Source organism: Bos javanicus, chromosome X, assembly GCF_032452875.1.
Source record: "Bos javanicus breed banteng chromosome X, ARS-OSU_banteng_1.0, whole genome shotgun sequence".
Taxonomy (NCBI): domain Eukaryota; kingdom Metazoa; phylum Chordata; class Mammalia; order Artiodactyla; family Bovidae; genus Bos; species Bos javanicus.
Window position 1 is genome coordinate 17,069,638 of NC_083897.1, and position 72,089 is coordinate 17,141,726.

The 72,089-nt window shown below is 42.2% G+C and overlaps 1 pseudogene; it reads right to left on the reverse strand.

The window, feature by feature from the left end:
* Positions 1-11,077: 11,077 nt before the first annotated feature.
* Positions 11,078-12,785, reverse strand: LOC133242351 (chromobox protein homolog 3-like; annotated as a pseudogene).
* Between the last annotated feature and the right edge of the window lie 59,304 nt (positions 12,786-72,089).

Below are 72,089 nucleotides of genomic sequence, written 5' to 3' on the forward strand. Positions count from 1 at the left end.
GTAAGGGAGAAAGGCGATTTATTGAATAAGTTTCCTTCTACCACAGGCTGGCAATTTGGTGTGAGTAGAGGACTGAAAGTTAATGCTTATTTTTATTTTCACACTAAAAAAAAAAAAAAGAACAAGCTTGAATTGACACTGTCATTCACCGATTGGCTATTTATTAGCATACAATGACACGTGATCTTGTGACCTAGAAAACACTCAACATCAGAACATCTTGATGAATAAGTGATTACGAAGTTTCTGAGGGAAATAGTAGCTCACTGTAGCACTGAAATGCAGGTTCTGACCTTTTCTAACAATTAAGCCTGTCAATGCGGGAGACCTGGGTTCGATTCCTGGGTCAGGAAGATCCCCTGGAGAAGGAAATGGCAACCCACTCCAGTATTCTTGCCTGGAGAATCACATGGGCGGAGGAGCCAGGTGGGCTACAGTCCACGGGGTAGCAAAGAGTCAGACACGACTAAGCGACTTCACTTTCACTTTCTTTCACTTTACATACTAATATGTGATATCTAGAGAGCAAAACATATGTCTTTTTAATTGACTAGAAACAGGTTTATAAAAAAGAAATGGAAACACTAACTGGCAATATTCCTCTCTGATATCATAATTCTTTTATGTATCTCAACTCTTGACGCTGAGGGGAAATCTTGATTTGGTGCCTCTCAAAGTTTGCATCTTTTGGAATATTCTCATCCACGGTACCCTAGTTTCCTCAGGGACTTGGACAGTTCCCAAGCAACTTCAACATGAGTTCTAGCCGGATATCTAACAGCCCTGTGACCCTTACCTCAGTTTCCACCTGTGCACATTGAAAGAGTTAAACTAGATGATCTCTAAGGTGCCTTAGAGTTCAAAAAATCTGTGATTCTAGTGTTTTAGATGCAAAGGATTATTTCCTTTACTTATTTCCCTTCCATTAGAGAGTCTTTTTTAGTGCATCAGTTAGAGTGACCAAGATTCTAGACATATACTCTTTTGTCCATTTCCAGGTGGCAACATTCAAACAGCTGCAACTAACTGCACTGTTTTAGGACCTCTTCCTGGTTTCTGATTCCCCTTCATCTGGAATGCATGGGCTCAGGCTTTGAGTCTCTTTTCTATCCATCTTGACCCCTGGAGTGATCTCATTTGCTCTCATATCTTAAATGCCATCTTGAACGATGACTCAATAATATGACTCCCAAGACCAGATCTCACCCCTCTACTCATATATAATCAATTGCCTACTAGACACCTCTTCTTGAAGGTCTAATAGGTGCCTTTGTTATGATGTGATTTGTGTTATGATTCCTATTCATCTGTGTGAAACTCATATTATTTAAATGACCCTAAGTAGTTCAGAATAGTTACAGTGGCCATTGTGAACTTCCACAGTAGTTTTGAACCATTCACTGTAGAACCCTGAGTGTCTTAAAGTGATAAACAAGGAGTACTACTTTAGATAAGAACTTTGTTGGACAATGCCCTGGAATAGAAGGAGAAATTGGTAAAAGCCAAGACCCTCTCCCCTGAGAAATATTTGCAAATGCTGAGATTGACAAGAGGTTAATATCCAAAATATACAAACAGCTCATACAATTTAATACCAAAAAAACAAACACCTCAGTCAAAACATGGGAAGATCTAGGTAGACATTTCTCCAAAGAATATTAATGACCAACAGGCACATGAAAAGATACTCAGCATCACTAATTATTAGAGAAATGTAAATGAGTTATCATCTGGTGGAATGGCAATCATCAGAAAGTCTATAAATACCATTAATAAATGCTAGAGAGGGTGTGGAGAAAAGGGAACCCTTCTACACTGTTGGTGGGAGTGTAAATTAGTGCAGTCACCATGAAGAATAGTGTGGAGGTTCCTTAAAAAGCTAAAAATAAAACTACCATTTAACACAGCAATCCCACTCCTGGGTATATATCCAGAGAAAACCACAATTTGAAAAGATACATGCATCCCAATGTTCATTGCAGCATTATTTACAATAGCCATCACATGGAAGCTACCTACATGTCCATGAACAGAGGAATGGAAAAAGAAGATGTGGTACATATATACAAGGCAGTACTACTCAGTCATAAAAAAAGAAGGAAATTCTAACATTCACAACAACATGGATGGACTTGCTTAGTGAGCTAAGTCAGACAAAGACAAATGCTCTATGATATCACTTGTATGTGGAATGTAAAAAAGAAAACTAGTGAATATAACAATACAGAAAGAGACTCACAGATACAGAGAAAAAACTTATGCTTACAGAATGAGAAAGGGAAGAGAGATAAATTAGGAGTATGGGATTAAGAGACACAAAATACTATACATAAAATAGATAAGCAACAAGCAATTATATAACACAAGGAATTGTATTCAATATCTTATAATAACTTATAATGGAAAATAATCTGAAAAATATATATAACTAACAGAATCACTTTGCTGTATGCCTGAAACCACACAATATTATAACTCAACTATACTTCAGTTTCAGGTCTTCCCTGATAGCTCAGTTGGTTAAGAATCTGCCTGCGGTGAAGGAGACCATGGTTCAATTCCTGGGTTGGGAAGATCCACTGGAGAAGGGATAGGCTACCCACTCCAGTATTCTTGGGCTTCCCTTGTGGCTCAGCTGGTAAAGAATCTGCCTTCAATGCAGGAGACCTGGCTTCAATCCCTGGGTTGGGAAGATGCCCTGGAGGAGGGAAAGGCTACCCATTCCAGTATTCTGGCCTGGAGAATTCCATGGACTGTATAGTCCATGGGGTCGCAAAGAGTCAGACACAACTGAGTGACTTTCAGTATTTAAATTTAAAAAAAGACAGAAAATAAAAATAAAGAAAAAATGAAAAAAATAGACCACCACCCCACGCCATCCTGAAGTAAGTCTTACTCTTAACATGGGACCACTGTGATGAGGGACTTGGAGGCTCCTTCCTGGAGGACCACTGTTCAGAGCCTTGCTTCCAGAGGCCTTCTCAAGCTGTTGTATAGCCCAAGACTCCTGCTCCCGCAGAGCCATCTCCTCCCTGGACTTCTCCCCAGAGTGGTTCCTTACTCCCTCCCCTCTTCTATTTTCCCTACTCTGACTAACCTCTATTGTGTGCTGCCGCTGCTGCTGCTAAGTCGCTTCAGTCGTGTCCGACTCTGTGCGACCCCATAGACGGCTGCCCACTAGGCTCCTCTGTCCCTGGGATTCTCCAGGCAAGAACACTGGAGTGGGTTGCCATTTCCTTCTCCAATGCATGAACGTGAAAAGTGAAAGTGAAGTCGCTCAGTCATGCCCGACTCTTAGCAATCACATGGACTGGAGCCTACCAGGCTCCTCCATCCATGGGATTTTCCAGGCAAGAGTACTGGAGTGGGGTGCCATTGCCTTCTCCATATTGTGTGCTAATTAGGTGCAATAAACTGAGAGATACGTGAATTGAATATTGGCTATGTTTGGTAGATCTCCAATCCTGTGGTTCTTACCTGGCCTTGCTACTGGGCCTTGCAACAAACAACCTCACTCTTAACAGATCCAAAATGAACTTCCTTATTTTTACAGTACAACTAGCACCTCCATCAGTCTTTCTGTCTTAGTAAACAGCAACTCAGTACTTAACAGCAGCTCAGGCTAAAATCTTGGAGTCCTTGCCTTCTCTTTCTCTCACACCCCCCATACAATCTGATAGCAAATCCTGCAGTTCCTACCTACAAAGTATCTACAGAATGCCATCACTTCTCACTGCTATCCACTGCTACCACCTTGGTCCAAGCTATCATCATATCTCACCTAGATTACTCCAGTAGCTTCCTAATTCCTCTTCTTCTGCTACTGCTCTGTAGTCAGTTCTCAAGACAGCAAACAGTGATTCTGTTAAAATGTAAGATTATAACCAGCTTTAGAATTTATTCCTCATCTAAAGGGCAAAGCACTCCTGAACAATATCCTTCTCCTTCTCCATTATCTTATTTCCTACCCTTCTTTATCACTTCATTCCATACAAAGGATTTCTTTATTTATCCTCGAGCACATCTAAGCTTCTTCCTGCCTCAGGGCCTTTGCATTTGTTATTCTCTTTGCCTGGAAAGCTTTTTGTCAAGTATCCACATAGTTTATCGCCTCCCTCACATCCTTCTTGTCTTTGTTATAGCATTTTTTAACTCTCCTAGACACCATGTATTTTACTTATTTATTTACTTCTTGTTTCTTCTCCTCTCTAGCTTGGAAGTCCCAAGAGGATGAGGATTCTTGCCTGTTGTTCCAGTACCTGGCACATAATAGGTACCCAATAAATATTTCTCAAATAAATAAATTCAGGTGCTTTAGAGATTCCCCTCCTTGTTAGAGAATGATAAAATGGTTTTACAGAGTGAATTTAACTGTGAACAATAAGTGTAACATACTGTATAGATGCACAAATGATTATTTCATCATCTGGCCAATGTACAAGGGACAGATACAAGTTGTTCTAATCACAGAAAGATGAAAGAATACTGAACAATGAGTTCTTGAATGAGTGTAGGAAAAAATAATGAATTATAGTTTAAATGAAATTGGGATGCAGTGGCCTGCATCACAGGCTTGCTTTATCTATGAATATTCTTTGAACACTCTCATTTGGGGTAAATATCTTTTTGACAAAAAAAAAAAAAAAAGTAGGTTAGAGGGGCCAAGTGAAGAAATAGCTGGGCCCAGTGCTTGCAGTGAGTAGAGTCAGTTTTCAAATGGCTTTTCACTGAGGACCCTTTACTTTCTAGTCCAATTTTCTAATTATTTATTTGCAACAATGGATCAACTAAACATTTGCTCCTTTGCCTTGAAAACCAATTTTTTCTTATTCAGAATTTGTTAACAGCAATTGAAAATTCTGGCTACCTCTGATCAGATACTTTCCCTATCTAAATACAATGAACTGAACAATAATTGGTGATTAAGATTGTTTTCCAAGAGAAGGTTGTCATTTAGGGTCGGTCTACAAAATAGTTACCATTTCCCTTCATGCATCTTAGTGACTAGATACAGAATAAGAGCATTTGCCAAGTAAATGCTGCTGCTAAGGAGAGGGCCATTCATCTAGGTCATTACAGGGTTCAGTGCCAAATGATGATTTCTAATTGAGCATATTGCAGAAGGCCTTACTTAACTGTACAAGATGCTGGATTACATTTGTACAATCATAGATTGAAACCAATGAAACCAGGAGCTGAGACCTCCCATAATGGTGAAACAAGAAAGTAATCTCTAGTCTTACTATGGTAGATTAAAGTTTTAGCATTTTCACACCAATAAAGCACTTGAGCTTTGAGGGAGGAAGAACCTGTTTGGCATGTGAAAGCAGTGCCTAGCACCAGTTGGAGGCAATGACTTTTGAATGAATAAATGAAGAATTATGTTTCACACATGCCACTTATATTAGGATTTTTGTATGTATGCTTCTTTGATAGGCCTCAGATTCCCGTCTGTACCCAAAACAGAACAAGAAATAACATTTTGATGCAAAGATAAGGAAAATCAATCACAGCATCCAAAGTCATGGCACAAAAAGACATACATTGTCCTCCAGAAGGTCTCTGTCCCTTTGTGTGAATGTCTCATATGAAACTCAATAATTCCCACCTCTGTTAGCAGGAAGATTTTTTTTTATCAATGATGAACAATCCAAAAGGGCTTCCCAAGTGGCTCAGTGGTAAAGAATCCGCCTGCCAATACAATAGATGTGGGTTTGATCCCTGTGTAGGGAAGATCCCCTGGAGAACGAAGTGGCAACCCACTCCAGTATTCTTGCCTGGAGAATCCCCGTGGACAGAGGAGCCTGGCCAGCTACAGTCCATGAGGTAGCAAAGAGTTGAACATGATTTGGTGACTAAACAACAACAACAGCAATCCAAAACACAATTAGAAACCAGATATATGTTCTTCACACTGACCTGTGTAGGGAAGATCCCCTGGAGAAAGAAATGGCAACCCACTCCAGTATTCTTGCCTGGAGAATCCCTGTGGACAGAAGAGCCTGGCGGGCTACAGTCCATGGGGTCGTAAAGAGCTGACTGAGAAACTAAGCACAGCCCAGCAAACAAAGTACAAGGACACAATATGATTACTAAATGTTTCAGTGTCAGATGCTTTATTGCTGTATAACAAACAACTCTAAAACATCAGAGCTTAAAACAACATCCATGTGTTATTTCTTGTGTGGACTGATCGATGGTTCTACTTCACGTGGTATTGGCTGGGCCTCTGAAACGGCTGGAGATTCCAAAATTACCTTCTTTACAAGGCTGGCAATTCGTGTTCGCTCCTGGCTGGGAGCTCAGGTGAGGTTGTTGGTTGAGGGCCTTGGTTTTCCTTCATGTCAGCCTCTCTATGAGCCTTTGTGGGCTTTCTCACAGATGATGGCTGGGTTCCAAGAAGTATTCGATACAAGAAGACAAACTGAAGATCACTCAAGATGCAACCATCACGTCCACCATATTCTATTGGTCAAGACAGGTCACCAGGCTAGTCAAAATTCACCTGTCAATAGGAGGAATGGAAAGACCACACTGCAAAAGGGCATGTGGGATGGGAGAAAACGTAACAGCAAGCTTTGGAAACATATCTACCACAGTCAAGAAAATGTGTTTTTTACTTTCCCCTTTGCTGCATATTGAAAAGCAAGACATTACTTTGACAACAAAGGTCCATCTAGTCAAGGCTATGGTTTTTCCAGTGGTCATGTATGGGTGTGAGTTGGACTGTGAAGAAAGCTGAGCACCGAACAATTGATGCTTTTGAACTGTGGTGTTGGAGAAGACTCTTGAGAGTCCCTTGGACTGCAAGGAGATCCAACCAGTCCATTCTGAAGGAGATCAGCCCTGGGATTTCTTTGGAAGGAATGATGCTAAGGCTGAAACTCCAGTACTTTGGCCACCTCATGTGAAGAGTTGACTCATTGGAAAAGACCCTGATGCTGGGAGGGATTGGGGGCAGGAGGAGAAGGGGACGACAGAGGATGAGATGGCTGGATGCATCACTGACTCGATGGACATGAGTCTGAGTGAACTCTGGGAGTTGGTGATGGACAGGGAGGCCTGGCGTGCTGCGATTCATGGGGTCGCAAAGAGTCAGACATGACTGAGCGACTGAACTGAACTGAACTTGCTGCTTTCCTTCTCCTTTCCCCCATATATTGGATTTTGAATCAGATCACATAGATGTACCAGATTAGAAACATGGTAAGTGCGTAAGATATTCTGATCCTAATTTACAAACTATATCAATGTAGATCAGTCAAGAGGAATGGGACCAGGCAATATCCATCCAAGGATTTTAAGGAACTCCAGGGAGAAATTATAATGATGTTCATTAAAATGTGTAGTTTGTGATTCTCGAAACTTAGAACAAATAGGAGTTCAAATTTCCCTAAGGGTCTAGGTGCCAGGTACCATTCTGAATATTTTATATTCATCACCTCATTTAATTTTTGCAACACTTTGAGGTCAGTTTTATTGTCTCCATTCTCTATATGAGGAAACTGAGGTTCAGAAAGATTAGATGAAATTGCCCAAATATCCACAGCTATTAAATAAGTCAACTTGGTCTTAAAATTCAGGTATGTCCAACTCCAAAATCCCTGCTATGTCCACTATGTTCTTGCTACCCAAAGAGTGGCCGCACAGCACTATTATGCCATTAGGAGAGGTGGAAGCCCTAGAAAGTTTCCATAAAGGTCAGGGCCCAGAGTGGGGATCCCAATTGGTAACATCTAAGGGAACTAAGGTCTTGTAGGTCTTCATAGAACCGTTCAACTTCAGCTTCTTCAGCATTACTGGTTGGAGCACAGGCTTGGATTACCATGATATTGAATGGTTTGCCTTGGAAACGAACAGAGATCATTCTGTTGTTTTTGAGACTGCATTCAAGTACTGCATTTCGGACTCTTTTGTTGACCATGATGGCTACTCCATTTCTTCTGAGGGATTCCTGCCCACAGTAGTAGATATAATGGTCATCTGAGTTAAATCCACCCATTCCAGTCCATTTTAGTTCTCTGATTCCTAGAATGTCAACATTCACTCTTGCCATCTCCTGTTTGACCACTTCCAATTTGCCTTGATTCATGGACCTGACATTCCAGGTTCCTATGCAATATTGCTCTTTACAGCATTGGACCTTGCTTCTATCACCAGTCACATCCACAGCTGGGTATTGTTTTTGCTTTGGTTCCAGCCCTTCATTCTTTCTGGAGTTATTGCTCCACTGATCTCCAGTAGCATATTGGGCACCTACCGACCCGTGGAGTTCCCCTTTCAGTATCCTATCATTTTGCCTTTTCATACTGTTCATGGGGTTCTCAAGGCAAGAATACTGAAGTGGTTTGCCATTCCCTTCTCCAGTGGACCACATTCTGTCAGACCTCTCCACCATGACCCTCCTGTCTTGGGTGGCCCCACATGGCATGGCTTAGTCTCATTGAATTAGACAAGGCTGTGGTCCATGTGATCAGATTGGCTAGTTTTCTCTGATTATGGTTTCAGTGTGTCTGACCTCTGATGCCCTCTCCCAACACCTACCATCTTACATGGGTTTCTCTTACCTTGGGCATGGGGTATCTCTTCACGACTGCTCGCCGCTGCTCCTTACCTTGGATGAGGGGTATCTCCTCACAGCCACAGCTCCTGACCTTGAAAGTGGAGTAGCTCCTCTCAGCCCACCTCACCCGTGCAACCGCCACTCCTTGGATGTGGGGTTGCTCCTCTCAGCCGCCCTCCCTAACCTCGGGTATGTGGTAGCTCCTCTCAGCTGCCGCCCCTGACCTTGGACGTGGGGTAGCTCCTCTTGGCCGCTCCTGTGCCAAGACTCTACACACAAACATCACCAGATGGTCAACACCGAAATCAGATTGATTATATTCTTTGCCGCCAAAGATGGAAAACCTCTATACTGTCAGCAAAAACAAGACCGGGAGCTTACTGTGGCTCAGACCATGAACTTCTTATTGCCAAATTCAGACCTAAATTGAAGAAAGTGGGGAAAACCACTAGACCATTCAGGTATGACCTAAATCAAATCCCTTATGATTATACAGTGGAAGTGAGAAATAGATTTAAGGGCCTAGCTCTGATAGATACAGTGCCTGATGAACTATGGACGGAGGTTCGTGACATTGTACAGGAGACAGGGATCAAGACCATCCCCATGGAAAAGAAAAACAAAAAACCAAAATGGCTGTCTGGGGAGGCCTAACAAATAGCTGTGAAAAGAAGAGAAGGGAAAAGCAAAGGAGAAAAGGAAAGATACAAACATCTGAATGCAGAGTTCCAAAGAAGAGTAAGGAGAGATAAGAAAGCCTTCCTCAGTCATCAATGCAAAGAAATAGAAGAAAACAACAGAATGGGAAAGACTAGAGATCTCTTCAAGAAAATTAGAGATACCAAGGGAATATTTCATGCAAAGATGGGCCTGATAAAGGACAGAAATGGTATGGACCTAACAGAAGCAGAAGATATGAAGAAGAGGTGCCAAGAATCCACAGAAGAACTGTACAAAAAAGATCTTCACGACCCAGATAATCATGATGGTGTGATCACTCACCTAGAGCCAGACATCCTGGAATGTGAAGTCAAGTGGGCCTTAGAAAGCATCACTATGAACAAAGCTAGTGGAGGTGATGGAATTCCAGTTGAGCTATTTCAAATTCTGAAAGATGATGCTGTGAAAGTGCTGCACTCAATATGCTAGCAAATTTGGAAAACTCAGCAGTGGCCACAGGACTGGAAAAGGTCAGTTTTCATTCCAATTCCAAAGAAAGGCAATGCCAAAGAATGCTCAAACTACTGCACAATTACACTCATCTCACACGTTAGTAAATTAATGCTCAAAGTTCTCCAAGCCAGGCTTCAGCAATACCTGAATGGCGAAATTTTAGATGTTCAAGGTGGTTTTAGAAAAGGCAGAGGAACCAGAGATCAAATTGCCAACATACACTGGATCATGGAAAAAGCAAGAGAGTTCCAGAAAACATCTATTTCTGCTTTATTGACTATGCCAAAGCCTTTGACTGTGTGGATCACAATAAACTGTGGAAAGTTCTGAAAGAGATGGGAATACCAGACCACCTGACCTGCCTCTTGAGAAACCTGTATGCAGGTCAAGAAGCAACAGTTAGAACTGGACATGGAACAACAGACTGGTTCCAAATAGGAAAAGGAGTACATCAAGGCTGTATATTGTCACCCTGCTTATTTCACTTATACGCAGAGTACATCATGAGAAACGCTGGACTGGATGAAGCACAAGCTGGAATCAAGATTGCCAGGAGAAATATCAATAACCTCAGATATGCAGATGACACCACCCTTATGGCAGAAAGTGAAGAGGAACTAAAAAGCCTCTTGATGAAAGTGATGAGGAGAGTAAAAAAGTTGGCTTAAAGCTCAACATTCAGAAAACTAAGATCATGGCATCTGGTCCCATCATTCATGGCAAATACATGGGGGAAACAGTGGAAACAGTGTCAGACTTTATTTTTTGGGGATCCAAAATCACTGCACATGGTGACTGCAGCCATGAAATTAAAAGACACTTACTCCTTGGAAGGAAAGTTATGACCAACCTAGACTGCATTTATGCTGATATGGATGCAGATTCTGATAGGGATGCTTTAAAAAATTACCCAATTTAAATTGCTTAATTTGTCTAATTAATTACAAAATTATTTAATTTGAAAGTTTAAGACTTAAGTATTCAATTTAAGTTGAAGGGATTTCTTGTATTGCTCAAAATGATGGAATTCCAGAAACATGAGCTTATCCATGGTTATGAAAGGCTGTTGTTTATATTTAGCAAAACAAAAACCATCACAACAAAAAAAAAAAACTCCCAAACCATTTACATTTGTATTTTATACAAATACAAGAAACTTAGAACGATCATTAGTCATATATGAGTTAAATGCAAATTCTAAATTCTAATTGAATAATGACTATGGAGATTTCCCCCAACATTTAGAAAAGTTGTTCTCTAATTCTGAGAAAATAATATATTCTGGTATCAAATTCTTTTCTGCCGAAAGAAGCAACTACAGAAAGCTTTTATTTGTTCTAATTAACCAGTGCTACAGATGGAAAAAAAAAAAGTAACTTCCCCAATACTACTTCAAAACGAACATATCAAACTTGATTTTCATTAGAATGTAGTTATTTCTTCACACTAATAAATCAAAAAACCAAGGCCTACATTTTATATACATATATAAATATATATAAGAAACGATGCAAACAATTATTGAGCCTCATCTTCTGGACAAGAATGCCAAGTTGGTCTCTCTTCATAAAAAGCAATTATAATTTGAGGACAGCTCATGTTTGCCTCTTTGGCAGCGCCAAGTCCACCTCATCGGAACCTTTCTGTTTCATGAGGAACAGTAATTCTGCACTGCGGTCTGTGGCACCAATTATCTGTTCTGCATCAAGACCTCTGGCAAAACCTCTTGGTTTAGCAGCAGCATCTCTTTTCTTCTTTGATTAGCTATCATCAGATTCACTGTCAGACAAAGATTTTCTATTTGTTTCATCTTTTTCTTTACCAGCTTTTTGACAATTAAGAAATACTTCCATTAACTCTGGACAATCTAAATTTTCTTCAGGTTCCCAAGTATCGTCTGCATCTGTAAATGCCTTCCACTTCAGGAAATACTCCACCTTCCCATTCACTACACGGTTGCCCACTACTTTTTCTACTACAAATTCTTCAGGTTCTGCCTCTTCAACTATTTTACTCTTTCCTTTTTGTTTCTTTTGCACTTTTTGCAATGTAGTTTTATTGGAGCCATTTTTTGTTGCAGACTTGAAGAGCTATTGGTCACAGCCTCTGAGTTGCCCTGGGTCCCAGGTCTGCAGAGTCTCCTCTGGCCCTGCACACCTCAAGCTCCATTCACATCCGAGGGGGAGGGCATATATTTGATTTTTTAAATGATCTGAAACATACTCCTGTAACCTGTCTGAGTTTCAGTTTCCATAACAATAATTGGAATAACAATATTTACATTTCAGTGTAGTTGTGTGATGCAAAAAACCAAATCCACCTCATAAGACCTAGCAGTGAGGGAACAAATACTGGTTTACTCATCAATACTTAAATATTGATCACTATCTGCCAGGCACAATTCTAAACACAACAAATTTTCACTCACTTAATCTTTATAAAAACCCTGTGAATACAGATACCATTATTATCTTCATAGTACAGATGAGAAAACAGAAGAACAAAGAGGTTGAGTGACTTGCCAACAGTTGCACAGCTAGCAAACAGGAGCTTCCAGGCTTAAACCCAGACAGTCTAGCTTGAGAGTCCACATCCTTATAATGTTACTTAACTATTAGACTAGGTTGGACTTTCTGAATTCTCTATCATTAAAACTTTCTAACGACTCATCCAAACAGAAGGAATTTCTACTGTATTTTATTTTCCCCCATTAAATTGAGAAAATGAGTTTGAGCAAACTCGGGGAGATAGTGAAGGACAGGGAAGCCTGGTGTGTTGCAGTCCATGGGCTCACAAAGAGTCAGCCACGACTTAGCAACTGAATGACAACATTAAATTGAAATCTCTGCAAGCTATTCTGATGTGAGAAGAAAAAGCAGGCAGCATGACTGGAAGCACTGCAGCAAGTTACCTTGCATCTCTGGAATTATTTGCCCAGGCACAATTGCTAACTCAAAGGAGGTGGGGCCCCAGAGTCCCAGAGCCCACTCCATACCCAGGGGGTCTTGTAAAGGAGCTTTTCGTCACACATCCCCTTTTGTGTCTGCATGCTGGGTCAAGGAGGTTGACAGAGCTTTCATTTTCTCCAAGGTGATCATTAAAGACATAAATTTTTATTTCTCTCCATTAAATTGTTGATTCTGTTCCATAAAAGCTAAAATGTAGTCTCCAAGGGTAGAACAAAGTAGGCAACTTGCCATGCTTCTGACTTTCTGTTTAATTTAGATAGAAAGGGGTTGAGAGATCACAATGCATGATTTAGCCCTAGATATTCCCTGGCACCAGAAACCACCACTTCACAGGAAAGTAATAAAAAGGCAGAATACACCTTGCTCTTTGATACAGGATTATACTTGGTAGAGAAATAGAATGATTTATAGAGCAAAGTGTCAGGACTAAGCCAGTCCAGTTCAGGCCTAAGAAGGATTTACTTCAACTCAGTCTGTTCTGTCAGGGAGTTGATAATTTAATGAATAAGAACTGTCACTCTTGGGTATGTTCTGCTTCACCGCCTTTCTTACCCAGCTCCCTCCCACCATCCACACCAGCCTGACCCCTACCTACTTGTCTTTCTACTTGGAAATTCCAAACATGGATGGGGCATTGTCCAGCCCAAGCAGATAAAGAATGGCAATAGGGATCCGGTGCCCGCCAGTCACTGACTGGGGCAAGAGATGGGGGAGGGATTCCGCATTGAGTTTTCTAATTCCCTGTTGGAGCTTTTCAGTCTTCTCCCTCCCACTGCTTCTGGCTGGCTGAGCTGAGCGTTGGCTCTACCAATACGCCTTTCATGCTCTGGGGAGATGCCAGGTAGAAGAAAGAGCTGCCACAATTGTCTAGTCTTCCTTTCCCTAGACTTGTGGTGTTGAAACCTCAGATTTGAAACTCAAAAGAAAAGGGAATCTTAAATACAAGCAGCCAAGCCCTGAAAATGAGTTTCCTCTCCTTTACTCTCCAATCTGTCTCTGTCTTTTAGAAAGATGGTACTGCTTAGGGGTCACTGCATAGATTCTAGGGCCAGACTGATGTTACTTAACTCTCTGATGTTAGCTGCCTCATCTGTTTAATGGGGAACCTAAAAGGACCTACCCCAAAGTGGTGTTCTGAGAGTGTGGAACACAAATCATTTAGAACAATACCTAGCACAAGTCAATTCTATATTAGCTATTATTATGTCATGCAGAAATTAGAGATAAATAAAGAGAGAAGAAAACAGATGTTCTAGACTTTTGGAATTTTAAAGATAAAAAAGACCTCAGAGATCAGCTGGGTTTTGCCACACATTTTTGTTGTTGCTGTTCAATTGCTAAAGAAAGTGAAAATCAAGTCGCTCAGTCGTTTCCGACTCTTTGCGACCCCATGGACTGTAGCCTACCAGGCTCCTCCCTCCATGGGATTTTCCAGGCAAGAGTACTGGAGTGGGTTGCTATTTCCTTCTCCAGGGGATCTTCCCGACCCAGGGATCGAACCCAGGTCTCCTGAATTCCAGGCAGATGCTTTAACCTCTGAGCCACTAGGAAGCTGTGTTCAATTCTTTCTGACCTCGTGGACTGCAGCACACCAGGCTCCTCTGTCCTCCACTATCTCCTGTGTCCTCCACTATATCCCAGAGTTTGCTCAATCTCATGTCAATTGAGTTGGTGATGCCATCCAACCATCTCAACCTCTGCTGTCCCCTTCTTCTCTTGCCCTCTCAGGGTCTTTTCTAATGAGTCAGCTCTTTGCATCAGGTGGCCAAAGTATTGGAGCTTCAGCTTTGCATCAGTCCTTCAAATGAATATTCAGGGTTGATTTCCTTCAGGATTGACTGGTTTGATCTCCTTACAGTCCAAGGGACTCTCAAGAATCTTCTCCAGCACCACAATTCAAAAGCATCAATTCTCCAATGCTCAGCCTTCTTTATAGTCCAGCTCTCACATCTGTACAAGACTACTGGAAAAATCAGTAGTGAAAGAGGAGAGTGAAAAAGCCACCCATTTAACAGATGAAGAAACTGAGACCCAGATTCATGACACTCTGGATTCCCATGTTGAAACTCTTTCTATAATGTTACATTCAATTAATTTTGTTCCAGAAATTGTCTAATTTTTCCTTATTTGTGCTTTCAAGCAGCAAATAGTTACTGAGCACTTAATAAAGGATTGTCAAAAGAAGCGTGGCCAAGAGGGACTACCCGTCGCCCAAGGTTGGGGCGGCCACCGAGAGCGCCAGGCTGCATCAGCACAGGAGCTGCCGAGATGAGCTACCCCACGCCCGAGGTCAGGGCCGGCTGCCAAGAGGAACAACCCCACGTCCAAGGAGTGGCGGCAGCGCAGGAACAGAACTGCCGAGAGGAACTACTCTACCTTCAAGGTCAGGAGGGGCGGCCTTGAGGAGATACCCCTCCTCCAAGGTAAGGAGCAGCGGCTGTGCTTTGCTGGAGCAGTCGTGAAGAGATACCGTACGTCCAAGGTAAGAGAAACCCAAGCAAGACGGTAGATGTTGCGAGGGCATCAGAGGGCAGACACACTGAAACCATAATCACAGAAAACTAGCCAATCTGATCACATGGACCACAGCCTTGTCTAACTCAATGAAACTAAGCTATGCCGTGTGGGACCACCCAAGATGGGAGGGTCATGGTGGAGAGGTCTGACAGAATGTGGTCCACTGGAGAAGGGAATGGCAAACCACTTCAGTATTCTTGCCTTGAGAACCCCATGAACAGTATGAAAAGGCAAAAAGATAGGATACTGAAAGGGGAACTCCCCTGGTCGATAGGTACCCAATATGCTACTGGAGATCAGTGGAGTAATAACTCCAGAAAGAATGAAGGGATGGAGCCAAAGCAAAAACAATACCCAGTTGTGGATGTGACTGGTGATAGAAGCAAGGTCTGATGCCATAAAGAGCAATATTACATAGGAACCTGGGATGTCAGGTCCATGAATCAAGGCAAATTGGAAGTAGTCAAACAGGAAATGGCAAAGAGTGAATGTCAACATTCTAGGAATCAGAGAACTAAAATGGACTGGAATGGGTGGATTTAACTCAGATGACCATTATATCTACTACTGTGGGCAGGAATCCCTTAGAAGAAATGGAGTAGCCATCATGGTCAACAAAAGAGTCCAAAATGCGGTACTTGGATGCAGTCTCAAAAACAACAGAATGATCTCTGTTCATTTCCAAGGTAAACCATTCAATATCATGGTAATCCAAGCCTATGCCCCAACCAGTAACGCTGAAGAAGCTGAAGTTGAACAATTCTATGAAGACCTACAAGACCTTTTAGAACTAACACCCCAAAATGATGTCCTTTTCATTATAAGGGACTGGAATACAAAAGTAGGAAGTCAAGAAACATCTGGAGTTAACAGGCAAATTTGGCCTTGGAGTACAGAATGAAGCAGGGCAAAGGGTAATAGAGTTTTGCGAAGAGAATGCACTGGTCATAGCAAACACCCTCTTCCACAACACAAGAGAAGACTCTACATATGGACATCACCAGATGGTCAACACCAAAATTGTATTGATTATATTCTTTGCAGCCAAAGATGGAGAACCTCTATACAGTCAGCAAAAACAAGACCGGGAGCTGAGTGTGGCTCAGATCGTGAACTCCTTATTGCCAAATTCAGACTTAAATTGAAGAAAGTGGGGAAAACCACTAGACCATTCAGGTATGACCTAAATCAAATCCCTTATGATTATACAGTGGCAGTGAGAAAAAGATTTAAGGGACTACATCTAATAGACTGCCTGATGAACTATGGACAGAGGTTCGTGACATTGTACAGGAGACAGGGATCAAGACCATCCCCATGGAAAAGAAATGCAAAAAAGCAAAATGGCTGTCTGGGGAGGCCTTACAAATAGCTGTGAAAAGAAGAGAAGCAAAAAGCAAAGGATAAAAGGAAAGATATAAGCATCTGAATGCAGAGTTCCAAAGAATAGCAAAAAGAGATCAGAAAGCCTTCCTCAGTCATCAATGCAAAGAAATAGAGGAAAACAACAGAATGGGAAAGACTAGAGATCTCTTCAAGAAAATTAGAGATACCAAGGGAACACTTCATGCAAGGATGGGCTCGATAAAGGACAGAAATGGTATGGACCTAACAGAAGCAGAAGATATGAAGAAGAGGTGGCAAGAATCCACAGAAGAACTGTACAAAAAATATTTTCATGACCCAGATAATCATGATGGTGTGATCACTCACCTGGAGCCAGACATCCTGGAATGTGAAGTCAAGTGGGCCTTAGAAAGCATCACTATGAACAAAGCTAGTGGAAGTGATGGAATTCCAGTTGAGCTATTTCAAATTCTGAAAGATGATGCTGTGAAAGTGCTGCACTCAATATGCTAGCAAATTTGGAAAACTCAGCAGTGGCCACAAGACTGGAAAAGGTCAGTTTTCATTCCAATTCCAAAGAATGCTCAAACTACTGCACAATTACACTCATCTCACATGCTAGTAAAGTAATGCTCAAAATTCTCCAAGCCAGGCTTCAGCAGTACATGAATGGCGAACTTCCAGATGTTCAAGCTGGTTTTAGAAAAGGCAGAGGAACCAGAGATCAAATTAGCAACATCCGCTGGATCATCGAAAAAGCAAGAGAATTCCAGGAAATCATCTATTTCTGCTTTATTGACTATGCCAAAGCCTTTGACTGTGTGGATCACAATAAACTGTGGAAAATTCTGAAAGAGATGGGAATACCAGACCACCTGACCTGCCTCTTGAGAAACCTATATTCAGGTCAGGAAGCAACAGTTAGAACTGGACATGGAACAACAGACTGCTTCCAAATAGGAAAAGGAGTACATCACCCTGCTTATTTAACTTATATGCAGAGTACATCATGATAAACACTGAGCTGGATGAAGCACAAGCTGGAATCAAGATTGCTGGAAGAAATATCAATAACCTCAGATATGCAGATGACACCACCCTTATGGCAGAAAGTGAAGAGGAACTAAAAAGCCTCTTGATGAAAGTGAAAGAGGAGAGTGAAAAAGTTGGCTTAAAGCTCAACATTCAGAAAACTAAGATCATGGCATCTGGTCCCATCACTTCATGGCCAAATAGATGGGGGAAACAGTCGAAATAGTGTCAGACTTTATTTTTTGGGGGGCTCCAAAATCACTGCAGATAGTGATTGCAGCCATGAAATTAAAAGACGCTTACTCCTTTGATGGAGAAGGCAATGGCACCCCACTCCAGTACTCTTGCCTGGAAAATCCCATGGACGGAGGGGCCTGGAAGCCTGCAGTCCATGGGGTACTTAGGTTCGGACATGACTGAGCGACTTCACTTTCACTTCTCACTTTCGTGCATTGGAGAAGGAAATCACAACCCACTCCAGTGTTCTTGCCTGGAGAATCCCAGGGATGAGGGAACATGGTGGGCTGCCGTCTATGGGGTCTCACAGAGTCGGACACGACTGAAGTGACTTAGCAGTACTCCTTGGAAGGAAAGTTATGACCAACCTAGATAGCATATTGAAAAGCAGAGACATTACTTTGCAAGCAAAGGTCCATCTAGACAAGGCTATGGTTTTTCCTGTGGTCATGTATGGATGTGAGAGTTGGACTGTGAAGAAAGCTGAGTGCCGAAGAATTGATGCTTTTGAACTGTGGTGTTGTTGAAGACTCTTGAGAGTCCCTTGGACTGCAAGGAGATACAACCAGTCCATCCTAAAGGAGATCAGTCCTGGGTGTTCATTGGAAGGACTGATGCTGAAGCTGAAATTCCAGTACTTTGGCCACCTCATGGGAAGAGTTGACTCATTGGAAAAGACCCTGATGCTGGGAGGGATTGGGGGCAGGAGGAGAAGGGAATGACAGAGGATGAGATGGCTGGATGGCATCACTGACTCGATGCACAAGAGTTTGGTTGAACTCTAGGAGTTGATGATGGACAGGGAGGCTTGGCATGCTGCAATTCATGGGGTTGCAAAGAGTCGGACACGACTGAGCAACTGAACTGAACTGTCATAATGCACAACACCAGGAAATTGTGTGATGTGTCAGCTCTAAATCTAGATGGTGAGATACTGTGGCTATCATGAACCCCAGCTCCTGGTGTTCACACCATTGTTTGACTCCCTCCTCTCAATGTTGGCAGGACCTGTGCCTGCTTCTAGCCAATAGGATACAGCAAAGGTGACAGAATGTGTGATTTATGGATACATGATTACTGATTATCAGTAATCAAGATCCTAATGCCTGCCTTGCCAAAACTGATGTTCCCCTCTGCTGACTCCGAAAAAGAAAGCTGCCATCTTCTGAGCTGCCTTACGGAGAAGGAGCTGAGGATCATCTCCTTGCTGACAATCTACAATAAACTGAAAAGAAAAGCTACAAGCCAAAGGAGCAGGGAAGGAGAGCTGAAGGAGTATATATTATTGAATGTTCCACTCCCATTTACAGACCCCTTATGAGGTTTGAGGCTGGTTTTTTAGGTTATTAATCCAGCCAGTGCTGTGGTGAGCCATACTAGAGCATGACTTAAAAGCAAAAATCTGTATTACATAATGTATATAAATATACATGTGGTTTTATGTATTTTAAAACTGTCTAATGGCTTTAATGAAAATATTATCAATGAGTTTGCTTCCGTTCAGGCCAGGAAAGTAAAACAACAAATTCTGGTATTGGCATAAATAAAATATTTAAAGTTAAAATAATGCTTTTCATTTTGTAAATATTTCTTAACTACTCTGATGTTATGGAAAAATCATATGTGTAGGAGGTATTCTTCCATACCCTTGATTGTAATTAAACACTAAACAGACATGAAAACATGAATATTGGGGTGCACATTTTTCCTTTTGCCTTAGCCTCCAATATGGCTTAGCATAGTACTCTGAGATCTTGTTTTTACTGAAAATTTTCTTATTTTGTTCACCATGAATTTTTGGCATTAATTGAAATTCTTTAATCATATTGAAATATTGGTGACCTTGAAAACAGAACAAAACAAAACCAAAAAAAACAACAAACTGAGATGCTTAGTCTGGCAGCCTACAAAGGTCTGAATTCTCTCAACCACCATATGAGCTTGGAAGCGAATCCTTTCCCAGTCACACCTAAGGTAAAACAGAAAGCCCAGCTGACACCTTGATTCCAGTCCTATGAGACTTCAAGCAGAAGATCCAGCCCAGCTGTACCTAGAATCCTGGTCCACAGAAACTTTGCGATAATACATGTGTGTGTTCCTTTAAGCTGCTATGTTTGTGATAATGTTGTTATGTGACCACAAATGACTAATATAAATCTAAAGGTGTGTAAGACAATGGTTTCTGATTGAAAGAATTTTACAATCAAGTGGGAAGACAAAAAGCTACCTATATGACAGTGTGGGCAGGGACATAAGGCATTAGGGTATAAGAAAAAACAAGGCAGTTTGGTGTTATGAAAGTGTTAGTCACTCAGGTGTGTCCAACTCTCTGCGACCCCATGGACTTTAGCCCACCAGGCTTCTCTGTCCATAGAAATATCCAGGCAAGAATATAGGAGTGGGTTAGTATTTCCTTCTCCAAGAGTGAAGAGGGGGCAGATACAGCAGGAAGTGAAGCACCAGGAAATATAGATGTGTGGGTTGTGGCCATGAGCTTTGGCATCTGGAAGATCTGGGTTCAATTTCCAACTCTACCAAGGTCTTGTGACATTGGACAAGAAAGTTAAGGATTCTATGGCTCAGTCTTCCCATCTGTAAAATTACAGTATAATCATACTTCTTAGGGCTTGAAATTGAAACCAAGTGAAGCCTAAAATTAAATGATGCTCATAAAGCATATAGTACACTACTGTCACATATGTGCTCAATAAATATGTGAGCTATTGGGAGGGGTCAAAACGTGGTGATCCTGGTAAGACATGGCAAGAAACTTCATCCTATAGGCAATCAGGATTTAAGGATGTGTGTTGGCAAGTTTGTGATATAGAAACATTTATCTGGGGCAGTTTCAAGGAAAGATTCAAAGGGGATGAGACTGATGACAGGTAGATCAGTTAGGAAACTGTTGTAGTGGTCTGGGAGAATGCTGAAAAATAGCTGGAGCTGGTAGGACGGACATCATAAATGGTTAAGTGGGTGCATATGCTCTTCTTGATTGGCCCAACAATGACGACAGTAAACCGTGACATAAACATAACCTTTCTGCTCCCTGCATGTGCTGTGCTTAGTCGTTCAGTCCTGTCCGACTCTGTGACCCCATGGACTGTAGCCCACCAGGCTCCTCTGTCCACAGGGATTCTCCAGGCAAGAATACTGGAGTGGGTTGCCATGCCCTCCTTCAGGGGATCTTCCCAACCCAGGGACTGAACCCAGGTCTCCCACATCGCAGGCAGATTCTTTACCATCTGAGTCACCAGGAAAGCCCAAGAATACTGGAGTGGGTAGCCCATCCCTTCTCCAGGGGATCTTCCTGACCCAAGAATTGAACTGGGGTCTCCTGCATTGCAGGCAGATCCTTTACCAGCTGAGCTACCAGGGAAGCCCCTGTATATAGACAGTAAGGCCACTTGGTCACTTCATGCCAGTCTCCCAGTCCTTTCTGTAATCTAGTGAGAGACATATCACTTGGCTGTTTCCTGATGTGCAATTTCAAAAAAGTATTTCAAGGTACTCACTTGTCCATAAGAGGACTCAAACTTGCTTTCTTCAGAGTTCTAGAGCAATTATTCATTTATGAAAATGAAAAAAAAAATGCAACCCGAGGTAAATGACTCCTTATGGCTCTAGAGTCAGGGATAAGTTACTGTACTCACAACTTGCTCAGATCTTCAGGCCAAGAATCCTAGTAGTGAAGGTACAAGTCCCCTTGTCCTAGATTGTTCAGTAAACAAAGCTTCATCTCCCACAGGGCCCCTGACAGAGCTGCAGATTGGTGTTTCTTCACCCATCAAGGCTGGAGCTTTGTGACAGCCTCACTCGTTAGCACACAGCTGCAGATGGAGTCTAACACTGCAACAGGACAAAAAATTGCCAAGCTTGTCAAGTTTTTCTTCTGTAGACTTTCTGTCCACTGTCGTCTCTATTGCCTCCTCTTTCCTTATCGCCATCCTTGCTCTGAGCATCCCTTCTATCAATCTTCAATTCAACATTTTCATGCTATTCTCAATCTTGGTACTAGGGGAAAAGATGCTATAGTTAAATCAACTCACATTAAGCTTCTCCCCATGTGAAAAGCAGCTAAATATCAGGCCCCAAATATAATTATAAGGGTAGCAGGGACTTCCCTGACTGTCCAGGGGCTATAGACTCCACACTTCCACTGCAGGGGACTCTGGTTCCATCCCTGATCGGGGAACTAAGAGCCCAAGTGTCTCCAGGCCAAAAAGAAAAAAGAGCAGCAGACCTCCAGAGAAGGTTGAATCTCATTCCCAACAGGTTTGAGGTGCTGAGGTTGGGGCTGTGAATGAGAAGTGGGACCCTAAAACTTGGACTGATGAATCTGGGATCATGCATACAAAAATCTTGGCTCCTCAGATTCTTCTGAACCCTCTAGGCTTGCAAAATAGCCCACTCCTCCCTGTGAAAAGCTAGTGCTTGCCTCTTGCTTGCAGACAATTAAGAGACTTCTGTCTTATAAGGCAGCATGCATTACTGAAACTGCCTTCTAGTACTCAAATTAAAATTAAATCAAAATTCTCGGGATGAATGGCAGAGATCAGTGATACCTAAATGATATAGGAGTGGCTGTTCCATCAAATCCCTATTTAATTCAGCAGACTGGACACTGCAAAAACTAGACAGAGCCTTAAGAATGACAGTAGACTCCTGCACACCCAATCAACTAATACTTGCTGTGCTGTGCCAGACATAGTATCCTTTCTTCTTCTTCTTCTTCTTCTTCTTCTTCTTCTTCTTCTTCTTCTTCTTCTTCTTCTTCTTCTTCTTCTTCTTCTTCTTCTTCTTCTTCTTTTTTTTTTTTGCCATTCTGTGCAGGATCTTAGTTCTCCTACCAGGGATGGAACCTGTGCCCCCTTCATTGGGAGCACAGAGTCATAACCACTGGACCTCCAGGGAAGTCCCCATAGTATCTTTTCTAGAATAACTTAACACAGCTGCATGTTCATGGGCTTCCTTGCTGGCTCAGACTGTAAAGAATCTACCTGCAGTGCAGGAGACCCAAGTTTGATCCCTTGGTAGGGAAGATCCCCTGGAGAAGGGGATGGAAACCCACTTCAGTATTTTTGTTTGGAGAATCTCATGGACAGAGGAGCTTGGTGGGCTATAGTCCATGGGGTTGCAAAGAGTCAGACACGACTGAGCAACTAATACTTTCATGTTCATGGTATGTGGTTACTGAAATCTGGACAATATGTATTTTTCCATCCTGTAAGGAAAGATTACCAGACACAGATCATGTTTAAATGAAACTGACAAGACAATAGAATGCATTTATGATTTCGCCCCAAGGCGAAACTTATAAAGTTTCCAGTCCTCTGTCTTAATAGGGTCCAAAGGGATGTGGACATTTCTTAGAACATCACATTGGTTTGCAGTAATTATGACATCATATTAATTGAAACTGATAAGGAAGAAGTAGCAAGTGCATTGGGAGCCTTGGTAAGATACCTGTACACAGAGCATAAGAGAAAAACCCAATGAAGACTCAGAGAACATGCCACTTCAGCAAAGTTTTTAGATGTTTAGTGGATTGTGGCAGACCAAGGTATATCCTCTAAAATAAAGGATGAATTATGCCTGCCTCTAAAAAGGAAGCACAACACTTGGGCAGTCTATCTCCCTTCAGAGGATACAATGGTGTTAGTTCAGTGGTAATTTCCTTCCTTTCCAAGGTTCCTTTAAGCTTCCTAAGTTTAAGGGAGAGAAAAGGAAAGAGGATAAGACTGGTAAAGGAAAAGGGAGAAAGAAAGTGGGGAAGGGAGAGGATGCAAGCTCAGTGGAGATGGTAGAGGGAAAGAGAAAGGAGAGAAAAGGAGAGATGAGGGGGAAAAGAAAGAGAAAGAATGAAAGGAGATAAACCAAAATAAACAATAAAAATGGAGGAAGAAAAATTACATGGGGAGAGAAAAAGAAAAGAGAAAAATTTTTAAAGGAGAAGGGGAAAACATTGAAGGAAAGTTGAGGAAGCACAGAGAAGCTATTTGTGGTGTCCTAAATTGAGGGGCAAGATACGTTGGAGTAAAGGAATATAATTATTTCCAATCATTTTAAGGAACTAATATCGTGGTGAGAAAAAACACGAGGACTTTATCTGCATTTAACAATTTTTGTTTGTTTTGGTCGTGCTACATGGCTTGTAGGATCTTAGTTTCCAGACCAGGAATTAAACCCATGGCCTCTAAAGAGGAAGCTTGGAGTCCTAACCACTGGACCACCAGGGAAGACCCTAACAATTATTTTTTTAACCACATTTTCCCTGAGATGTGGGTCCAAACCACTTTCAGGCAAATAATTGAAAAGCAGGAACATGACAAACCTCTAGAACAAAACAAAGAATCAAAAGGTGTGGAGAGTGATATGCAGAGCTGCTTCAGTGCACACTAGCAGAGAAGAGTGAAACGAAACCCCAGTTTTGTAATCCCTGATGCTGTTCATGGTGTCTGGCTTCCCTGGTGACTCAGTGCTAAAGAATCCGCCTGTCAATGGAGGAGAAGCAGATTCAATCCCGGGGTTGGGCAGATCCCCAGGAGAAGGAAATGGCTACCCACTCCAGTGTTCTTGCCTGGGAAATTCCATGGACAGAGGAGCCTGGGGGGCTACAGTCCACAGAGTCATGAAGAGTTGGACACAACTTACTGACTGAACAACAACATTCATGGTGTCATGTGTCACCATTGGAAATCAGAACAATTTGGTCAGATTTGGAATATTTCTATGCACATCTTTTGCTTGAATTTTCTGAAAGCCAGGTCTTCAGAAGGCACAAGGAGGAGTTATCAGTCCAGCCACACCTGACCCAGGGACAGGGGGACAGAGTGCAAACTCCTCAAGGGGCTACCCCCACCATCCACAGGATCAGACACATTGGGAAGAGCCATAATCTGCGGTTTCTGCTAACACACTGTGGGAGCTTTTGAAATAAAATGGGCACTACAACTCACATAAAAACAAACTTCATAATGCAGCTCTATTTTTATTCTTCATAGTTTTAAAAATTGTAATTGTAGCAATAACCATGTAACAGAAAATTTACCATCTTAACCATTTGAAAAGTACAATTGGGTGGTGGTAAATATATTCACGATGCTGTACAACACATCTCTGGAACTTTTCATCTTGGAAAACTGAAAATCAATACCCATTACCCAGCTCCCCATTTCCCTTTTCCTTCAGCCCCTGGAAACCACTATTCTGCCATCTGTCTCTAAGAGCTTAGTACAATATTTGCGTCTTTTTTTTTTTTTTTTTGGTGACTGGCTTATTTCACTTAGCACATTGTCCTTAAGTTTATATTGTAATGTGTGACAGGATGTCCTCCTTTTTAAGGCTAATATTTCATTTTATGCAAATACCACATTTTCTTTATCCATTCATCCACTGGTGGACGTTTGAATCGCTTTACCTCTTGGCTATCGTGAATAATACCGCAATGAACATGGGTGTGCAAATATCTCTTTGAAATCCTACTTCCTTTGGGACATATACCCAAAAGTGGCATTGCTGGATCAGATGTTGTTGTTCTTATTCAGTCATGTCTGACGCTTTGCGACCCCATGGACTGCAGCACACCAGGCTCACCAGTCCTTCAGTATCTCCCAGAGTTTGCTCAAATTCAAGTCCATTGAGTTGGTGATGCATCTAATCCTCTGCTGCCCCTTTCTCCTTTTGCCTCCGATCTTTCACAGCATAAGGGTCTTTTCCAGTGAGTTGGCTGTCACAACAGGTGGCCAAAGTACTGGAGCTTCAACTTCAGCATCAGTCCTTCCAATGAATATTCAGGGTTGATTTCCTTTAGGATTGACTGGTTTGATCTCCTTGATGTCCAAGAGACTCTCAAGAGTCTTCTCTAGCACTAGAATTCAAACATCAGCTCTTTGGTGCTCAGTCTTCTTTATAGTCCAACTCTGACATCCATATATGACTATTTGAAAAACCATAGCTTTGACTACCCAGACCTTTGTTGACAAAGTGATGCCTGTTTTTTTTTTTTTTTTTAATATTGTCTTGGATTGTCGTAGCCTTCCTTCCAAAGAGCAAGCATCTTTCAATTTCATGGCTGTCATTATCGTCCGCAGTGTTTTTGAAGCCCAAGAAAATAAAATCTGTCGTTGCTTCCACTTTTTTCCCTTGTGTTTTTCCAAGAAATGATGGGACCGGATGCTAACATTGTAGTTTTTTGAATGTTGGGTTTTAAGCCCACTTTTTCAGTCTCCTCTTTCACCCTCATTGAGAGTCTCTTTAGTTCCTCTTCACTTTCTGATCCACTTTAGAGTGGGATCATATGAAAATTCTAATTCTAATTTTTTGAGGAAACTTCCTACTCTTTTCCATAGTAGCTACAACATTTTACATTCCCACCAACAGTCATAGCGTGACTCTAGTAAACCCAAACAACCACTGGGGAAAGCTGCGGAGATAGCCAGAGATAATTATGGCCTCAATTCATATAGAGAGTTTCTCTGAAAGGTTACTCTGTTAAAAGTCACTGGGAGGGGAACAGTCACTCACCAAATCAACAACATACAAAATAACAAGCAAGAGGTCACCTGGAAGTTATACAACCATTAGTACTTTTGATTGCTTCCGTTTCTGTGGGCACGGACACTGAGAATGGAAAGAGCCACAAAAAAACAAGACATTTTAATAAAAGCCCATTACAGGGGCCTTCTGCTGAATGGAAATTCTCATTTAGGCGATGCTCTGTATGCTTTGGAGAACAAGAAATCCAAATCTGCTTTAGAAACCATTGGCATATTTTACATGCATTTCTCGACTGCCTGCCAGCCAGGTATGTTGTTCACAGTATTTCTACCCCATTGCTGTCAGAGACAGATTCCAGACAGAACTGGTACTCTGGCTATATTGCTACTGCTGCTTCAGATCCTTAAATATTAAGAGTCATGGATTTGGCCTCACATCTTGGTATTTTCTCTGCAGGCTTCCAAAACCCACAGAGAATGGCAAACGACTCTCGGAAGCCAACCCTCTGCTATTTTGCAGGGTGTCACACACTGAAAACTCAACATTTCCAGCAGTCAACTGAAGCCACATGGACAGCTGCGATAAACTATAAGTAAAATCTCTCTCAGCCAACTCCCTGCCCCAAGTGACTTCCCTCTCCTAAAGGGAGGAGGAATAAATCAGCTTGGATAACATCGTAAGACTGCCTACAAGGTGGGGACTCGCTGGAAATTCAGGCTCAGGCAGCAGTATAGCCCTGAAGGAAGACAGGGAGACAGAGGAGACAGAGACAGATGGTCAGGAACAGAGAGAAAAAGAACACCTCTGATTTGGAAAGTCTTTGAGAAGAAAGCCATCCAATCCTTCAAAGACTCTTGGAAGTCAGGTAAGGATATGCTGGTCCTGCTTGGGGACCAGTGCACACTGCCCATTGTCCCTCTTTTCTTCAGCGTTTGTCATTATTGTGACTCTTTACCTGGTTTCTATGAATAAATTACTGGAGTAATTTGTATCAAGAACATACAAAATGCCAAGGAGGAACTCACCTGATATTAGCATTTTGCTTCCATTCCATTTCTTTCTATTCCTTCCCCAGCACAGGTATTGCCTGAATACAATGAATCTCATTAAGGCCTGCTGGGACCAAGTGACACCACGGTCCACTGGTCCCACATTGTCACATCACCCTCTATTAAAATGAAATAGTGACTGTCATAACAAGTTTGAAGGGCAGGCATGCGCTATATTAGCAGTTTATGGGTTCCATACCTATAGATGTCAGTGATTATTTCCACCAGGTTTGCTGGGTTCCAATAACCCCAGAAAGTAGTGCCAAAGGCAACTTTGGTTTCCCTTTCTTTTCCAACTGGTATTTCTCTACTATGGCTGCACTATTTTCCTGTTGGGAACTTTTTTTTAGCATGTATTTATTTAACTTTTTATTTTATATTGGAATATAGTTGATTAACAATGTGTTAATTTCAGGTGTACAACAAAGTGATTCAGTTAGACATATAGATGTATCTGTACTTTTTCTGTTAAGAAATCTTGGCTTGGGAATCCCCACCCAGCGAAATGCAAAACTCCTTTAAGAAGGTGTTTTCCCATGTAATATTTTGTTTTGTTTAAAGGAAGAATATTTAGAAAGGGCAGATATTTATTATTTCAAATACTTGGCTTCTACTTGTCATCTTCTTTAATGAAGAAATATCATATACATGCATAACTTGTTTGCCTTATAGAAGAAGAGGTCTTCCTAGAGATTGTTTCTTTCTATTTATTTATTTGGCTATGCTGGGTCTTAGTTGTGGCATAAGGCACACAGCACACAGGATATTTAGTTGTGGTATGTAAACTCTTAGTTTGGGCATTTGGGATCCAGTTCCCCCACCAGGGATGAAACGTGGGCCCCTGCACTGGAAGCGCAGAGACTTAGCCACTGGACCACTAGAGAAGTCCCTAGGTATTGTTTCCAGATCCTCATTTTACAGACAAGGAAACCAAAGCCCAAAAGGTATTGGACACTTATTTTACACTAAGCTGGAATAGCAACTCAGGGCTTCTCATTTCCAGGTCAGCAGCTATACTGACCCAGAACAGAAAGGGAGGGGAGACTGACTGAGAGAGAGAGAGAGAGGTTGACTGTCAGTGTCTCAGGCCTTACTATTGGAGGTAAAGGGAGAAGGGTGAAATGTCAAGTTCAAGAGTGAAAATCACTTCTCTAAATCTTTTCATGGAGAAAAGCCTGTGGCTCTGGCAGCCCCAGTCCTCTTGTACTGGGAGTGTCTAGGACACAGAGGAGTGTACACTGGTGGAGGGAAGGGACGTGGGTAAGGACACGAGGAAAGGGAAAGTGAGAGAGAGAAATTTGAAAGAGCAATGTTTTGGTTCTTTTTATTAAAATAGGCTGTGTAGGAGTGGAAAATGGTTGTTCCAGCAGTGGGAGCTTGGAAGCAGAACAGCCATGGCTTGGGGAGGGAGGCTGGCAGTCTCAATGTGCCAGGGAGCTTCTGGCGGGGAGGGAGTTGAAAGGATGCTTTTCCGTGGCTGATTCATGTCAATGTATGGCAAAACCCTCCACAATATTGTAAAGTAATTAGCCTCCAATTAAAATAAATTAATTAATTTTTTTAAAAAAAGAAAAGTTGGTTTTGTAGACTACTGACTCTCATCCAATCCTCAGGGTCCTCTGAATAGTCCCCTGGCAGGCAAAGAGACATAGCCTGGCTCCAAACAGCCCCACAATTATGTTCACCACGGTTCTATTTTATTGTGCCAGTGTCATATTCATGGCACTGTACGTGCACTAACTCATTTTATCCTCACAACCACCCCATTAAGTAAGTTTTATTATTACTGCATTTAAAAAATGCAAAAACAGAAGCTCAGAGACTTGAAGAAAGCTTTCCGAGGGCACACAGCTAGTCATGGCCAAAGCCAGGAGACAACCCAAATCTATTTCATCCTGAGGCCAGTGGATTTTGACTACCTCAATTTACTATTTCTCAAACATTAAAACGTAACTTCAGTGATTGTTTCCCAAGTTTTTTCCCCTCTTTTTGGCCATGCCGCCTGGCATGTAGGAATCTTAGTTCCCCTACCAGGGACTGAACTCTTACTCCCTGCAGTGGAAGCAAGGAGTCCTAATCACTGGACCACCAAGGAAATCCTCTCATGCTTTTTTTTTTTAAAATTAAGAAGTGTATTAATAGGTTTTAGAAAGATGTTCAATGAAACAGAGGCAGGTCAGTATAGAGGTTGACCTGGAAATGAGAAGAGCTGGGTTTTTGTTCCAGCTTAGTGTAAGGAAATAAGTGCCCTTGGGTTTCCTTGTCTGTAAAATGAGGGGCTGAAGGCCACATCTTTAGAAAGCCCTCTGAGGCAAATGGTTTACAATTATTTTAGTGGTGGGAGAACAGAAACAATTAAAAAGAAAAAACCCAAACACCAAGTATTAGTATTAGCTGAGTGTGAACACCAATCTTAATCCATTGACAAGGTTCATTATGGCGATACATCTTTCACCATCTTTCAAATTATCATACATTGTAATTTTCCTGTCTCCAATTGTCTTCTTGCATTGCTGACACTGAATTTTTGTTGCTGGATACACATAAACATTTTTCTGAATCTGAGGGAAATCTGCTCATTTTGTTTTTTCCACTCTGCGATCTGTGTTACACTTTGGACCCAAACTGTCAATGGCTAATTTACTGTAGTAATGTTGTAGTCTATGTTAAATGTCTTCCAACTTTCTGTTGGGAATGCAATGATGTCAGTTCTGGATTCTGAATTGTAGCTTTTTTCCTAATTTTTTAAAAACAGTATTGTCTATCACTGCTTTATAACAGCCATTATTGAGATCAAGTGAATATCCCACAAAATTCATCCATCTAAACAGACAATCTCTTTAACAAGTGGTGCTGGGAAAACTGGTCAACCACTTGTAAAAGAATGAAACTAGAACACTTTCTAACACCATACACAAAAACAAACTCAAAATGGATTAAAGATCTCAACATAAGACCAGAAACTATAAAACTTCTAGAGGAGAACATAGGCAAAACACTCTCTGACATACATCACAGCAGGATCCTCTATGACCCACCTCCCAGAATATTGGAAATAAAAGCAAAAATAAACAAATGGGACCTAATTAAACTTAAAAAGCTTCTGCACAACAAAGGAAACTATTAGCAAGGTGAAAAGACAGCCTTCAGAATGGGAGAAAATAATAGCAAATGAAGCAACGGACAACTAATCTCAAAAATACACAAGCAACTCCTACAGCTCAACTCCAGAAAAATAAATGACCCAATCAAAAAAATGGGCCAAAGAACTAAATAGACATTTCTCCAAAGAAGACATACAGATGGCTAACAAACACATGAAAAGATGCTCAACATCACTCATTATCAGAGAAATGCAAATCAAAACCACTATGAGGTACCATTTCACGCCAGTCAGAATGGCTGCGATCCATAAGTCTACAAGCAATAAATGCTGGAGAGGGTGTGGAGAAAAGGGAACTCTCTTACACTGTTGGTGGGAATGCAAACTAGTACAGCCACTATGGAGAACAGTGTGGAGATTCCTTAAAAAACTGGAAATAGAACTGCCTTATGATCCAGCAATCCCACTGCTGGGCATACACACTGAGGAAACCAGAAGGGAAAGAGACACGTGTACCCCAATGTTCATCACAGCACTGTTTATAATAGCCAGGACATGGAAGCAACCTAGATGCCCATCAGCAGATGAATGGATAAGAAAGCTGTGGTACATATACACAATGGAGTATTATTCAGCCATTAAAAAGAATACATTTGAGTCAGTTCTAATGAGATGGATGAAACTGGAACCTATTATACAGAGTGAAGTAAGCCAGAAAGAAAAACACCAATACAGTATACTAACGCATATATATGGAATTTAGAAAGATGGTAACAATAACCCTGTGTATGAGACAGCAAAAGAGACACTGATGTATAGATCAGTCTTGTGGACTCTGTGGGAGAGGGAGAGGGTGGGGAGATTTGGGAGAATAGCAGTGAAACAGGTATAATATCATGTATGAAACGAGTCGCCAGTCCAGGTTCAATGCACGGTACTGGATGCTTGGGACTGGTGCACTGGGATGACCCAGAGAGAGGGTATGGGGAGGGGGGAGGGAGGGGGGGTTCAGGATGGGGAGCGCGGGTTTGCCTGTGGTGGATTCATCTCGATGTTTGGCAAAGCTAGTACAATATTGTGGAGTTTAAAAATAAAATAAAATTTAAAAAATAAATAAATAAATAAAGTGAGTATTTCAGTGTTTTCTTTAGCATATTACCAAATTGTGAAACAATCCTCACTAATGTTAGGACCAGAGAGGGCAATGGCACCCTACTCCAGTACTCTTGCCTGGAAAATCCCATGGATGGAGGAGCCTGGTAGGCTGCAGTCCACGGGGTCGCTAAGAGTTGAACACGACTGAGCCACTTCACTTTCACTTTTCACTCCATGCATTGGAGAAGGAAATGGCAACCCACTCCAGTGTTCTTGCCTGGAGAATCCCAGGGACGGGGGAGCCTGGTGGGCTGCCATCTTTGGGGTCGCACAGAGTTGCACATGACTGAAGTGACTTAGCAGCAGCAGCAGCAATGTTAGGACCTATCCATCACCCTCAAAACAAAACTTTTGCCTATTAACAATCACTCCCCATTTCTCTCTCCACCCAGGCCCTGGCACCACTAGTCTGCTTTTACAATTCTAATATTTGTCTACACTGGAAATTTCACATAATGTAACCATACAAAATATGTTCTTTTCTGACTGGCTTCCTTCACTAGGCAACATATGTCAGTATTTAATTCTTTTTTATGGCCAAATAATAATCCACTGTGGCATATACCACATTTTGATTATCCATCCATCAGCTGATGGACATTTAGGTTACTTCCATTTGTCTGGCTATTAGGAATAGTGCTGTTGTAAAATCTTTGTATACAAGTTGTGTGCTTTATTTTCAGATCGCTTCTTCTCCAACACCACAGTTCAAAAGCCACAATTCTTTGGCAATCAGCTTTCTTCACAGTCCAACTCTCACATCCATACATGACCATTGGAAAAACCATAGCCTTGACTAGATGGACCTTAGTTGGCAAAGTAATGTCTCTGCTTTTTAATATGCTATCTAGTTTGGTCATAACTTTCCTTCCAAGGAGTAAGTGTCTTTTAATTTCATGGCTGCAATCACCATCTGCAAGTCAAGGGCAATGACCGAGAGTGCCAGGCTGCATTGGCACAGGAGCGGCTGAGAGGAGCTACCCCACAACCAAGGTCAGTGGCTGTGGTCGAGATCAGCTACTGCACGCCGGAGGTCAGGGCGGTGGCTGAGAGGAGCTACTCCACGTTCAAGGTCAGGAGGGGTGGCCGTGAGGAGATACCCCTCATCCAAGGCAAAGAGCAGCGGCTGCACTTTCCTGGAGCAGCCGTGAAGAGATACCCCACGTCCAAGATAAGAGAAACCCAAGTAAGACAGTAGGTGTTGTGAGAGGGCATCAGAGGGCAGACACACTGAAACCATAATCACAGAAAACTAGTCAATCTAATCACACTAGGACCACAGCCTTGTCTAACTCAATGAAACTAAGCCATGCCGTGTGGGGCCAACCAAGACGGGAGGGTCATGGTGGAGAGGTCTGACAGAATGTGGTCCACTGGAGAAGGGAATGGCAAACCACTTCAGTATTCTTGCCTTGAGAACCCCATGAACAGTATGAAAAGGCAAAATGATAGGATACTAAAAGGGGAACTCCATGGGTCGGTAGGTGTCCAATATGTTACTGGAGATCAATGGAGAAATAACTCCAGAAAGAATGAAGGGCTAGAGCCAAAGCAAAAACAATACCCAGTTGTGGATGTGACTGGTGATAGAAGCAAGGTCTGATGCATAGGAACCTGGAATGTCAGGTCCATGAATCAAGGCAAATTGGAAGTGGTCAAACAGGAGATGGCAAGAGTGAACATCGACATTCTAGGAATCAGAGAACTAAAATGGACTGGAATGGGTTAATTTTAACTCAGATGACCATTATATCTACTACTGTGGGCAGGAATCCCTCAGAAGAAATGGAGTAGCCATCATGGTCAACAAGAGTCCAAAATGCAGTACTTGGATGCAGTCTCAAAAACGACAGAATGATCTCTGTTCATTGCCAAGGCAAACCATTCAATATCACAGTAATCCAAGCCTATGCTCCAACCAGTAACACTGAAGAAGCTGAAGTTGAACGGTTCTATGAAGACCTACAAGACCTTTTAGAACTAACACCCAAAAATGATGTCCTTTTCATTCTAATGGACTGGAATTCAAAAGTAGGAAGTCAAGAAACATCTGAAGTAACAGGCAAATTTGGCTTTGGAGTACAGAATGAAGCAGGGCAAAAGCTAATAGAGTTTTGCCAAAAGAATGCAATGGTCATAGCAAACACCCTCTTCCAACAACACAAGAGAATACTCTACACATGGACATCACCAGATGGTCAACACTGAAATTGTGTTGATTATATTCTTTTCAGCCACAGATGGAGAAGCTCTATACAGTCAGCAAAAACAAGACCGGGAGCTTACTGTGGCTCAGATTGTGAACTCCTTATTGCCAAATTCAGACTTAAATTGAAGAAAGTGGGGAAAACCACTAGACCATTCAGGTATGACCTAAATCAAATCCCTTATGATTATACAGTGGAAGTGAGAAATAGATTTAAGGGACTAGATCTGATAGACAGAGTGCTTGAAGAACTATGGACGGAGGTTCGTGACATTGTACAGGAGACAGGGATCAAGACCATCCCCATGGAAAAGAAATGCAAAAAAGCAAAATGACTGTCTGAGGAGGCCTTACAAATAGCTGTGAAAAGAAGAGAAGCGAAAGGCAAAGGAGAAAAGGAAAGATATAAGCATCTGAATGCAGAGTTCCAAAGAATAGCAAGGAGAGATAAGAAAGCCTTCCTCAGTCATCAATGCAAAGAAATAGAGGAAAACAACAGAATGGGAAAGACTAGAGATCTCTTCAAGAAAATCAGAGATACCAAGGGAACATTTCATGCAAAGATGGGCTCGATAAAGGACAGAAATGGTATGGACCTAACAGAAGCAGAAGATATGAAGAAGAGGTGGCAAGAATACACAGAAGAACTGTACAAAAAAAGAGCTTCACGACCAAGATAATCACGATGGTGTGATCACTCACCTAGAGCCACACATCCTGGAATGTGAAGTCAAGTGGGCCTTAGAAAGCATCACTACGAACAAAGCTAGTGGAAGTGATGGAATTCCAGTTGAGCTATTTCAAATCCTGAAAGATGATGCTGTGAAAGTGCTGCACTCAATATGCCAGCAAATTTGGAAAACTCAGCAGTGGCCACAGGACTGGAAAAGGTCAGTTTTCATTCCAATCCCAAAGAAAGGCAATGCCAAAGAATGCTCAAACTACTGCACAATTGCACTCATCTCACACGCTAGGAAAGTAATGCTGAACATTCTCCAAGCCAGGCTTCAGCAATACATGAACCATGAACTTCCAGATGTTCAAGCTGGTTTTAGAAAAGGCAGAGGAACCAGAGATCAAATTGCCAACATCTGCTGGATCATCAAAAAAGCAAGAGAGTTCCAGAAAAACATCTATTTCTGCTTTATTGACTATGCCAAAGCCTTTGACTGTGTGGATCACAATAAACTGTGGAAAATTCTGAAGGAGAGGGGAATACCAGACCACCTGGCCTGCCTCTTGAGAAACCTATATGCACGTCAGGAAGCAACAGTTAGAATTGGATATGGAACGACAGACTGGCTCCAAATAGGGAAAAGAGTACATCAAGGCCGTATGTTGTCACCCTACTTATTTAACTTATATGCAGAGTACATCATGTGAAATGCTGGACTGGATGAAGCACAAGCTGGAATCAAGATTGCGAGGAGAAATATCAATAACCTCAGATATGCAGATGACACCACCCTTATGGCAGAAAGTGAAGAGGATCTAAATAGCCTCTTGATGAAAGTGAAAGAAGAGAGGGAAAAAGTTGGCTTAAAACTCAACATTCAGAAAGCTAAGATCATGGCATCTGGTCCCATCACTTCATGGCAAATAGATGGGGAAAGTATCTGACTTCATTTTTGGGGGCTCCAAAATCACTGCAGATGGTGACTGCAGCCGTGAAATTAAAAGATGCTTACTCCTTGGAGAAAAGTTATGAGCAACTTACACAGCATATTAAAAAGCAAAGGTCCATATAGTCAAGGCTATGGTTTTTCCAGTATTCATGTATGAATGTGAGAGTTGAACCTTAAAGAAAGCTGAGCATCAAAGAATTGATGCTTTTGAACTGTGGTATTGGAGAAGACTCTTGAGAGTCCCTTGGACTGCAAGGAGATCCAACCAGTCAGTCCATCCTAAGGAAATCAGTCCTGAATATTCATTGGAAGGACTGATGCTGAAGCTGAAACTCCAATATTTGGCCACCTAATGTGAAGAGCTGACTCATTTGAAAAGACCCTGATGCTGGGAAAGACTGAAGGCAGCAGGAGAAGGGGATGACAGAGGATGAGATGATTCGATGGCATCACTGACTCAATGGACATGAGTTTGGGTGAACTCTGGGAGTTGGTGACGGACAGGGAGGCCTGGTGTGCTGCAGTCCATGGGGTCGCAAAGAGTTGTACATGACTGAGCGACTGAACTGAACTAGTTTATTTCCACGGGTTGGCTATTTGCAAACAATGGTGCAATAGAGGGGCCGGCACTTCTTGTAGCTGATGTCCTACAAGACATCACCTTGTCCCCAGTGTGTAGTATAGGATTATAGCTGTACTTCTGGTCTCTACCTTGCTATATGTTAATAGCATTCCCCCAACTGTAAAAAACAAAACTGTATGTGTTGTTGTTGTTTAGTCACTTGGCTGTGTCTGACTCTTTTGCTTCCCCATGGACTGTAACCTGCCAGGCTCCTCTGTCCATGGGATTTCCCAGGCAAGTATATTGGTTTGGATTGCAATTTCCTTCTCCAGTGGATCTCCCCAACTCTGGGATCAAACCACATTCTTCTGCCTTGGCAAGTGAGTGTTTTTTGTTTTTTTTTTTTATCACTGAGCCACCAGGGAAGCCCAAAAATGTGTGTTTGTTCAGTTGCTAAGTCTTTGTGACCCCATGAACTGCAGCACACCAGGCTTCCCTGTGCTTCACCATCTCCTGGAGTTTGTTCAAATTCATATCCATTGACTTGGTGATGCCATCCAACCATCTCATCTCCCTTCTTCTCCCACTTTCAATGTTTCCCAGCATAACGGTCTTTTCCAATGAGTCGGCTCTCTGTGTCAGGTGGCCAAAGTATTAAAGCTTCAGCTTCAGCATCAGTCCTTCCAGTGAATATTCAGGATTCATTTCCTTTTGGATTAGATATTGTCAAAATCCTTGGGGAGAAAAATCGGCCTAGGTAAGAAGCATTCCCCTAGAGTCCAGCAAGGCAGGGCTGAGAACAGGACTGGTACTCAGGAAAATTGTAGATTTACAGTGGCTTGAATGTCGAAAGCCTCCAGACTTAAAGGATTGATACTGTTAACTACAAATTGGTGCTTGCCAAGGGCATTTGCCATCTGCCTCTGTGGAGATGTGCTGCTGCTGCTGTTGACCTTCAACATGCCCTGAAGGGAGTCCAGGCTGGAGAGTGAGGCACTCTGTGCTCCAGGGAAACTGGTGGGACAGGTCTTTAGACAGATATTTTCAGGATCTGATTTCATGATCCCAATCCTTGCATCTCCTCATATCTAGAAAAGCACTAAAGCCCTTCATGTTGACATCTGCTTCTCGTGACTAGCAGAAAACCTTTTGTAAAGTAAGTGCTTGATTGCATTGAAATCCCCCTTTACCAAAATCTTATATATTGACGTTCCCCCACTACCTCTGTGGAGCAGTCTCTCAGAGTTATCTGAGGTGCTGTCTCCTGGGCTGCATTCCTCATTTCGCCCCTGATAAAACTTAACTCACATCTCTCACATTGTGCATCTTTTTAGTCAACAATACTCTGATGCTGAAAGACCATGCTCCTGGTGGCCTTGAAGTATGACAAATATATATGTCCTGTTTCCCAAGAGTCCTCATTTCTTATTATTTTATTCCTCTGGTGATAGTGATTTGTTAAATAAAAAAATTCTATTTCCATTGTATGTCTAGTGCTCTTATTTTTAACACAATCATGAATCAGAAAAATGATCTTTTGGCAAACCACATGCTCTGATTCTTGGTTGGAAATAAGTCTTCTTAGGCTTCGAGGTCCTTTCAAGTCTCTGAATGCTTTCCCCTCAGGTATGAAGGACCTTCCAGGGAGAGAGCACTTCATTAGGACTCTGTAAGGACATAATGCAGGTTGTCAGAGCTCAATGGGCCTTTTTACTGATCTCCTTTGATTTTTTTCTATGTTCTGCTTATCACAATGGCCAGGCCAACCCTTCTACCCACCTCTGAAATGCTCAATCTTTTCCTCAGTTGGATAAATTATATCACTTTCCTCTTTTATTCAGTTCATTCACTGGACATGTATTTATTGAAGGCTTACTATGGGTTTCCCAGGTGGCACTAGTGGTAAAGAACCCATCTGCTAGTGCAGGAGACGTAAGAGAGGGGGGTGTGATCCCTGGGTTGGGAAGATCCCCTGGAGGAGGGCATGGCAATCCACTTCAGCATTCTTACCTGGAGAACTCTATGGACAGAGGAGCCTAGTAGGCTAGAGTCCATAGGGTCTCAAAGAGATGGACAGGACTGAAGTGACTTAGCATGCACTATGGGCCAGTCACTAGGCTAAATACTTTTGACACAATGGTAAAAAAAGCTAACTTACTCCCTGACTTTACGGAATTCTTGTCCTAGCAGTGTAATTGAGAAAAATCAATAAACACATAAATAATACTATTACAAAGTGATATAAGCACTTGAAAGGAAAAAAAAAAATTTTTAGATAATAGCAGGACAGGCTAGAAGAAAGACAGCCCAGAAAAGGTAATAATTAATCCATGATCTGAAAGACGAGAAAGATCAGCCATGGATAGATTGAAGAAAAGAGAGTTACAGGAAAAGAGACCAGCATGTTCAAGGGCCCTGAGGTAGCTCTTTAGGAGTTAGCTACAAAAATGGCCACAATCCTTTCTTCCCTCTCTCAACACTGTTTGTAATATGACTTTAGCTCCTCCCATCAAGAGGTGGAGTTAATTTTTACACCCCTAGAATCTGGGCTGGGCTTGTACCTTACTTTGACCAATAGTATATTGCAGAAGGCAGAGTGTATCTGTTCAGAGCCTAGGCCTTAAGAGATCCTGCACACTTCTCTTAGAGGCTGCCAGTTGCCTTGTGATCAAGCCCAGTTTAGTTTACTAGAGGACGAGAGACCACAAACAGACATGCCATTCCAACTGAAGCAAATCATCTCAGACCAGCCAGCCAGAAGCCCACCCACCAGCTGACCAAAATTCTAAGAGAAAACCCAACCAAGACCAGGTGAACCACTAGCTGAGGTCTGCCCAAACTGCCAAGGCAGGGAATTTTGAGCTTATCTTTTTACTTCCTGCTCTTCCAACTTGATCATTCCCAGTTGCAAGTCGGAGAAGCTGAAAAACCCATGGTGCAATTCAGTCTGAACCTGAAGGACTAAGAACTGGGGAGCCAATGGTCAAAGGCCCAGCCTGAGTCCAAAAGTCTGAGAACCAGGAGTACCAGTGTCTGAAGGCAAGAGAAGATGGATCCTAGGACATCCCTGGTGGTCCAGTGGCTAAGAATCTTCCTTGCAGTGCAGGTGACCTGGGTTTGATCCCTGGTTGGGGAACTAGGATCCCACATGCCACGGAGCAACTAGGCCCCTGGGCTGCAATTACCAAGCCAAATCACCACGACTAGAGAGAGTCCATGCACTGCAACCAAAGATTCCACATACAGCAACTAAGACCACACGCAACCAAATAAATAAATAAACACAAAGAAAGAGAAGGTGGATGCCTCAATACAAGTAGAGAGGGAATGTACACTTCCTTTGCCTTTTTGTTCTATTCAGGCCCTCAATGAATTGGATAATGCCCAGCCACACTGGTGAGGGCAGTCTTTTTTCCAGTCTACTGAGTCAGGTGCTAATCTTTTCCAGAGACACTCACACAGACACATCCATAAATCATATTTTACCAGCTACCTGGGCATCTCTTAGCCCAGTCAAGTTGACATGTAAAATTACCTGTCACACTATCTATTAGGCATTGTATTAAGTGCTGGCAATACAGAAGTGATCTAATATGGAATAACCCTGCCCTCACAGAACTCTCAGTCCTTTTAATTTGTCTTAATTTCCCTTTATAACATGCGCAATGAAGACTTCTTTTTCTTTAATTTCAGTAGTTATGAACTTCAGAATAAAGAACAGTAAACCCACTAATATTGCTTCCTGATGTCATCTTTCAATATGGGGATTTGGATTTCAGATAATTTGGAAAGGCCATTAGAAACCTAAATACCAGACCAAATATCCCAAGGCATTTATTTACTTTTATTTATTTTTTAATTGGGGTATAATTGCTTTACAATGTTGTGTTAGTTTCTGCTGTACAATCCCATGGAATTTAGATTTACTCTTTCTCTCTCTCCAAAGAAATAAAGATGGGGTGATTGGAAATATCTCACATGCTAGTAAAGTAATGCTCAAAATTCTCCAAGCCAGGCTTCAGCAATACGTGAACCGCAAACTTCCAGATGTTCAAGCTGGTTTTAGAAAAGGCAGAGGAACCAGAGATCAAATTGCCAACATACGCTGGATCATTGAAAAAGCAAGAGAATTCCAGAAAAACATCTATTTCTGCTTTATTGACTATGCCAAAGCCTTTGACTGTGTGGATCACAATAAACTGTGGAAAATTCTGAAAGAGATGGGAATACCAGATCACCTGACCTACCTCTTGAGAAATCTGTATGCAGGTCAGGAAGCAACAGTTAGAACTGGACAACAGGCTGATTCCAAATAGGAAAAGGAGTACATCAAGGCTGTATATTGTCACCCTGCTTATTTCACTATACGCAGAGTACATCATGAGAAACTCTGGGCTGGACGAAGCACAAGCTGGAATCAAGATTGCCAGGAGAAATATCAATAACCTCAGATATGCAGATGACACCACCCTTATGGCAGAAAGTGAATAGGATCTAAAAAGCCTCTTGATGAAAGTGAAAGAAGAGACTGAAAAAGTTGGCTTAAAGCTCAACATTCAGAAAACTAAGATCATGGCATCTGGTCCCATCACTTCATGGGAAATAGATGGGGGAAACAGTGGAAACAGTGTCAGACTTTATTTTGGGGGGCTCCAAAATCACTGCAGATAGTGATTGCAGCCATGAAATTAAAAGACACTTACTCCTTGGAAGGAAAGTTATGACCAACCTAGATAGCATATTCAAAAGCGGAGACATTACTTTGCTGACAAAGGTCCATCTAGTCATGTATGGATGTGAGAGTTGGACTGTGAAGAAAGCTGAGCGCCGAAGAATTGATGCTTTTGAACTCTGGTGTTGGAGAAGACTCTTGAGAGTCCCTTGGACTGCAAGGAGATCCAACCAGTCCATTCTAAAGGAGATCAGTCCTGGGTGTTCATTTGAAGGACTGATGTTGAAGCTGAAACTCCAATACTTTCGCCACCTGATGCAAAGAGATGACTCATTTGGAAAGACCCTGATGCTGGGAAAGTTTGAGGGCAGGAGGAGAAGGGGACAACAGTGGATGAGATGGTTGGATGGAATCACCGACTCAATGGATATAGGTTTGGGTAAACTCCCGGAGTTGGTGATGGACAGGGAGGCTTGGCGTGCTGTTCATGGGGTCGCAAAGAGTCGGACACAACTGAGCGACTGAACTGAACTGTACTGAAAGAAATCTGATAATGTCCAGACTTTAGTTCATAATACTCTTTCCCTGTGGGTTCACTAATTTGAACAAATGTTCAATACTAATGTACAATGGTAAACAAGAGAATTGGTTGTGGAGTATATGAAAACACTCTTCACAATTATCGTGCAAATCTAAAACCTCTAAAGTAAACTGTTAAAAAAAAAAAAAACACACACCAAATACTAGGTAATGAGATCCGGAAGATGACAGAATTAAACACTGAATGGGGGTGGCCATGAGAAATGGTTTGGAAGGAACACTGGCTCCCTAACTTCTACACCACAAGAACTGAACTGGACAAGATGAGGAAATGTTTTCCGGAAAGTCAAATTGGGAAGGCTCTTTAATGGTTGTTGCGAAAGCACTTCTTTTCTCAAACCAGAGCACTTGGACTCCTTTGCACCCTCCCCGCCCCCATGGATGTTCCCAAGTGGCGCTTTGTGATGTCAGCAGTGTCAGGGCTACCATTGGCTGGAGAAATTTCTTGCTGACCAATCAAACGGACAGTTGTGGCTCATCATTGTCCTGCGACGGTATATATAGAGACGCCGGGCGCCTTGGTGGAGGCCACCGTTGCTACAACATGGCAGACCTAATTAAGGAAGTGAAGGAGGAGGAAACAGAAATCGAGATAGACGCTTTCAATTTGCAGCAACAAGCTTCAAGTGCTAACGAAAGGAAGAGAAAGAACACTGATCAGTCCGATGGCTTGGACAGTCAGAAGGTCAGATTACCCTACTCATGTTCTTCCTCTTCATCCCCCACCCAAGACTCGCCCTGCCGCAGCTTGCCTGGCACAAACCCCTCCTCAATGCACACCCGTTCTCTCAAAGTTCTTCCCATCCTCCTCCACTAATGTCTTTCTGGATGACTCTGTTTTCTTACCAGATACGAAAGCCCACGAGGAAGGTAAAATCAACCGTTCAGCGGAATCCGGGCCGGAGAAAGAAAGGGAAGAAGTCGACGAATCCAGTCCTCTACCACCACCCGCAGAATAAAAAGAAGACTGAAAGTGGGCCAATGGCGGATGAAGAAACCCCAGAGGATTCTTCCAACACTTCTGACGATTCTGCAAGTAAGCCCCTGTGCCCACCTGGAGCCCAAGATGCTGAGCCATCTGCTGTAACTCCAGGAAAAGCAAAGGCAGAATAGTCGTTTGTGCAGACATCAAACATACAACGATGGTCCCCTCTGGACAGATCAAAGTATTCAGATGTTGACGATTAAAGTATCAACAAGCAGTAAAAAGATGTGTGTGCGTGTTTTTTTGATGATGGAGAGGGGAGAAAGGGAAGGGTCCGGTGTGTGAGGAGGGAGGGAGGAGGCGTCCTTTCAGTTTAGGGCCCAGACCAGCCAGTCCATACTTACCCAGACACTGGGACTGAGGACTGGGTGAAGACTGAGAACTGCAGACTGAAGATTGCTTCCTGAACTCTTCATCCCACTGGTGAGAAGGAAAAGGACTTGGTGTTTCTGTGTGTTTCAGAGGTCCCATCTAGGGAGAGGGGTGATGTAGGGGTGGTGGCTCTGTGCAATAATCAGATCCCACTTTTCAGGTGTGACAATTGAGTTTTTGCCCCTCATCGATTTCTGTTCCTCTTCTGGCCCACATTTGGGCAAGCTACTACAAACAACCAGGGAGTAAAGGAACGTGACATAGAAACAGATATGCCTAACCTTAACCACTGGAATTACTGCCTTGCCTACATTTCCCAGTGCCAAAACCTCCATTACCCCAAGTAGCCTCTAGTGCACGTGGAGAATCTAACTCAATGAGTAATAAAATTCAGCCCTTGCCCCTATACTCACCTTTAAAATATGAGACCCTATGGCCCTTTTCCCTTAGATGCAATCACACTTTTCACCTCAGTTGTTTTTTAAAAGATTCAATCTCAATGAAAGCAGGGTCTTCACAAATTGAAACCTGTTATAGGAAACCTACTGAGCAAGGTGTGATTATCCCAACTTCTGCTGCACTTAACAAATTTTACTTGATCTTAAAGCTGTAAAGCAAGAACAGGGCCTCAGTGTGAACTTGTACCCTTGGTGTCATGGCCCCACTCACTAGGGCTCCATGTATTTTGTTGATAATACTGCTTCCAACAAATAACTGGCAAATACTTTTCAGTCATAGCAAAACATTTGGCTAGCATGCTGTTTTCACTGCCTATTTCAACAACTTCTCAGCTACACTGAACCTTCACCTTCAAAGGGAAACGATACACCGTCACCTGTCTACTCAGTGGGGCCAGTGTCCACACCTGCCATCTCACACAGTCTTTGAAGGCAACATTTTCACCAGCTCTAACTTTTTCTAGGACACAATTAGGACCTCACACTGATGACATCATCCTTTGAGGAGATTCCTATGACACACAAACTACACTATCCCACCACTTCAGTTAAGCTCCTGAAAACTTTTTGGTAAATGCTGGACGGCAACACATCAAAAAGCTCATACACCACGATCAAGTTGGGTTTAATCCAGGGATGCAAGGATTCAATATATGGAAATCAATCAATGTGATACACCATAGTAACATATTGAAAGATAAAAACCATATGATAATCTCAATTGATGCAGAAAAAGCCTTTGACAAAATTCAGCACCTATTTATGATTAAAACTCTTCAAAAAATGGACATAGAAGGAACCTACCTCAACATAGTAAAGGCCATATATGATTGGCCTACAGCAAACATTAGTCTCAATGGTGAAAAACTGAAAGCATTCCCACTAAGATCAGGGACAAGACAAGGGTGTCCACTTTCACCACTACTATTTAACATAGTTCTGGAAGTCCTAGTGACAGCAATCAGCGAAGAAACAGAAATAAAAGGAATCCAGATCAGAAAAGAAGAAGTAAAGTTCTCACTGTTTGCAGATGACATGATACTGTACATAGAACACCCTAAAGATACTATCAGAAAATTACTGGAGCTAATCAGTGAATTTAGCAAAGTTGCAGGATACAAAATCAATACACAGAAATCACTTGCATTTCCATATACTAACAATGAAAAATCAGAGAGAGCAATTAAGGAATCAATCCCATTCACCACTGCAATGAAAAGAATTAAATATATAGGAATAAACTTACCTAAGGAGATGAAAGAACTGTACACAGAAAATTATAAGACACTAATGAAAGAAACCAAACATAAACAGATGGAGAGATATTCCATGTTCCTGGGATGGAAGAATCAATATTGTGAAAACGATTATACTACCAAATGTAATCCACACACTCAGTGCAATACCTATCAAATGACCAATGGCATTTTTCACAGAACTACAACAAAAATTTTCACAGTTCATATGGAAACACAAAAGACTCCAGATAGCCAAAGCAGTCTTAAAAAAGAACAAGGGAGCTGGAGGAACCAACCTTCCTGACTTCAGATAATACTACAAAGGTACAGTCATCAAGACAGAATGGTACTGGCACACACACACACACAAAAAAAAAAAAAAACACAGAAATATAGACCAAGGGAACAAGATAGAAAGCCCAGAAATAAATCCATGCACCTACAGGTACCTTATTTTTGACAAAGGAGGCAAGAATATACAATGGGGAAAAGATAGCCTCTTCAATAAGTGGTGCTGGGAAAACTGGACAGCTACATGCAAAAGAATGAAATTAGAACACTTCCTAACACCATACACAAAGATAAACTCAAAATGGATTAAAGACCCAACTGTAAGACCAGAAACTATAAAACTCTTAGAAGAGAACATAGGCAGAACACTTGTTGACATAAATCAAAGCAAGATCCTCTATGTCCCATTTCCTAGAGTAATGGAAACAAAAATCAAAGCAAACCAGTGGGACCTGATTAAACTTAGCATCTTTTGCACAGCAAAGGAAACGATAAGCAAGATGAAAAGACAGTCCTCAGAATGGGAGAAAATGACAGCAAATGAAACAACTGACAAAGGATTAATTTCCAAAATATACAAGCAGCTCATATAACTCAATATCAGGAAAACAAACAACCCAATCAAAAAGTGAGAAAAAGACCTAAACAGACATTTCTCGACAGAAGACATACAGATGACCAACACACACCTGAAAAGATGCTCAACATCGCTCATTATTAGAGAAATGCAAGTCAAAGCCACAATGAGATATCACCTCATACCAGTCACAATGGCCATCCTCAAAGTCTGCAAACAATAAATGCTGGAGAGGGTGTGGAGAAAAGGGAAAGCTCCTGCACTGTTGGTCGGAATGAAAATTGATACAGCCACTATGGAAGACGGTATGGAGATTCCTTAAGAAACTAGGAATAAAAGCACCACATGACCCAGCAATCCTACTCCTAGGCATATACCCTGAAGAAATCAAAATCGAAAGGGACACATGTATCCCATTGTTCACTGCAGCACTATTTACAACAGCTAGAACATGGAAGCAACCTAGATGTCCACTGACAGAAGAATGCATGAAGAAGTTGTGGACATATACATGGTGAAATATTACACAGCCATAAGAAGGAACGCATTTGAGTCAGTTCTAACGTGGTGGATGAACCTAGAACCTATTATATAGAGGGAAGTAAGTCAGAAAGAGAAAGAGAAATATCATATTTTAACGCATATATACAGAAACTAGAAAAATGGTACTGAAGAATTCATTTACAGGGCAGCAATGGAGAAACAGACTGGTTCCAAATAGGAAAAGGAGTACGTCAAGGCTGTGTATTGTCACCCTGCTTATGCTTATTTAACTTATATGCAGAGTACATCACGAGAAATGCTGGGCTGGAAGACGCACAAGCTGGAATCAAGATTGCTGGGAGAAATATCAATATCCTCAGATATGCAGATGACACCACCCTTATGGCAGAAAGTGAAGAGGAACTCAAAAGCCTCTTGATGAAAGTGAAAGAGGAGAGTGAAAAAGTAGGCTTAAAGCTCAATATTCAGAAAACGAAGATCATGCCATCTGGTCCCATCACTTCATGGGAAATAGATGGGGAAACAGTGGAAACAGTGGCAGACTTTATTTTGGGGGGCTCCAAAATCACTGCAGATGGTGATTGCAGCCATGAAATTCAAAGACGCTTACTCCTTGGAAGGAAATTTATGACCAACCTAGATAGCATACTCAGAAGCAGGGACATTACTTTGCCAACAAAGGTCCGTCTAGTCAAGGCCATGGTTTTTCCAGTGGTCGTGTATAGGTGTGAGAGTTGGACTGTGAAGAAAACTGAGCGCCAAAGAATTGATGCTCTTGAACTGTGGTGTTGGAGAAGACTATTGAGAGTCCCATGGACTGCAAGGAGATCCAACCGGTCCATTCTGAAAGAGATCAGTCCTGGGTGTTCTTTGGAAGGAATGATGCTAAAGCTGAAACTCCAGTACTTTGGCCACCTCACGCGAAGAGTTGACTCATTGGAAAAGACTCTGATGCTGCCAGGGATTGGGGGCAGGAGGAAAAGGGGACGACAGAGGATGAGATGGCTGGATGGCATCACCGACTCGATGGACGTGAGTTTGGGTGAACTCCGGGAGTTGGTGATGGACAGGGAGGCCTGGCGTGCTGCACTTCACAGGGTCGCAAAGAGTCGGACACGACTGAGCGACTGAACTGAACTGAACTGAACTGATTGGAGAAATAGACATAGAGAATAGACTTATGGACATGGGGAGAGGGGAGGAAAAGGTGAGATGTATTGAAAGAGCAACATGGAATCTTAAATTATCATATGCTCAAAGATAGCCAAAGGGAGTTTGCTGTATGGCTCAGAAAACTCAAACAGGGGCTCTGTATCAACCTAGAGGGATAATAGGGCGAGAGAGATAGGAGGGAGGTTCAACAGGGAGGAGATATAAGTATACCTATGGATGATTCATGTTGAGGTTAGACAGAAAACAACAAAATTTAGTAGAGCAATTATCCTTCAATTAAAAAATGAACAAATTTTTTAATAATAGAAAAAAAAAAAGAAATCTAAAAAATTGTCACAGCAAAGAGGAACCTAACAAGGCAGAATATGGAATGACTGAATTTAGTATGGTATCCTGGATGGATACTGGGACAGCAAAAGGACATTAGGTAAAAACCAAGGAAATCTGAAAATGTTCCAGAAAAACATCTATTTCTGCTTTATTGACTATGCCATAGCCTTTGACTGTGTGGATCACAACAAACCGGAAAATTTTGAAAGAGATGGGAATACCAGACCACCTCAACTGCCTCTTGAGAAATCTGTATGCAGGTCACGAAGCAACAGTTAGAACTGAACATGCAATGACGAGCTGGGTCCAAATCGGGAAGTGAGTAAGTCAAGGCTGTATGTTGTCACCCTGCTTATTTAACTTATATGCAAAGTACTTCATGAGAAACTATCCACTGGATGAAGCACAAGCTGGAAACAAGAGTGCCGGGAGAAATATCAATAACCTCAGATACGCTGATGACACCACACTTATGGCAGAAAATGAAGAAGAACTAGAGCTTCCTGATGAAAGTGAAAGAGGAGAGTGAAAAAGTTGGCTTAAAGCTCAACATTCAGAAAACGAAGATGATAGCATCCGGTCCCATCACTTCCTGGCAAATAGATGGGGAAACAATGGAAACAGTGGCAGACTTTACTTTTGTGGCCTCCAAAATCACTGCAGATGGTGACAGAAGCCATGAAACTAAAAGACGCTTACTCCTTGGAAGGAAAGTTCTGACCAACCTAGACAGCATATTAAAAAGCAGACATTGCTGACAAAGGTCCGTCTAGTAAGGTTATGGTTTTTCCAGTGGTCATGTATGGATGTGGGAGTTGGACTGTGAAGAAAGCTGAGCGCCGAAGAATTGATGCTTTTGAACTCTGGTGTTGGAGAAGACTCTTGAGAGTCCCTTGGACTGCAAGGAGATCCAACCAGTCCATTCTAAAGGAGATCAGTCCTGGGTGTTCATTTGAAGGACTGATGTTGAAGCTGAAACTCCAATACTTTCGCCACCTGATGCAAAGAGATGACTCATTTGGAAAGACCCTGATGCTGGGAAAGTTTGAGGGCAGGAGGAGAAGGGGACAACAGTGGATGAGATGGTTGGATGGAATCACCGACTCAATGGATATAGGTTTGGGTAAACTCCCGGAGTTGGTGATGGACAGGGAGGCTTGGCGTGCTGTTCATGGGGTCGCAAAGAGTCGGACACAACTGAGCGACTGAACTGAACTGTACTGAAAGAAATCTGATAATGTCCAGACTTTAGTTCATAATACTCTTTCACTGTGGGTTCACTAGTTTGAACAAATGTTCAATACTAATGTACAATGGTAAACAAGAGAATTGGTTGTGGAGTATATGAAAACACTCTTCACAATTATCGTGCAAATCTAAAACCTCTAAAGTAAACTGTTAAAAAAAAAAAAAAACACACACCAAATACTAGGTAATGAGATCCGGAAGATGACAGAATTAAACACTGAATGGGGGTGGCCATGAGAAATGGTTTGGAAGGAACACTGGCTCCCTAACTTCTACACCACAAGAACTGAACTGGACAAGATGAGGAAATGTTTTCCGGAAAGTCAAATTGGGAAGGCTCTTTAATGGTTGTTGCGAAAGCACTTCTTTTCTCAAACCAGAGCACTTGGACTCCTTTGCACCCTCCCCGCCCCCATGGATGTTCCCAAGTGGCGCTTTGTGATGTCAGCAGTGTCAGGGCTACCATTGGCTGGAGAAATTTCTTGCTGACCAATCAAACGGACAGTTGTGGCTCATCATTGTCCTGCGACGGTATATATAGAGACGCCGGGCGCCTTGGTGGAGGCCACCGTTGCTACAACATGGCAGACCTAATTAAGGAAGTGAAGGAGGAGGAAACAGAAATCGAGATAGACGCTTTCAATTTGCAGCAACAAGCTTCAAGTGCTAACGAAAGGAAGAGAAAGAACACTGATCAGTCCGATGGCTTGGACAGTCAGAAGGTCAGATTACCCTACTCATGTTCTTCCTCTTCATCCCCCACCCAAGACTCGCCCTGCCGCAGCTTGCCTGGCACAAACCCCTCCTCAATGCACACCCGTTCTCTCAAAGTTCTTCCCATCCTCCTCCACTAATGTCTTTCTGGATGACTCTGTTTTCTTACCAGATACGAAAGCCCACGAGGAAGGTAAAATCAACCGTTCAGCGGAATCCGGGCCGGAGAAAGAAAGGGAAGAAGTCGACGAATCCAGTCCTCTACCACCACCCGCAGAATAAAAAGAAGACTGAAAGTGGGCCAATGGCGGATGAAGAAACCCCAGAGGATTCTTCCAACACTTCTGACGATTCTGCAAGTAAGCCCCTGTGCCCACCTGGAGCCCAAGATGCTGAGCCATCTGCTGTAACTCCAGGAAAAGCAAAGGCAGAATAGTCGTTTGTGCAGACATCAAACATACAACGATGGTCCCCTCTGGACAGATCAAAGTATTCAGATGTTGACGATTAAAGTATCAACAAGCAGTAAAAAGATGTGTGTGCGTGTTTTTTTGATGATGGAGAGGGGAGAAAGGGAAGGGTCCGGTGTGTGAGGAGGGAGGGAGGAGGCGTCCTTTCAGTTTAGGGCCCAGACCAGCCAGTCCATACTTACCCAGACACTGGGACTGAGGACTGGGTGAAGACTGAGAACTGCAGACTGAAGATTGCTTCCTGAACTCTTCATCCCACTGGTGAGAAGGAAAAGGACTTGGTGTTTCTGTGTGTTTCAGAGGTCCCATCTAGGGAGAGGGGTGATGTAGGGGTGGTGGCTCTGTGCAATAATCAGATCCCACTTTTCAGGTGTGACAATTGAGTTTTTGCCCCTCATCGATTTCTGTTCCTCTTCTGGCCCACATTTGGGCAAGCTACTACAAACAACCAGGGAGTAAAGGAACGTGACATAGAAACAGATATGCCTAACCTTAACCACTGGAATTACTGCCTTGCCTACATTTCCCAGTGCCAAAACCTCCATTACCCCAAGTAGCCTCTAGTGCACGTGGAGAATCTAACTCAATGAGTAATAAAATTCAGCCCTTGCCCCTATACTCACCTTTAAAATATGAGACCCTATGGCCCTTTTCCCTTAGATGCAATCACACTTTTCACCTCAGTTGTTTTTTAAAAGATTCAATCTCAATGAAAGCAGGGTCTTCACAAATTGAAACCTGTTATAGGAAACCTACTGAGCAAGGTGTGATTATCCCAACTTCTGCTGCACTTAACAAATTTTACTTGATCTTAAAGCTGTAAAGCAAGAACAGGGCCTCAGTGTGAACTTGTACCCTTGGTGTCATGGCCCCACTCACTAGGGCTCCATGTGTTTTGTTGATAATACTGCTTCCAACAAATAACTGGCAAATACTTTTCAGTCATAGCAAAACATTTGGCTAGCATGCTGTTTTCACTGCCTATTTCAACAACTTCTCAGCTACACTGAACCTTCACCTTCAAAGGGAAACGATACACCGTCACCTGTCTACTCAGTGGGGCCAGTGTCCACACCTGCCATCTCACACAGTCTTTGAAGGCAACATTTTCACCAGCTCTAACTTTTTCTAGGACACAATTAGGACCTCACACTGATGACATCATCCTTTGAGGAGATTCCTATGACACACAAACTACACTATCCCACCACTTCAGTTAAGCTCCTGAAAACTTTTTGGTAAATGCTGGACGGCAACACATCAAAAAGCTCATACACCACGATCAAGTTGGGTTTAATCCAGGGATGCAAGGATTCAATATATGGAAATCAATCAATGTGATACACCATAGTAACATATTGAAAGATAAAAACCATATGATAATCTCAATTGATGCAGAAAAAGCCTTTGACAAAATTCAGCACCTATTTATGATTAAAACTCTTCAAAAAATGGACATAGAAGGAACCTACCTCAACATAGTAAAGGCCATATATGATTGGCCTACAGCAAACATTAGTCTCAATGGTGAAAAACTGAAAGCATTCCCACTAAGATCAGGGACAAGACAAGGGTGTCCACTTTCACCACTACTATTTAACATAGTTCTGGAAGTCCTAGTGACAGCAATCAGCGAAGAAACAGAAATAAAAGGAATCCAGATCAGAAAAGAAGAAGTAAAGTTCTCACTGTTTGCAGATGACATGATACTGTACATAGAACACCCTAAAGATACTATCAGAAAATTACTGGAGCTAATCAGTGAATTTAGCAAAGTTGCAGGATACAAAATCAATACACAGAAATCACTTGCATTTCCATATACTAACAATGAAAAATCAGAGAGAGCAATTAAGGAATCAATCCCATTCACCACTGCAATGAAAAGAATTAAATATATAGGAATAAACTTACCTAAGGAGATGAAAGAACTGTACACAGAAAATTATAAGACACTAATGAAAGAAACCAAACATAAACAGATGGAGAGATATTCCATGTTCCTGGGATGGAAGAATCAATATTGTGAAAACGATTATACTACCAAATGTAATCCACACACTCAGTGCAATACCTATCAAATGACCAATGGCATTTTTCACAGAACTACAACAAAAATTTTCACAGTTCATATGGAAACACAAAAGACTCCAGATAGCCAAAGCAGTCTTAAAAAAGAACAAGGGAGCTGGAGGAACCAACCTTCCTGACTTCAGATAATACTACAAAGGTACAGTCATCAAGACAGAATGGTACTGGCACACACACACACAAAAAAAAAAAAAAAAAACACAGAAATATAGACCAAGGGAACAAGATAGAAAGCCCAGAAATAAATCCATGCACCTACAGGTACCTTATTTTTGACAAAGGAGGCAAGAATATACAATGGGGAAAAGATAGCCTCTTCAATAAGTGGTGCTGGGAAAACTGGACAGCTACATGCAAAAGAATGAAATTAGAACACTTCCTAACACCATACACAAAGATAAACTCAAAATGGATTAAAGACCTAACTGTAAGACCAGAAACTATAAAACTCTTAGAAGAGAACATAGGCAGAACACTTGTTGACATAAATCAAAGCAAGATCCTCTATGTCCCATTTCCTAGAGTAATGGAAACAAAAATCAAAGCAAACCAGTGGGACCTGATTAAACTTAGCATCTTTTGCACAGCAAAGGAAACGATAAGCAAGATGAAAAGACAGTCCTCAGAATGGGAGAAAATGACAGCAAATGAAACAACTGACAAAGGATTAATTTCCAAAATATACAAGCAGCTCATATAACTCAATATCAGGAAAACAAACAACCCAATCAAAAAGTGAGAAAAAGACCTAAACAGACATTTCTCGACAGAAGACATACAGATGACCAACACACACCTGAAAAGATGCTCAACATCGCTCATTATTAGAGAAATGCAAGTCAAAGCCACAATGAGATATCACCTCATACCAGTCACAATGGCCATCCTCAAAGTCTGCAAACAATAAATGCTGGAGAGGGTGTGGAGAAAAGGGAAAGCTCCTGCACTGTTGGTCGGAATGAAAATTGATACAGCCACTATGGAAGACGGTATGGAGATTCCTTAAGAAACTAGGAATAAAAGCATCACATGACCCAGCAATCCTACTCCTAGGCATATACCCTGAAGAAATCAAAATCGAAAGGGACACATGTATCCCATTGTTCACTGCAGCACTATTTACAACAGCTAGAACATGGAAGCAACCTAGATGTCCACTGACAGAAGAATGCATGAAGAAGTTGTGGACATATACATGGTGAAATATTACACAGCCATAAGAAGGAACGCATTTGAGTCAGTTCTAACGTGGTGGATGAACCTAGAACCTATTATATAGAGGGAAGTAAGTCAGAAAGAGAAAGAGAAATATCATATTTTAACGCATATATACAGAAACTAGAAAAATGGTACTGAAGAATTCATTTACAGGGCAGCAATGGAGAAACAGACTGGTTCCAAATAGGAAAAGGAGTACGTCAAGGCTGTGTATTGTCACCCTGCTTATGCTTATTTAACTTATATGCAGAGTACATCACGAGAAATGCTGGGCTGGAAGACGCACAAGCTGGAATCAAGATTGCTGGGAGAAATATCAATATCCTCAGATATGCAGATGACACCACCCTTATGGCAGAAAGTGAAGAGGAACTCAAAAGCCTCTTGATGAAAGTGAAAGAGGAGAGTGAAAAAGTAGGCTTAAAGCTCAATATTCAGAAAACGAAGATCATGCCATCTGGTCCCATCACTTCATGGGAAATAGATGGGGAAACAGTGGAAACAGTGGCAGACTTTATTTTGGGGGGCTCCAAAATCACTGCAGATGGTGATTGCAGCCATGAAATTCAAAGACGCTTACTCCTTGGAAGGAAATTTATGACCAACCTAGATAGCATACTCAGAAGCAGGGACATTACTTTGCCAACAAAGGTCCGTCTAGTCAAGGCCATGGTTTTTCCAGTGGTCGTGTATAGGTGTGAGAGTTGGACTGTGAAGAAAACTGAGCGCCAAAGAATTGATGCTCTTGAACTGTGGTGTTGGAGAAGACTATTGAGAGTCCCATGGACTGCAAGGAGATCCAACCGGTCCATTCTGAAAGAGATCAGTCCTGGGTGTTCTTTGGAAGGAATGATGCTAAAGCTGAAACTCCAGTACTTTGGCCACCTCACGCGAAGAGTTGACTCATTGGAAAAGACTCTGATGCTGCCAGGGATTGGGGGCAGGAGGAAAAGGGGACGACAGAGGATGAGATGGCTGGATGGCATCACCGACTCGATGGACGTGAGTTTGGGTGAACTCCGGGAGTTGGTGATGGACAGGGAGGCCTGGCGTGCTGCACTTCACAGGGTCGCAAAGAGTCGGACACGACTGAGCGACTGAACTGAACTGAACTGATTGGAGAAACAGACATAGAGAATAGACTTATGGACATGGGGAGAGGGGAGGAAAAGGTGAGATGTATTGAAAGAGCAACATGGAATCTTAAATTATCATATGCTCAAAGATAGCCAAAGGGAGTTTGCTGTATGGCTCAGAAAACTCAAACAGGGGCTCTGTATCAACCTAGAGGGATAATAGGGCGAGAGAGATAGGAGGGAGGTTCAACAGGGAGGAGATATAAGTATACCTATGGATGATTCATGTTGAGGTTAGACAGAAAACAACAAAATTTAGTAGAGCAATTATCCTTCAATTAAAAAATGAACAAATTTTTTAATAATAGAAAAAAAAAAAGAAATCTAAAAAATTGTCACAGCAAAGAGGAACCTAACAAGGCAGAATATGGAATGACTGAATTTAGTATGGTATCCTGGATGGATACTGGGACAGCAAAAGGACATTAGGTAAAAACCAAGGAAATCTGAAAATGTTCCAGAAAAACATCTATTTCTGCTTTATTGACTATGCCATAGCCTTTGACTGTGTGGATCACAACAAACCGGAAAATTTTGAAAGAGATGGGAATACCAGACCACCTCAACTGCCTCTTGAGAAATCTGTATGCAGGTCACGAAGCAACAGTTAGAACTGAACATGCAATGACGAGCTGGGTCCAAATCGGGAAGTGAGTAAGTCAAGGCTGTATGTTGTCACCCTGCTTATTTAACTTATATGCAAAGTACTTCATGAGAAACTATCCACTGGATGAAGCACAAGCTGGAAACAAGAGTGCCGGGAGAAATATCAATAACCTCAGATACGCTGATGACACCACACTTATGGCAGAAAATGAAGAAGAACTAGAGCTTCCTGATGAAAGTGAAAGAGGAGAGTGAAAAAGTTGGCTTAAAGCTCAACATTCAGAAAACGAAGATGATAGCATCCGGTCCCATCACTTCCTGGCAAATAGATGGGGAAACAATGGAAACAGTGGCAGACTTTACTTTTGTGGCCTCCAAAATCACTGCAGATGGTGACAGAAGCCATGAAACTAAAAGACGCTTACTCCTTGGAAGGAAAGTTCTGACCAACCTAGACAGCATATTAAAAAGCAGACATTACTTTGCTGACAAAGGTCCGTCTAGTAAGGTTATGGTTTTTCCAGTGGTCATGTATGGATGTGGGAGTTGGACTGTGAAGAAAGCTGAGCGCCGAAGAATTGATGCTTTTGAACTCTGGTGTTGGAGAAGACTCTTGAGAGTCCCTTGGACTGCAAGGAGATCCAACCAGTCCATTCTAAAGGAGATCAGTCCTGGGTGTTCATTTGAAGGACTGATGTTGAAGCTGAAACTCCAATACTTTCGCCACCTGATGCAAAGAGATGACTCATTTGGAAAGACCCTGATGCTGGGAAAGTTTGAGGGCAGGAGGAGAAGGGGACAACAGTGGATGAGATGGTTGGATGGAATCACCGACTCAATGGATATAGGTTTGGGTAAACTCCCGGAGTTGGTGATGGACAGGGAGGCTTGGCGTGCTGTTCATGGGGTCGCAAAGAGTCGGACACAACTGAGCGACTGAACTGAACTGTACTGAAAGAAATCTGATAATGTCCAGACTTTAGTTCATAATACTCTTTCACTGTGGGTTCACTAGTTTGAACAAATGTTCAATACTAATGTACAATGGTAAACAAGAGAATTGGTTGTGGAGTATATGAAAACACTCTTCACAATTATCGTGCAAATCTAAAACCTCTAAAGTAAACTGTTAAAAAAAAAAAAAACACACACCAAATACTAGGTAATGAGATCCGGAAGATGACAGAATTAAACACTGAATGGGGGTGGCCATGAGAAATGGTTTGGAAGGAACACTGGCTCCCTAACTTCTACACCACAAGAACTGAACTGGACAAGATGAGGAAATGTTTTCCGGAAAGTCAAATTGGGAAGGCTCTTTAATGGTTGTTGCGAAAGCACTTCTTTTCTCAAACCAGAGCACTTGGACTCCTTTGCACCCTCCCCGCCCCCATGGATGTTCCCAAGTGGCGCTTTGTGATGTCAGCAGTGTCAGGGCTACCATTGGCTGGAGAAATTTCTTGCTGACCAATCAAACGGACAGTTGTGGCTCATCATTGTCCTGCGACGGTATATATAGAGACGCCGGGCGCCTTGGTGGAGGCCACCGTTGCTACAACATGGCAGACCTAATTAAGGAAGTGAAGGAGGAGGAAACAGAAATCGAGATAGACGCTTTCAATTTGCAGCAACAAGCTTCAAGTGCTAACGAAAGGAAGAGAAAGAACACTGATCAGTCCGATGGCTTGGACAGTCAGAAGGTCAGATTACCCTACTCATGTTCTTCCTCTTCATCCCCCACCCAAGACTCGCCCTGCCGCAGCTTGCCTGGCACAAACCCCTCCTCAATGCACACCCGTTCTCTCAAAGTTCTTCCCATCCTCCTCCACTAATGTCTTTCTGGATGACTCTGTTTTCTTACCAGATACGAAAGCCCACGAGGAAGGTAAAATCAACCGTTCAGCGGAATCCGGGCCGGAGAAAGAAAGGGAAGAAGTCGACGAATCCAGTCCTCTACCACCACCCGCAGAATAAAAAGAAGACTGAAAGTGGGCCAATGGCGGATGAAGAAACCCCAGAGGATTCTTCCAACACTTCTGACGATTCTGCAAGTAAGCCCCTGTGCCCACCTGGAGCCCAAGATGCTGAGCCATCTGCTGTAACTCCAGGAAAAGCAAAGGCAGAATAGTCGTTTGTGCAGACATCAAACATACAACGATGGTCCCCTCTGGACAGATCAAAGTATTCAGATGTTGACGATTAAAGTATCAACAAGCAGTAAAAAGATGTGTGTGCGTGTTTTTTTGATGATGGAGAGGGGAGAAAGGGAAGGGTCCGGTGTGTGAGGAGGGAGGGAGGAGGCGTCCTTTCAGTTTAGGGCCCAGACCAGCCAGTCCATACTTACCCAGACACTGGGACTGAGGACTGGGTGAAGACTGAGAACTGCAGACTGAAGATTGCTTCCTGAACTCTTCATCCCACTGGTGAGAAGGAAAAGGACTTGGTGTTTCTGTGTGTTTCAGAGGTCCCATCTAGGGAGAGGGGTGATGTAGGGGTGGTGGCTCTGTGCAATAATCAGATCCCACTTTTCAGGTGTGACAATTGAGTTTTTGCCCCTCATCGATTTCTGTTCCTCTTCTGGCCCACATTTGGGCAAGCTACTACAAACAACCAGGGAGTAAAGGAACGTGACATAGAAACAGATATGCCTAACCTTAACCACTGGAATTACTGCCTTGCCTACATTTCCCAGTGCCAAAACCTCCATTACCCCAAGTAGCCTCTAGTGCACGTGGAGAATCTAACTCAATGAGTAATAAAATTCAGCCCTTGCCCCTATACTCACCTTTAAAATATGAGACCCTATGGCCCTTTTCCCTTAGATGCAATCACACTTTTCACCTCAGTTGTTTTTTAAAAGATTCAATCTCAATGAAAGCAGGGTCTTCACAAATTGAAACCTGTTATAGGAAACCTACTGAGCAAGGTGTGATTATCCCAACTTCTGCTGCACTTAACAAATTTTACTTGATCTTAAAGCTGTAAAGCAAGAACAGGGCCTCAGTGTGAACTTGTACCCTTGGTGTCATGGCCCCACTCACTAGGGCTCCATGTGTTTTGTTGATAATACTGCTTCCAACAAATAACTGGCAAATACTTTTCAGTCATAGCAAAACATTTGGCTAGCATGCTGTTTTCACTGCCTATTTCAACAACTTCTCAGCTACACTGAACCTTCACCTTCAAAGGGAAACGATACACCGTCACCTGTCTACTCAGTGGGGCCAGTGTCCACACCTGCCATCTCACACAGTCTTTGAAGGCAACATTTTCACCAGCTCTAACTTTTTCTAGGACACAATTAGGACCTCACACTGATGACATCATCCTTTGAGGAGATTCCTATGACACACAAACTACACTATCCCACCACTTCAGTTAAGCTCCTGAAAACTTTTTGGTAAATGCTGGACGGCAACACATCAAAAAGCTCATACACCACGATCAAGTTGGGTTTAATCCAGGGATGCAAGGATTCAATATATGGAAATCAATCAATGTGATACACCATAGTAACATATTGAAAGATAAAAACCATATGATAATCTCAATTGATGCAGAAAAAGCCTTTGACAAAATTCAGCACCTATTTATGATTAAAACTCTTCAAAAAATGGACATAGAAGGAACCTACCTCAACATAGTAAAGGCCATATATGATTGGCCTACAGCAAACATTAGTCTCAATGGTGAAAAACTGAAAGCATTCCCACTAAGATCAGGGACAAGACAAGGGTGTCCACTTTCACCACTACTATTTAACATAGTTCTGGAAGTCCTAGTGACAGCAATCAGCGAAGAAACAGAAATAAAAGGAATCCAGATCAGAAAAGAAGAAGTAAAGTTCTCACTGTTTGCAGATGACATGATACTGTACATAGAACACCCTAAAGATACTATCAGAAAATTACTGGAGCTAATCAGTGAATTTAGCAAAGTTGCAGGATACAAAATCAATACACAGAAATCACTTGCATTTCCATATACTAACAATGAAAAATCAGAGAGAGCAATTAAGGAATCAATCCCATTCACCACTGCAATGAAAAGAATTAAGTATATAGGAATAAACTTACCTAAGGAGATGAAAGAACTGTACACAGAAAATTATAAGACACTAATGAAAGAAACCAAACATAAACAGATGGAGAGATATTCCATGTTCCTGGGATGGAAGAATCAATATTGTGAAAACGATTATACTACCAAATGTAATCCACACACTCAGTGCAATACCTATCAAATGACCAATGGCATTTTTCACAGAACTACAACAAAAATTTTCACAGTTCATATGGAAACACAAAAGACTCCAGATAGCCAAAGCAGTCTTAAAAAAGAACAAGGGAGCTGGAGGAACCAACCTTCCTGACTTCAGATAATACTACAAAGGTACAGTCATCAAGACAGAATGGTACTGGCACACACACACACACAAAAAAAAAAAAACACAGAAATATAGACCAAGGGAACAAGATAGAAAGCCCAGAAATAAATCCATGCACCTACAGGTACCTTATTTTTGACAAAGGAGGCAAGAATATACAATGGGGAAAAGATAGCCTCTTCAATAAGTGGTGCTGGGAAAACTGGACAGCTACATGCAAAAGAATGAAATTAGAACACTTCCTAACACCATACACAAAGATAAACTCAAAATGGATTAAAGACCTAACTGTAAGACCAGAAACTATAAAACTCTTAGAAGAGAACATAGGCAGAACACTTGTTGACATAAATCAAAGCAAGATCCTCTATGTCCCATTTCCTAGAGTAATGGAAACAAAAATCAAAGCAAACCAGTGGGACCTGATTAAACTTAGCATCTTTTGCACAGCAAAGGAAACGATAAGCAAGATGAAAAGACAGTCCTCAGAATGGGAGAAAATGACAGCAAATGAAACAACTGACAAAGGATTAATTTCCAAAATATACAAGCAGCTCATATAACTCAATATCAGGAAAACAAACAACCCAATCAAAAAGTGAGAAAAAGACCTAAACAGACATTTCTCGACAGAAGACATACAGATGACCAACACACACCTGAAAAGATGCTCAACATCGCTCATTATTAGAGAAATGCAAGTCAAAGCCACAATGAGATATCACCTCATACCAGTCACAATGGCCATCCTCAAAGTCTGCAAACAATAAATGCTGGAGAGGGTGTGGAGAAAAGGGAAAGCTCCTGCACTGTTGGTCGGAATGAAAATTGATACAGCCACTATGGAAGACGGTATGGAGATTCCTTAAGAAACTAGGAATAAAAGCACCACATGACCCAGCAATCCTACTCCTAGGCATATACCCTGAAGAAATCAAAATCGAAAGGGACACATGTATCCCATTGTTCACTGCAGCACTATTTACAACAGCTAGAACATGGAAGCAACCTAGATGTCCACTGACAGAAGAATGCATGAAGAAGTTGTGGACATATACATGGTGAAATATTACACAGCCATAAGAAGGAACGCATTTGAGTCAGTTCTAACGTGGTGGATGAACCTAGAACCTATTATATAGAGGGAAGTAAGTCAGAAAGAGAAAGAGGAATATCATATTTTAACGCATATATACAGAAACTAGAAAAATGGTACTGAAGAATTCATTTACAGGGCAGCAATGGAGAAACAGACTGGTTCCAAATAGGAAAAGGAGTACGTCAAGGCTGTGTATTGTCACCCTGCTTATGCTTATTTAACTTATATGCAGAGTACATCACGAGAAATGCTGGGCTGGAAGACGCACAAGCTGGAATCAAGATTGCTGGGAGAAATATCAATATCCTCAGATATGCAGATGACACCACCCTTATGGCAGAAAGTGAAGAGGAACTCAAAAGCCTCTTGATGAAAGTGAAAGAGGAGAGTGAAAAAGTAGGCTTAAAGCTCAATATTCAGAAAACGAAGATCATGCCATCTGGTCCCATCACTTCATGGGAAATAGATGGGGAAACAGTGGAAACAGTGGCAGACTTTATTTTGGGGGCTCCAAAATCACTGCAGATGGTGATTGCAGCCATGAAATTCAAAGACGCTTACTCCTTGGAAGGAAATTTATGACCAACCTAGATAGCATACTCAGAAGCAGGGACATTACTTTGCCAACAAAGGTCCGTCTAGTCAAGGCCATGGTTTTTCCAGTGGTCGTGTATAGGTGTGAGAGTTGGACTGTGAAGAAAACTGAGCGCCAAAGAATTGATGCTCTTGAACTGTGGTGTTGGAGAAGACTATTGAGAGTCCCATGGACTGCAAGGAGATCCAACCGGTCCATTCTGAAAGAGATCAGTCCTGGGTGTTCTTTGGAAGGAATGATGCTAAAGCTGAAACTCCAGTACTTTGGCCACCTCACGCGAAGAGTTGACTCATTGGAAAAGACTCTGATGCTGCCAGGGATTGGGGGCAGGAGGAAAAGGGGACGACAGAGGATGAGATGGCTGGATGGCATCACCGACTCGATGGACGTGAGTTTGGGTGAACTCCGGGAGTTGGTGATGGACAGGGAGGCCTGGCGTGCTGCACTTCACAGGGTCGCAAAGAGTCGGACACGACTGAGCGACTGAACTGAACTGAACTGATTGGAGAAACAGACATAGAGAATAGACTTATGGACATGGGGAGAGGGGAGGAAAAGGTGAGATGTATTGAAAGAGCAACATGGAATCTTAAATTATCATATGCTCAAAGATAGCCAAAGGGAGTTTGCTGTATGGCTCAGAAAACTCAAACAGGGGCTCTGTATCAACCTAGAGGGATAATAGGGCGAGAGAGATAGGAGGGAGGTTCAACAGGGAGGAGATATAAGTATACCTATGGATGATTCATGTTGAGGTTAGACAGAAAACAACAAAATTTAGTAGAGCAATTATCCTTCAATTAAAAAATGAACAAATTTTTTAATAATAGAAAAAAAAAAAAGAAATCTAAAAAATTGTCACAGCAAAGAGGAACCTAACAAGGCAGAATATGGAATGACTGAATTTAGTATGGTATCCTGGATGGATACTGGGACAGCAAAAGGACATTAGGTAAAAACCAAGGAAATCTGAAAATGTTCCAGAAAAACATCTATTTCTGCTTTATTGACTATGCCATAGCCTTTGACTGTGTGGATCACAACAAACCGGAAAATTTTGAAAGAGATGGGAATACCAGACCACCTCAACTGCCTCTTGAGAAATCTGTATGCAGGTCACGAAGCAACAGTTAGAACTGAACATGCAATGACGAGCTGGGTCCAAATCGGGAAGTGAGTAAGTCAAGGCTGTATGTTGTCACCCTGCTTATTTAACTTATATGCAAAGTACTTCATGAGAAACTATCCACTGGATGAAGCACAAGCTGGAAACAAGAGTGCCGGGAGAAATATCAATAACCTCAGATACGCTGATGACACCACACTTATGGCAGAAAATGAAAAAGAACTAGAGCTTCCTGATGAAAGTGAAAGAGGAGAGTGAAAAAGTTGGCTTAAAGCTCAACATTCAGAAAACGAAGATGATAGCATCCGGTCCCATCACTTCCTGGCAAATAGATGGGGAAACAATGGAAACAGTGGCAGACTTTACTTTTGTGGCCTCCAAAATCACTGCAGATGGTGACAGAAGCCATGAAACTAAAAGACGCTTACTCCTTGGAAGGAAAGTTCTGACCAACCTAGACAGCATATTAAAAAGCAGACATTACTTTGCTGACAAAGGTCCGTCTAGTAAGGTTATGGTTTTTCCAGTGGTCATGTATGGATGTGGGAGTTGGACTGTGAAGAAAGCTGAGCGCCGAAGAATTGATGCTTTTGAACTCTGGTGTTGGAGAAGACTCTTGAGAGTCCCTTGGACTGCAAGGAGATCCAACCAGTCCATTCTAAAGGAGATCAGTCCTGGGTGTTCATTTGAAGGACTGATGTTGAAGCTGAAACTCCAATACTTTCGCCACCTGATGCAAAGAGATGACTCATTTGGAAAGACCCTGATGCTGGGAAAGTTTGAGGGCAGGAGGAGAAGGGGACAACAGTGGATGAGATGGTTGGATGGAATCACCGACTCAATGGATATAGGTTTGGGTAAACTCCCGGAGTTGGTGATGGACAGGGAGGCTTGGCGTGCTGTTCATGGGGTCGCAAAGAGTCGGACACAACTGAGCGACTGAACTGAACTGTACTGAAAGAAATCTGATAATGTCCAGACTTTAGTTCATAATACTCTTTCACTGTGGGTTCACTAGTTTGAACAAATGTTCAATACTAATGTACAATGGTAAACAAGAGAATTGGTTGTGGAGTATATGAAAACACTCTTCACAATTATCGTGCAAATCTAAAACCTCTAAAGTAAACTGTTAAAAAAAAAAAAAAAACACACACCAAATACTAGGTAATGAGATCCGGAAGATGACAGAATTAAACACTGAATGGGGGTGGCCATGAGAAATGGTTTGGAAGGAACACTGGCTCCCTAACTTCTACACCACAAGAACTGAACTGGACAAGATGAGGAAATGTTTTCCGGAAAGTCAAATTGGGAAGGCTCTTTAATGGTTGTTGCGAAAGCACTTCTTTTCTCAAACCAGAGCACTTGGACTCCTTTGCACCCTCCCCGCCCCCATGGATGTTCCCAAGTGGCGCTTTGTGATGTCAGCAGTGTCAGGGCTACCATTGGCTGGAGAAATTTCTTGCTGACCAATCAAACGGACAGTTGTGGCTCATCATTGTCCTGCGACGGTATATATAGAGACGCCGGGCGCCTTGGTGGAGGCCACCGTTGCTACAACATGGCAGACCTAATTAAGGAAGTGAAGGAGGAGGAAACAGAAATCGAGATAGACGCTTTCAATTTGCAGCAACAAGCTTCAAGTGCTAACGAAAGGAAGAGAAAGAACACTGATCAGTCCGATGGCTTGGACAGTCAGAAGGTCAGATTACCCTACTCATGTTCTTCCTCTTCATCCCCCACCCAAGACTCGCCCTGCCGCAGCTTGCCTGGCACAAACCCCTCCTCAATGCACACCCGTTCTCTCAAAGTTCTTCCCATCCTCCTCCACTAATGTCTTTCTGGATGACTCTGTTTTCTTACCAGATACGAAAGCCCACGAGGAAGGTAAAATCAACCGTTCAGCGGAATCCGGGCCGGAGAAAGAAAGGGAAGAAGTCGACGAATCCAGTCCTCTACCACCACCCGCAGAATAAAAAGAAGACTGAAAGTGGGCCAATGGCGGATGAAGAAACCCCAGAGGATTCTTCCAACACTTCTGACGATTCTGCAAGTAAGCCCCTGTGCCCACCTGGAGCCCAAGATGCTGAGCCATCTGCTGTAACTCCAGGAAAAGCAAAGGCAGAATAGTCGTTTGTGCAGACATCAAACATACAACGATGGTCCCCTCTGGACAGATCAAAGTATTCAGATGTTGACGATTAAAGTATCAACAAGCAGTAAAAAGATGTGTGTGCGTGTTTTTTTGATGATGGAGAGGGGAGAAAGGGAAGGGTCCGGTGTGTGAGGAGGGAGGGAGGAGGCGTCCTTTCAGTTTAGGGCCCAGACCAGCCAGTCCATACTTACCCAGACACTGGGACTGAGGACTGGGTGAAGACTGAGAACTGCAGACTGAAGATTGCTTCCTGAACTCTTCATCCCACTGGTGAGAAGGAAAAGGACTTGGTGTTTCTGTGTGTTTCAGAGGTCCCATCTAGGGAGAGGGGTGATGTAGGGGTGGTGGCTCTGTGCAATAATCAGATCCCACTTTTCAGGTGTGACAATTGAGTTTTTGCCCCTCATCGATTTCTGTTCCTCTTCTGGCCCACATTTGGGCAAGCTACTACAAACAACCAGGGAGTAAAGGAACGTGACATAGAAACAGATATGCCTAACCTTAACCACTGGAATTACTGCCTTGCCTACATTTCCCAGTGCCAAAACCTCCATTACCCCAAGTAGCCTCTAGTGCACGTGGAGAATCTAACTCAATGAGTAATAAAATTCAGCCCTTGCCCCTATACTCACCTTTAAAATATGAGACCCTATGGCCCTTTTCCCTTAGATGCAATCACACTTTTCACCTCAGTTGTTTTTTAAAAGATTCAATCTCAATGAAAGCAGGGTCTTCACAAATTGAAACCTGTTATAGGAAACCTACTGAGCAAGGTGTGATTATCCCAACTTCTGCTGCACTTAACAAATTTTACTTGATCTTAAAGCTGTAAAGCAAGAACAGGGCCTCAGTGTGAACTTGTACCCTTGGTGTCATGGCCCCACTCACTAGGGCTCCATGTATTTTGTTGATAATACTGCTTCCAACAAATAACTGGCAAATACTTTTCAGTCATAGCAAAACATTTGGCTAGCATGCTGTTTTCACTGCCTATTTCAACAACTTCTCAGCTACACTGAACCTTCACCTTCAAAGGGAAACGATACACCGTCACCTGTCTACTCAGTGGGGCCAGTGTCCACACCTGCCATCTCACACAGTCTTTGAAGGCAACATTTTCACCAGCTCTAACTTTTTCTAGGACACAATTAGGACCTCACACTGATGACATCATCCTTTGAGGAGATTCCTATGACACACAAACTACACTATCCCACCACTTCAGTTAAGCTCCTGAAAACTTTTTGGTAAATGCTGGACGGCAACACATCAAAAAGCTCATACACCACGATCAAGTTGGGTTTAATCCAGGGATGCAAGGATTCAATATATGGAAATCAATCAATGTGATACACCATAGTAACATATTGAAAGATAAAAACCATATGATAATCTCAATTGATGCAGAAAAAGCCTTTGACAAAATTCAGCACCTATTTATGATTAAAACTCTTCAAAAAATGGACATAGAAGGAACCTACCTCAACATAGTAAAGGCCATATATGATTGGCCTACAGCAAACATTAGTCTCAATGGTGAAAAACTGAAAGCATTCCCACTAAGATCAGGGACAAGACAAGGGTGTCCACTTTCACCACTACTATTTAACATAGTTCTGGAAGTCCTAGTGACAGCAATCAGCGAAGAAACAGAAATAAAAGGAATCCAGATCAGAAAAGAAGAAGTAAAGTTCTCACTGTTTGCAGATGACATGATACTGTACATAGAACACCCTAAAGATACTATCAGAAAATTACTGGAGCTAATCAGTGAATTTAGCAAAGTTGCAGGATACAAAATCAATACACAGAAATCACTTGCATTTCCATATACTAACAATGAAAAATCAGAGAGAGCAATTAAGGAATCAATCCCATTCACCACTGCAATGAAAAGAATTAAATATATAGGAATAAACTTACCTAAGGAGATGAAAGAACTGTACACAGAAAATTATAAGACACTAATGAAAGAAACCAAACATAAACAGATGGAGAGATATTCCATGTTCCTGGGATGGAAGAATCAATATTGTGAAAACGATTATACTACCAAATGTAATCCACACACTCAGTGCAATACCTATCAAATGACCAATGGCATTTTTCACAGAACTACAACAAAAATTTTCACAGTTCATATGGAAACACAAAAGACTCCAGATAGCCAAAGCAGTCTTAAAAAAGAACAAGGGAGCTGGAGGAACCAACCTTCCTGACTTCAGATAATACTACAAAGGTACAGTCATCAAGACAGAATGGTACTGGCACACACACACACACAAAAAAAAAAAAAAACACAGAAATATAGACCAAGGGAACAAGATAGAAAGCCCAGAAATAAATCCATGCACCTACAGGTACCTTATTTTTGACAAAGGAGGCAAGAATATACAATGGGGAAAAGATAGCCTCTTCAATAAGTGGTGCTGGGAAAACTGGACAGCTACATGCAAAAGAATGAAATTAGAACACTTCCTAACACCATACACAAAGATAAACTCAAAATGGATTAAAGACCTAACTGTAAGACCAGAAACTATAAAACTCTTAGAAGAGAACATAGGCAGAACACTTGTTGACATAAATCAAAGCAAGATCCTCTATGTCCCATTTCCTAGAGTAATGGAAACAAAAATCAAAGCAAACCAGTGGGACCTGATTAAACTTAGCATCTTTTGCACAGCAAAGGAAACGATAAGCAAGATGAAAAGACAGTCCTCAGAATGGGAGAAAATGACAGCAAATGAAACAACTGACAAAGGATTAATTTCCAAAATATACAAGCAGCTCATATAACTCAATATCAGGAAAACAAACAACCCAATCAAAAAGTGAGAAAAAGACCTAAACAGACATTTCTCGACAGAAGACATACAGATGACCAACACACACCTGAAAAGATGCTCAACATCGCTCATTATTAGAGAAATGCAAGTCAAAGCCACAATGAGATATCACCTCATACCAGTCACAATGGCCATCCTCAAAGTCTGCAAACAATAAATGCTGGAGAGGGTGTGGAGAAAAGGGAAAGCTCCTGCACTGTTGGTCGGAATGAAAATTGATACAGCCACTATGGAAGACGGTATGGAGATTCCTTAAGAAACTAGGAATAAAAGCACCACATGACCCAGCAATCCTACTCCTAGGCATATACCCTGAAGAAATCAAAATCGAAAGGGACACATGTATCCCATTGTTCACTGCAGCACTATTTACAACAGCTAGAACATGGAAGCAACCTAGATGTCCACTGACAGAAGAATGCATGAAGAAGTTGTGGACATATACATGGTGAAATATTACACAGCCATAAGAAGGAACGCATTTGAGTCAGTTCTAACGTGGTGGATGAACCTAGAACCTATTATATAGAGGGAAGTAAGTCAGAAAGAGAAAGAGAAATATCATATTTTAACGCATATATACAGAAACTAGAAAAATGGTACTGAAGAATTCATTTACAGGGCAGCAATGGAGAAACAGACTGGTTCCAAATAGGAAAAGGAGTACGTCAAGGCTGTGTATTGTCACCCTGCTTATGCTTATTTAACTTATATGCAGAGTACATCACGAGAAATGCTGGGCTGGAAGACGCACAAGCTGGAATCAAGATTGCTGGGAGAAATATCAATATCCTCAGATATGCAGATGACACCACCCTTATGGCAGAAAGTGAAGAGGAACTCAAAAGCCTCTTGATGAAAGTGAAAGAGGAGAGTGAAAAAGTAGGCTTAAAGCTCAATATTCAGAAAACGAAGATCATGCCATCTGGTCCCATCACTTCATGGGAAATAGATGGGGAAACAGTGGAAACAGTGGCAGACTTTATTTTGGGGGGCTCCAAAATCACTGCAGATGGTGATTGCAGCCATGAAATTCAAAGACGCTTACTCCTTGGAAGGAAATTTATGACCAACCTAGATAGCATACTCAGAAGCAGGGACATTACTTTGCCAACAAAGGTCCGTCTAGTCAAGGCCATGGTTTTTCCAGTGGTCGTGTATAGGTGTGAGAGTTGGACTGTGAAGAAAACTGAGCGCCAAAGAATTGATGCTCTTGAACTGTGGTGTTGGAGAAGACTATTGAGAGTCCCATGGACTGCAAGGAGATCCAACCGGTCCATTCTGAAAGAGATCAGTCCTGGGTGTTCTTTGGAAGGAATGATGCTAAAGCTGAAACTCCAGTACTTTGGCCACCTCACGCGAAGAGTTGACTCATTGGAAAAGACTCTGATGCTGCCAGGGATTGGGGGCAGGAGGAAAAGGGGACGACAGAGGATGAGATGGCTGGATGGCATCACCGACTCGATGGACGTGAGTTTGGGTGAACTCCGGGAGTTGGTGATGGACAGGGAGGCCTGGCGTGCTGCACTTCACAGGGTCGCAAAGAGTCGGACACGACTGAGCGACTGAACTGAACTGAACTGATTGGAGAAACAGACATAGAGAATAGACTTATGGACATGGGGAGAGGGGAGGAAAAGGTGAGATGTATTGAAAGAGCAACATGGAATCTTAAATTATCATATGCTCAAAGATAGCCAAAGGGAGTTTGCTGTATGGCTCAGAAAACTCAAACAGGGGCTCTGTATCAACCTAGAGGGATAATAGGGCGAGAGAGATAGGAGGGAGGTTCAACAGGGAGGAGATATAAGTATACCTATGGATGATTCATGTTGAGGTTAGACAGAAAACAACAAAATTTAGTAGAGCAATTATCCTTCAATTAAAAAATGAACAAATTTTTTAATAATAGAAAAAAAAAAAGAAATCTAAAAAATTGTCACAGCAAAGAGGAACCTAACAAGGCAGAATATGGAATGACTGAATTTAGTATGGTATCCTGGATGGATACTGGGACAGCAAAAGGACATTAGGTAAAAACCAAGGAAATCTGAAAATGTTCCAGAAAAACATCTATTTCTGCTTTATTGACTATGCCATAGCCTTTGACTGTGTGGATCACAACAAACCGGAAAATTTTGAAAGAGATGGGAATACCAGACCACCTCAACTGCCTCTTGAGAAATCTGTATGCAGGTCACGAAGCAACAGTTAGAACTGAACATGCAATGACGAGCTGGGTCCAAATCGGGAAGTGAGTAAGTCAAGGCTGTATGTTGTCACCCTGCTTATTTAACTTATATGCAAAGTACTTCATGAGAAACTATCCACTGGATGAAGCACAAGCTGGAAACAAGAGTGCCGGGAGAAATATCAATAACCTCAGATACGCTGATGACACCACACTTATGGCAGAAAATGAAGAAGAACTAGAGCTTCCTGATGAAAGTGAAAGAGGAGAGTGAAAAAGTTGGCTTAAAGCTCAACATTCAGAAAACGAAGATGATAGCATCCGGTCCCATCACTTCCTGGCAAATAGATGGGGAAACAATGGAAACAGTGGCAGACTTTACTTTTGTGGCCTCCAAAATCACTGCAGATGGTGACAGAAGCCATGAAACTAAAAGACGCTTACTCCTTGGAAGGAAAGTTCTGACCAACCTAGACAGCATATTAAAAAGCAGACATTACTTTGCTGACAAAGGTCCGTCTAGTAAGGTTATGGTTTTTCCAGTGGTCATGTATGGATGTGGGAGTTGGACTGTGAAGAAAGCTGAGCGCCGAAGAATTGATGCTTTTGAACTCTGGTGTTGGAGAAGACTCTTGAGAGTCCCTTGGACTGCAAGGAGATCCAACCAGTCCATTCTAAAGGAGATCAGTCCTGGGTGTTCATTTGAAGGACTGATGTTGAAGCTGAAACTCCAATACTTTCGCCACCTGATGCAAAGAGATGACTCATTTGGAAAGACCCTGATGCTGGGAAAGTTTGAGGGCAGGAGGAGAAGGGGACAACAGTGGATGAGATGGTTGGATGGAATCACCGACTCAATGGATATAGGTTTGGGTAAACTCCCGGAGTTGGTGATGGACAGGGAGGCTTGGCGTGCTGTTCATGGGGTCGCAAAGAGTCGGACACAACTGAGCGACTGAACTGAACTGTACTGAAAGAAATCTGATAATGTCCAGACTTTAGTTCATAATACTCTTTCACTGTGGGTTCACTAGTTTGAACAAATGTTCAATACTAATGTACAATGGTAAACAAGAGAATTGGTTGTGGAGTATATGAAAACACTCTTCACAATTATCGTGCAAATCTAAAACCTCTAAAGTAAACTGTTAAAAAAAAAAAAAACACACACCAAATACTAGGTAATGAGATCCGGAAGATGACAGAATTAAACACTGAATGGGGGTGGCCATGAGAAATGGTTTGGAAGGAACACTGGCTCCCTAACTTCTACACCACAAGAACTGAACTGGACAAGATGAGGAAATGTTTTCCGGAAAGTCAAATTGGGAAGGCTCTTTAATGGTTGTTGCGAAAGCACTTCTTTTCTCAAACCAGAGCACTTGGACTCCTTTGCACCCTCCCCGCCCCCATGGATGTTCCCAAGTGGCGCTTTTGTGATGTCAGCAGTGTCAGGGCTACCATTGGCTGGAGAAATTTCTTGCTGACCAATCAAACGGACAGTTGTGGCTCATCATTGTCCTGCGACGGTATATATAGAGACGCCGGGCGCCTTGGTGGAGGCCACCGTTGCTACAACATGGCAGACCTAATTAAGGAAGTGAAGGAGGAGGAAACAGAAATCGAGATAGACGCTTTCAATTTGCAGCAACAAGCTTCAAGTGCTAACGAAAGGAAGAGAAAGAACACTGATCAGTCCGATGGCTTGGACAGTCAGAAGGTCAGATTACCCTACTCATGTTCTTCCTCTTCATCCCCCACCCAAGACTCGCCCTGCCGCAGCTTGCCTGGCACAAACCCCTCCTCAATGCACACCCGTTCTCTCAAAGTTCTTCCCATCCTCCTCCACTAATGTCTTTCTGGATGACTCTGTTTTCTTACCAGATACGAAAGCCCACGAGGAAGGTAAAATCAACCGTTCAGCGGAATCCGGGCCGGAGAAAGAAAGGGAAGAAGTCGACGAATCCAGTCCTCTACCACCACCCGCAGAATAAAAAGAAGACTGAAAGTGGGCCAATGGCGGATGAAGAAACCCCAGAGGATTCTTCCAACACTTCTGACGATTCTGCAAGTAAGCCCCTGTGCCCACCTGGAGCCCAAGATGCTGAGCCATCTGCTGTAACTCCAGGAAAAGCAAAGGCAGAATAGTCGTTTGTGCAGACATCAAACATACAACGATGGTCCCCTCTGGACAGATCAAAGTATTCAGATGTTGACGATTAAAGTATCAACAAGCAGTAAAAAGATGTGTGTGCGTGTTTTTTTGATGATGGAGAGGGGAGAAAGGGAAGGGTCCGGTGTGTGAGGAGGGAGGGAGGAGGCGTCCTTTCAGTTTAGGGCCCAGACCAGCCAGTCCATACTTACCCAGACACTGGGACTGAGGACTGGGTGAAGACTGAGAACTGCAGACTGAAGATTGCTTCCTGAACTCTTCATCCCACTGGTGAGAAGGAAAAGGACTTGGTGTTTCTGTGTGTTTCAGAGGTCCCATCTAGGGAGAGGGGTGATGTAGGGGTGGTGGCTCTGTGCAATAATCAGATCCCACTTTTCAGGTGTGACAATTGAGTTTTTGCCCCTCATCGATTTCTGTTCCTCTTCTGGCCCACATTTGGGCAAGCTACTACAAACAACCAGGGAGTAAAGGAACGTGACATAGAAACAGATATGCCTAACCTTAACCACTGGAATTACTGCCTTGCCTACATTTCCCAGTGCCAAAACCTCCATTACCCCAAGTAGCCTCTAGTGCACGTGGAGAATCTAACTCAATGAGTAATAAAATTCAGCCCTTGCCCCTATACTCACCTTTAAAATATGAGACCCTATGGCCCTTTTCCCTTAGATGCAATCACACTTTTCACCTCAGTTGTTTTTTAAAAGATTCAATCTCAATGAAAGCAGGGTCTTCACAAATTGAAACCTGTTATAGGAAACCTACTGAGCAAGGTGTGATTATCCCAACTT